The following is a 71,534-nucleotide window of genomic DNA, read 5'->3' as shown; positions in this document are numbered from 1 at the left end:
TTAAGCAGGGCTAGTCAGAAGAGCAGTTTTTTGCAGCAAGCAAATTAATACAAGCCACATAAAGAAATCCTCTTGAGTTCTTATAAAAAAACCCTATATTATTACATTCAGAGTGGGTCTTCATGCTAGATGAGCTCTTCTGGAACACGTAACAAGTCTCCAGCTTGTATTTTCAAATGTACATTTAAAGAGGTGGTAGAGAAGATGACACATAACCCAAAATTTAACCCTGAAGCCCAGCTCATACTGCTAGGTATCTAATTAGTGCAACAAATAGTACCAAATTTGAGGCCTGGGGGAATGTGGCTGGAAGGAGGACAAAGATGAAGCCCTCAGAACAATGCTGTGGGGTTTACAAACATTTTGGGTTTTTTCCATGATAAGGGATTAATAGATTCAAGGATTTAATTCGTTGGGAATCTCTGCAATAGGTAAAAGATGTGTCTGTGAAGGTAAGTAGGGCCTTGTTTTAAAATAATACACACGAAAAAGGGGTAAGAAGATTCAAGGAAAATACACAATCTCTCTTAAGGGGGAAAAGAAAGAGCTTCCAATTATATTCGCTGGCTGGACCCATTTGCAACAATGGCACAAAAGCATTGAAAGACAGCTGAGAGTGGCCCAATTTTGCCAACTTTTTGAAGACAATAAATTCCACAAAAATCCTACACAGATTTTGAAGTACTAGCAAGTGAAATGGATTCCAACTGTGACAAAGTCCAAAAAATTTGTCAGATTAGGAACTTGTTTGAAGAAGCCTGGATACTATATTACTGATGTAAAACATGCGCAAGCAGACTGAGTTGCATAAACAAATCCCTAACCAAACATATTTGCAGTATTACCAAAGTATTTGACAAAAGTGAGAGGTAGCAAATAATCTCAGGAATCATTCCAAATTGCGTGTACATCCCTTCCATTGCATTTTAAATAATTTTCTGTTTTTTTACCTGCCTACCTTTTTGCTCAGTATGTTTATGCAGCCAAAAAGAACTAGGCAAGACTTAAAAACACAAAGAAACAAACAAAACCCACACAAACACACAAAAAACCCCACCACAACCAAAACCCCACCACTTTTGATTTTTGAATAAATCAGGAAAGGTAATAATGTCTTCAGTTTAAGGAAGAAGAACCAAAGAGAAGATTTGGCTGTTGTTGCTGGCTGAAAACTACATTCCCATGAAAGAGACACTGTTTTGGTGCCCCTAACTTGTTTTATTTTGTGCTTTCTCAGACCCAGGCTGAACCTGCTCGGTCTCAAGCACAACAGAATGTTATGCCTCTAAAAAGAACAAATTGGATGAAGCTTTGACTCTTCACTTCCTGGTTTATCTGGTTTCAGAATATAAAAATTCTGGCATTCAATGGGTGTTGGAATGAAATTGCAGCACTGCTGTGAATAAATACATAAATCATGGTGCCATCAGGATACCAGTATTCTACAACAACAACAACAACAACAACAACAAACCAACCTAAAACTTTTTATTCTGGTTCTAAACAAATGCTATAAATAGAGAGCAGAATAGCTCAAATTTTGAAATTCAGACATTATTCTAAATTTTTGAAAATAACTTAATTTTCTATTCTCCTTTTGGAGCAAGGAATGACTGTATTTTCGCTTTTTATAGTCCAAAGAAGCCTGAGAGATCACAGACATCAAGCTGAATTGAGTTTCTGGAATATTTGAAGCCACTCTCTTTGAAGTCCCTAGGAGTGATGTTTACTCTCTTTAGGATTATTAAACCTACTCCTGAGATGAGACAGTGAGCTACTGTGCAATTTGAAGACAATCTAAAATCAGGCTCCTGTAGGTTTTCCCGGGCAATTCTGCCTTTCCTAGTAGCTGCTGTGCACTCTTGGGCTGAAAAGGTAACATTTGAACTGCTATTTGCCACTGTATCGCTTTCCAAGATTAGCTGTGTCAATACAAGGGAGATGGTGGGTCTGCAGGTGGGAAATCAGGAGCAAAGGGTGTGACCTCAGGACTTTAGAGGTAGGTCAGCAAAAGAGACTGCAGAGGTGCTCAAAAGGTCTTCTTTTTGAGGTGAGCAGAAAGGGGACAGTGAAAAGAACTGCAGCATGATGAAACAGCAGTGAGTGAAATGCTGATTTTGGAAGGTGGAAAAACTTCTGTCCCAGTGCTGTGGTTTAACCCCAGATGCCAAATAAGTGCCACACAGCTGTTTGCTCACTCTCCACGCTTCCACCCCTCCCCTGGGATGGGGAGAATGGGAAAAATATATCACACAGGTTGAGATAAAAAACACTTAATAATTGAAATAACGTTAATGATAAGGAAAATAAGAGAGACAGAGTAAAAAAGCCCAAGAGAAGTCATTCACATTATTGCTCACCCACCACTCACTGATGTCCACCCCAGCAGTGGTCAGTGGCTCCCTGTCAACTCCCCCCAGTTTATGTACTGGGCATGACATTCTCTCCTATGGAATATCCCTTTGGCCAGTTCAGGTCAGCTATCCTGTCCATGCTCCCTCCCAGAGTCTTGTGCACCTACTCCCTGGCAGAGCATGGGAAGCTGAAAAGTCCTTGACTTATGGTAAGCACTGGACAGCCACAACTAAAACATCAGTGTATTATCAGTGTTATTCTCATACTAAATCCAAAATATAGCATTGTACCAGCTGCTAGGAAGGAAGGAAATCACCCCTATCCCAATCAAAATCTTTACACCCAGTGCTGCGGTGCATTGCCCTCCCAGTTGTGCCCTTTTAGACTTTTAATTTTGTGGTTGAGCTGGTCTGCACTAACCAGGACCCTCCACATATTACATGGGGGTTTTGGTATGCAAAACTGAGACCGCTTTCTCCCAGGGTGTATGGGTTTACTTAGAAGTAGTTGCTGAGGGGCAGGTGGATGTGGGAATGCCTGGGGCAGGAGGAAGAGTCTTTTTCAGGTCATTTTGTTTGCAAGGAAAGTATTTCACTGAAACTCTACCTTTTGAGTTTGCTTTGTCACTGATGCCCTTTGGCTCTAATATTGCCAGAAAAGAAAACAAACAAACCAATCAACTAAACCCAACCAACCAAAACAAAAACAGCACGACTTTTTTTTTTTTTTTTTAATAATGTGCTCACTTTACCCCTATAAAAGTTCTATTTTGCAACAACAGTTTCTTAGTAACTGTTGAGATCCGGATCCCATCCATACTCATTTGCTCCTGGCCTCTCCATCTCCTCATTTGCAGTGCTGATGTGGTGTGGAGAAGAGCCAAGGCTTCGGCATCCCCTCTTGAGCAGAGAACGGTGTGTGCTGTTTGTTACGAGCTACAGCAGACGCAACTGAAAGAATATGATATATCTTCAGATATATCTGCGAGACTTCTTGTTTGTCTCTGCCGACTCAGTAAACTCACATAGTAAACACTGCACGCTTCGCTGGTTAAAGATTATCTGTGAGCAGCCTTTTTGCTCGCATCAAAGATCGCCTGCGAGGCCGAGAGGAAGATGCCGCTGCACAACCGCCTCCCCCCGCAGCCTCCATGTATTTCCATGGCTCATCTGCATAGCACTTACCCAGCAGGCAGCGGTGCCCGAAGATGCTTCCAGGAGAGTTCCCACACGAAATCTAACACGTATGGGACTTCAGGAGAGACGTAGCCTGTTGTTTTCGAAAGAGAAACCCACAACCCTTTGTTTTTGACAGATCAGAATATTAGCACAGCCATCGTAACAACAACGGTGCACCTTTCTCAGAGCTATAAATATCTATCCTGCCGAGCGCTTCTTTGACTGGTCCGATGGCAGTGGTATTTATAATTGATCACAGTCAGTTACAGATTTCTTTGTTCTTTCTCCACACCCACTGCTGCACTTGACCGGTCTTTTCTTGCTGAAGGTCCACATTTGTTTGAAATTCCCTTTAATTTGCCAGCTGACAGTCTCATTTGTTAACAGTCAGCCAGCTGATACTCTCTAATTTTACGAAATGAATGAGGATCAAGTCAAGCATATGTGTTTAAATCTTAATCCCTCATGGATCAGCCAGTACCTGCTATTTACTTGATTTTTGCCATTATTCCCAACACAGGCACTGTGCTTCAAAGGCATTTGTACAACAGCAGTTGAAAGTGTTACTCACTGTTGGGAGCAGAGGAGGAAAGAGTGTCTCACTAAGCTGAGATTCTGCTCTAATTATATGGTTTTCATTTTTAATACACAGTATGCTTTTCACAGATTAATGAAATAGTCAAAGGGATAAATAGCAGAAATACATGATGACTCCCTAAACCTTTCACCTATAAAACACAGGAATTTCTGCTCTAGGTGCTTCAGACCATCATGCCTTTTGATTACCAGAGAATACAACAACTGAATAAGGTGGAGGTACTTGTTTTGTGCAGAAAGTTACTTAATTTTTGGTTGTTGTGAGCCTGAAATATTTCTTTAATGGTCACTCACAGCTCGTTTCCTTGTGCCATCTTAAGCCCCACTTTCTAGACTGGGGGAAACGTGGGGGATATTTTAAAGTCAGCTGTGAGATATTAATTGCTGAGAGGAATATATCTTCAGCCACCACAGATTCAGTTTTCTGTAGGTTCTTTAATCAGAATTTATCATCGATTTGAAATCTGTATTTATTGTTTAATTATGAAATCCTTCTGACTAAAATACTATTGTTCCCGTTGACCTTCCCCTTCAATTCCCCTTCAGGTTTTTCCTCTGCCTTCCTTTCAGCTACAGTTATCCCATAAGTGCCTTACAGCCCCACAAATGCATAGCCTGCAAACAAAAGGCTCCTTTTGTGGACTGAGCTGCAGAGGCAAAGTTGTACCGTATACTTGTCCTGGTTTTGGGCAAATTTGGGGGAAAACCTCCAGAAGGAGCCCCCAGACAGCAAACCCCACGACTCCTCCCCCCCACCACCCGGTTTGGGAAGAATTTCCTCAGAGAAGAGTGGGAGAAAAAACCTGTTTATTTAACAAGCAAGACACTCCCCAGCACAGGGAAAAAGACAACACCAGCTGACAAAAAAACTCTTTCACCGTTCTGAAGGGATGACAAACTCAGTCTCTCTGGCGAGTGGTCGCTCAGTTATCAGTCTCTGGCACTGGGGAATGACTGCTGCAGGTGACAGAATGCAGACTCCCGGTGTTTCTTGGGGTTTCCCAGGTCCCCGTCCGGAACAGGTTCAGATGGTATCCAGGAGAGGGAGGGAACGGGGTGGAAGAGAAAACAGTCCAGGGGAAAAAGTTGGACTGCCTAGCTGAACTAACTAATAAGCAAAAAGCAAGGGCAAAGCAAAGGAAAGAAAAAGAGGCAGAAGCGAGCAAGCAGGCAAGCAAGCAGGCAAGCAAGCAGGCAAGCCGAGCTAAAACCTCTCCTAAACATCGACCATTGGGGAGGTGAGCTGGCTGATAACAAGACAAAACAAAGCTTCACTCTCAGAGTCAGTCCTGGAAGCACAGGACATAATACCAAACATAATCAGGACACACGATTGGAGATACAAACACCATAACATCACCCTAGGACAGTACTCCTATCACTAGCTCCACAACCTGCCTCCAACCATGTCCACAGGCTGAACATGCAAAGGCAGTGACAGGTCCCTTGTGCTCACATGTTGTGACTGCACCATAGATTTCAATCCTATTTTAATTTTTTAAGATTTTATTTCCCACCTTCAGGATTTTCTTTAGCAGTTCCAAGTTTTCCTGTTACAAGTATGCTACTACAATCCTTCTCCAAGGGTGTAGAAGCTTTTTCCTAGTGAGGGCTAAAGATAACCTTCCAATAACACTCCTTTGTCACATATTAATATTTAACTTAATACTGTTAATCACTGCGGTAATAATTGTGCTCCCTTTCCTTTCAGTGGGTGTGGTGGTTGCAAACACTGTTCTGTCTGAATCACAGAATGAGCCCTCCCACAGGGACACAGCCCTTCCAAATCTCAAGGGATATGGACACCAGGGATGATGCTGAGACCCAGGCTAAATTCTGAGAATTAATATGTGAGGCATCCGTCTGCCAAGCCATACATCACAAATTCCCACTGGGATCCCAGCAGAGAATCCTTTGCCTAGCAGGTGTCCTGGAAGGTGTTTTGCCACAAGTTATGATGCTGGTTCCAAAATCAATATAGCACAATTTTGGGGAGGAAGGGTTGCAAATGCCAGGGAAAGCCCCTCCTTGCCCTCATACCAGGCCCTGCTCCTTTAGCTGGTGCTGCTGGCTGCCATGGCCCAATGGCGAAGCCCATGTGTGTGCAGCCGAGAGCTGAGGGGCCTCTCTGTGAGGTGCAGGAAGCATGCATCTCTTTTTAGCCATCATGCCTCCTCCCTGCTTGTGTCACCTGCCCACCTGTCCTGCTGACAGCCCCCATTGCTGTTGAGCAGCCAGGCCCTGATGCCATTTTCTCTCCCCTGACTCATTCCCAGCTTTCAGCCAACTATTTGGCCCTGGCTGGAGCCAGTCTCAAACTGGGGTGCTGCCTGCCTCCCCATAGTCCTGCAGGAAAGGTACCTCCATTACTCATCACTGCATCCAGATGCATTTAGATTTTTCTATTATTTCACAGTATATGATCCTAGTCTGTTCTGCTTTCATGAGGAGTGTTCCTGTTTTTTCCACTTTGGAAACCCAGTCTTGATTCTGTTTTCTAACCTGCTCTTCCTATCACTTGATGCATCCTCTAAGGCAAGCAAGCACAGTCAGTTTTAAAGAAACCTTTTAAATAAGCAAGATGCAGCAGTCTTTCTGACTTGACGTATTTGGGAGTCCAATAAGAATGTGTCAGCCAGCTCTGCTTATTACACATCTGGTTGGCTCTGCAGTCATTAGATCAGTTGATAAATTCCTGCTAAACACAACTCTCATCTCAAGACATGTTTTAAAACACTGTACCTTATGTGAGGAAGTAAAAATAACACCAAGTGTCTTTTGTGATGTCTTTTTTTCTCTAGAAAATTCCTTGTCTTCATACCACTTTGAACCTACAGAGTTTATCCAGGTGCTGGATACAAAGCAAGTTCTAGTGATATAAACTTCAACAGCCAAGTCTCACACAAATGAATGTGAAAGAAAGGTCAGTGATAGTGATAACAATCATCTGCTCTAAGTTTGATGACCCAAGTGGAATTTTCATTAGGAATTTTAAATCACTTCTCCCAGGCTCATAGTTCTTTTTATGATCAGAGCAGCTTACTTATGGAGCCACTATTTTTCTACATCTTAGGTTCACAGAGTTCAGCAAACCAAGAAAGAAAGGTTAAGGTAACTTAATTAAGACCAATGAAATTTTCACTAGGAAGACAAAATCCAGTCATCTGCAATTAGTCCCAGTGGTGTAAGACAGAGAGCTCCTTCCCTCTGGAGGACATATCCTGCCTCCTGTAGCACCAGGGAGTCTCACCACTCTGAGGCAGAGCCACTCTGCCTGCTGGGACAGTAACTCACTGGGGAAGCCCTGGTGTAGGGTGACGGGCTCCTCAGACATACAGCTAATGCTTTCCATGCATCCCTGTCCCCCTATAAAGGTGTGGCAACTGCTGCACCTGACACAGTACCTTTACCTTCTGCTGGACAGTCTGTAACAGAAACAGTGCTATGTTTCTGCTAAAAGTTTGTTTACATCCATGCAGGAGGGGAGAGAGTTGTTGCAAAAGGAAAACTGTTGCCTTCCCAGCTCCCACATCAGTCTTTAGACACCAAACACCATAATTTTGGCCACATCTAAACCAAAAATCTGCAAGAGTCAAACGTGATAAACAAAAATACATAAAAATAATCTTCCTTGCAAAGCTACCAAGTTTCTTGTTAAATGTGCTCTATTTTTTTTAGCTGAGTTTTACAAAAGTACCATAAGCTTAACAGATTACAACATTCTCTCATTAAAGCAAAACATTTTAAAGAGAACACAGCTCAAAGTACAGTTAGAGAAAGTATCTTCTCTTTAGGCAAAGTTATCCTTTCACTAGAAGTTTGTTTTGTTGTTTAAACTGAATTCTGAAAGTATTAACTTAGATGCTTAGTGTAAGATATAATAATTGCAAATATGCAACATTGTTACCTCTGCTGAAAAAACTGAGCTGTTTCTTTAGCAAACTTTCCTAGGGAGAGATGTTAGAGGACTGGATATACAAATACCTATAGTCTGCAGAGATTAAATAAAGTAATTTTAATTAATTCCCAAGGGGGAGAGAGTCTTCCCAATCTCTAAATTGTATGGAGGCTCTGCAAGAAAAAAAGAGACATGGTGTGTTATGTCAGATACTTCACAGTTTTTTTCCACCCCAGAAAACAGAAAACATTTTCATGGTGATACAGGTTATCTCTCTTAGGACTGATACCCTGAGAAGGGGAAAACTATGTGTCATGGCCTCAGAAGGAAGTGCTGCTAAAGGGTCACATTAGCAGTGTAACATTACATAATTTTCTCTGTTCTCTTGAAAACACAGATCTATAACTTAAGAAATTGTTCCCCACCAATTTAAAATAACATCAGGTTACACATCTAAAGGAGATGTGCTTTCAGAATGTGGTGCAATAAGCGTGTATCATTCCCTGTCACTATCCTAGCCCTGTGAATACTCCAAGGACTATAGCTGCTGTAAATCAGAATGCATTAATTCTATGCCTTAAGGAGCTTGCAGGGAAAAGTCTCTTGCCTGCTTTTGGTACTGTCATCTGTCAGAGAGGGAGCTGGTTTTGTTGAGACATGTGGGGGCTCTTTCAATGTCAATAAGAGCTAACAGTAATTGATATAAATAAAGCAATACTCTTCTACACTTACTGCTGGCACGGACCTAATTATCAGCAAGCATAAAAATAAAGCTAAATGGAAACTTATCATACATATTAGCTAGACTAGAACAACTACAGTACAGTAGAACATCCCCCTGAAAAAAAATCCCCAAGTTTCAGAGAAGCCAAACTATGGATAAAATAAACCATTTTGCAAACAATTCTTTTTTCTTGGAAATTTCTATAGCTACAGTGAATGGCACCATGGCCTCCAAATCATTTTCAATACTTTCTGCTGTTCTAGAATTCTGATCCTAAGCAGGAGGATTAGGCCACAAGTCTGATTTGATTTGTTTCTCTAATTAGTTCCAAAAGAGAAAGATGGTCAGATAAAAATCTGAGTCCATGATCTTCTAATTAAAAAATAGAAAGAATAAAGAATAGAAATAAGAAAGAATAAATTGATATCAAAGTGCAGGAATGTAACATCTCAGTGATCATCTGTGACCATATTCAATTGTTACCCATGCTCCAAAAATACAAGGCAAAGATCAGATAGGAAGGTTTTAGGTTTGGGTAACTAATAATGTTACTGTTCCTGCTTTTTAAAAACAACAAAAAACAAAAACAAAACACAAAACAAACAAACAAAAAGCCTCCATTGCTACCAGCAATCCACCCAAACATTTAAACATCTATCCTTTGTTAATCCCCACCCTATCACTATTCTCCTCTTTACAGATGGGCATTTTCAGCATTACAAGAAATGAACATTCAGGAGAAAATGCAGGGACCATCATATGATTCCGTGCAAAACATAAGTGCAGCCCTTAGAGGATTTCTCTCTGCTTTTATATATTCTGTATTTCAGGTTTTATTGCTGCTGAGGTAGTTAATCTAGCTGATTTCTTTATGTGACACAGAACCATTCTGAAAGTTGTCGTTGTGATAATGAGTTTCCTTCCTGTTACAGTCAGTTTTACCTATCTCAGGTTTCATAATCATATGTCACTCCAGATCCGAGGGAGCCATCAGTTTTTTTCACAACCTATTTCACCACTCTTACTGGGGCTCCTCCCCGTGGGTCTCGCTGCAGCATTTTTAGTAGCAGTTTGCAAGGCACAGAAGGAAAAGAGCACCTGATGCCATGTCTCTGGGAAGGGTTAAGGGGGTCACATGATGGAAATAACAGTGGGTGAGAGATTGTCTCCTCCTACATATGTATTGGAAACTCAAGAACCAAATACTTGTGTCTTTTCTGCAGTGAGCATTAAAATCCCACACAGGTCATGTTACATTTTGCTATATATTCACCAGAGAAGGACTATGGAGATAAAACTCTGTATTCTCCTGCTAATTATTTAACCAGGACAGATATTCCCCAGCACGCATGCTGGCACTGAGGAAACTTTCAAGAGTTCGAAGAGAGACTGAGCTGCGAAACATTCCTCGAAGTCAGTTATGGAAACACTTAATTGAAGAACTACACCGACAGCCATGGAGACAAGTACCCACAGGCCTTGAGAGAAAACCCAAGAATTCTTCGAAGTACAGGAAAATCTAGCTTCCTTCAGTAATGTCAAGCCCTTGGGGAAGGAAATAGGTAGCAATCAGAGAGAATAACTACCAGTTCCTTCTGCTTATTACTTAAGGAGAGAATGCTGTTGAGCCTGGGTCAGGGTTCCACAAGGCAGAAAAGACCATGAATTCCATAACAAAAGCAGCCCTCTCGAGGAAAGAGAGAGAAGTCCAAAGGAAAATAAATGAGATTAATTAGTGCTTATTGATGTCTGCATTCATTGCATGCAGAAGAAGTTGAAAAATAAACTGAAGGGAAGCTCTCAGAAATGAAGCTCCTTTCTTCAGCTGAGCTTGCTTCTGGCAGGTAAGGATGCTCTCATTTCCTAACTTATCCTGAACATGCGCTGCCACTGCTCCCCTTGGGCTGCTTCTAGCGCTCATCAAGTTTCTCAGTGAGCTGATAAAAATTTTCAGCATTGGCCGGAAGCACGAACACATTGAACACATTGAAGCTTGTCTACAGGCCATTCTTTGAAACACCTTAGTTGGAAACTGCAGAGCTCTCCATCGGGGTGCCTAGGAGCTCGCTCCCTTCCTTCCTTCCTTCCTTCCAGCTACTGGAAATGGAATTAGTTTTGCTATTCCGCCGATTAAAGCAATCCGACGGAGGGAGATGCAAACGAGCAGTAATTGTATGTATACACTGGAAGCTCAATTTTCTTCGGGAAACACAGTAAAGATATGGGGGGGTGGTGGGGGGGGGGGGTGGTGGGGGGGTGGGTGGGAATCCTGCTCTTAGGAGACTCACGGAGAAACTCTCCGAGGCTGCGCCGTTCCCAGAGAAGGGCGGTGGGGGGTGGCCCTGGAGTAGGGGCGGGACTAGTGATTTCCATACTGCTCTCCCAGAATGCGGCGAGGCCTCCCAGCGGGAAAGAAAGGATTTTTCCTCTGCTTAAGGCGTGTCTTTGCAACCGTGGCTTTCATCGCCCTGTGGGGAATAGAGACGCGAATACCTAGGTAGTAGAAAACGAGAGATGCCAAGTAGTCATGACTACAAAGGCGTGTTTCTAAGGGAGCTATAAATACCGCTGAGGTACAACAGAACACTCGGCTGGTCCGAAGGTAGTGGGGTATCTCAATTGATTGTTCACAGTCAGTTACAGATTGATCTCCTTGTTCTCTCTTTCCCCCTTCCCACTACTGCACTTGACTAGTCTTTTGCACCCTAAGCAGACCCTCCCGCAGCATGTGTTCATCACTGCGACCAGGCTGTCAGCTTTAATGCAAGGAAAATTACAGTCCCACCCAAAAAACCCCAAACCTCTCTTATAAATATTTATAACAATGCCTGCTTTTGCAATATCCACACTTCCAGCCAAATTCTTGGTGGTTCAACTTGTCAGGTGCTGCCTGCAGCCTTCAAAGCACTGAACATAACCCAGCTAATTTAGATTAATTTGGTGATATGCCAAAAGCACAGCAGGGTGCCCTGAGTAGAGGTGTCCCATAGAGATAGGGCTGGCTACGTGCATTTATAAATACATACCATTAAAAGTGTTGCTAAGTATTTTTGAAACTACACCTGGCCAGACAGGCACAGCAGAACAGAGATGGTAGGAGGGACAGCCTAGCTATCTCTGATGGGTAGAGAGCTAAAGCATTGCCTGAAAAGACGCACATCTGAGCATTTTAGGAAGAGAGAGGCGTCTCCTCAGCCTTGGGCAGAAGGTTTTACCACTGTTGTAAAAGCATGGAGGGTCACACCTGCTGCTCAAAGACAAATTCTTTGATAGAGCACATCAGGCACCTGTTTTCCAAGACGAAGTTTTGTGCTGATGATCACAACAGACTGCAAGGTGCTGGTCACATTTCTCTGACCTCAAGAAATGTATTTAAGTATTAGGCTTTACTCACTACCCTGTTTGTTTTGGATCTTGTCTGATTCTCTCCCTCCAAGCAGATTTTTACCCCATAGGTGCATCCCAAATACCAAACCTTAGGCTTTACATTCCAGTGCATGTGCCAGGCACCTAATTTTTTGATATTGAATCTTTTAGTAGAATTTATAAATCATGGCTTGGGATGAGGAAAACTTTGTTGCCTCCATAGAGCTGGATAGACCTAGCTTATTGTGAAAGATTAACACTGGATTCAATTCAGTAGAAGGAAGAAAAGTTGACCTAGGAAAAAGAAAATGTCATAGGAGAGAACCACATAATAACCACACCTTTCTTGTGGCAAAAAAATTAGTACAGCAGGATACTTATGAACACATTTGATAGATTCTCTGAAGTCAAAGTGCCTGAAGAAACTAAATTTTGCCATTAGATTTTGTTGAGTCAGAAAATATTAATTCATTATTTTATCATTGTTAAAGTGCATGGTTTAAATTGGTTATTTGTTGCAGCAGACCTCTCTTTAGGGGTAGAAATGAGCCAAGACACAGACTCTCATTTAACAACATGCAAAGGCTACGGATTTATTCTGCTTTACAGGTTAGCCATCCTGACTGACTACAGCAAGCTTCCACTGTAGGGTCCAACAGCAGACTCTGACTGCTGGCTATTCCCTACTCTACTATGACTGCAAGTATTGGTTTGCAGACTTTGAACGCAGGCTTTCACCCAGCTCAACTGTGACTGCAGGCTCTAACTCCATCAGGCCCAGATTGACCCCAGAGCAGATCTTTTCCAGCAGCAGCTCTCTTCCTTGTATCTCTCTGGTTTGTTCCTTTTTCTTCAGGGCTCCTCTACTTCCTCAAGGCCCTCTTTCTCCTGGCCCTCTGCCTCTAAGAGCCTCCTAGCCAGCCAACCCACCACTTTTATCACATTTATCGTTATTAGTCACAGCTGCAACCCATTAGGGGCCAGGCTATTCTCTTGTAATTAGTACAACTGTGACTTATCAGGGGCAAGGTCACCTGTAATCTCTTCTTCTACACCTACAGTTATTGATTTCAGCCAGTCACCAGATGAAAGGAAGGAATGTTTCAAACCAAAACACTTTTGTGGCAATGTTGTTTTTTCCCTTCCAAACAGTATCCCAAGATCTACAATTCTCAATAGAACATTTTTTTGTACAGTTCTACTTATTGTATATCTGAGCTGATACATGCCCCAGGCTAAATTTTAGGGGGTTTTTTGCTCTCTATAGTTATTGATCTGTATTTACTAGTGGCAAATACGCATAATTGGCTGTATTGCCTGGTACTGCCTGTGATTCACTTACATATGTGTAGTAGTCTTCACACATTGTCCTAATATCCTCTTTCCAAGCAGTTTGTTTTCCAACAGTGACTTAGGTCTGGCCTTTTCAAAGTGCAGTGCTTCATGCACAAGAGGATGATCCTTATATATCCATAGCTCCTCTTCAGGCTGAAGTGTTCAAGTACTGGATGTTTTGTGACAATGAAGTTTGACCATTCCTATAATTGTCAGCAAAACAAGCTGCATTGTTAGGAAAATAACTCCAAACAACATTAATTTTATCCTACCACTGAAGCTGTTACCAACAGCACTATGACTAAAGGACTATTTGATCCTTACCAGTTCTTCTGGACATTTTCCTGTATGAGCAAGTACTACCCTTACACCCACTGTGTAGCTATGGCAAACAGCATGCTTCACGGAGATGATTAACCTTTATGGTGCACTTTGAAGGTGAAAGAATGAAAAAAACCAAAGCCCACTGTGACCCTTTCTTTTTTTATTTAAAATGCGATTTTTCTATTTAAAGATTGGCTGGTTTGTCCAAATTGAACATTAAGGGTGATCTCTGAGAAAAATAAAGAGGCAGGCAGATCACAGTAAGATCATTTACATTTCCATGGACTCATTAGTACACCAGTAAGCAGCTCTCTTGATTTGCATCTGCTGAAGTCAGGTGCTCTATTACTGCTCCTTCAGGCTCAGGGAAAGGAGCTTAAATGAAGCTCAACCCTCTTCTCACTAGGCCCTCTGTGAAAATCTGCTGGCTGGGAAAAGCTACATGTTAAGTAAACTAGTGGAGTTTTACTTGCTATCTTTCAGTAGTTATCTTGAAACTGAAATTACCAAATCCAACTCAAAACTACAAAAGAAGAGCCATGAAAATACATCATTATGTCCACTGTCCAAAGGCTTCAGCAAAAGTTACGTATGAAATTTCACATGGTGAGTGAATGCAAAACTCCCTTCCTTACTCAAAGCAGTAGTACCAAGTTCTAATGGCACATCCCAGTTCCTGAATGCATTCTGTCGTTCAGAAATCAGTATTAGTGCAGAAGTAGCACTCAGCAGAGCTGTGGAGCTTTGTTTGTATTGCACTTTGTTTCGAACAGGTCCATAGGTTAAATGCAAGTTATTAGGCTGATTATGGAAAGCAACAGCTGAGAACTTGTGGTCTGATATGTAAACCAACAAGATTAGCAGAGTAAATGGCCCTGTCTAGCCTTGATTTCTCTAACTTTAGGGAAACTTATAATTTACCTTTTTCTCCTCCCCTGAGATCCATCTGCTGTATTTTTCTTTTACTCTGCTTTTATCATTCTGAGCAGCATTTTAGCAGGCTATATTGCAGAAAAATTCTCTCCTATTGTAAGGCAAAACATATAGTAGCCTTCCTGAAACCTAGTAACTTAGACAAAGGCAAGTAGAAGGCTATTAATGCAGGCCAGGCTAAGTGTCAGATTTCACTATGAAGAAACAACTGGCTGTTCAAAACCCCAGCCTGTGGAAATCCTTCAGAGGATTAGGTTACTGATTGCAATAAGAGTTTTATTTGCATGGTTGGATTAAATATAGCTTATCTCCTTTATGTTTCTGTTAACCAAGTTACAGCTTGAGATGTGAATAGCATTTCTGAAACCCCCACCTTTCTAATGTAAGGATTTGGAGCAGTTCATAGTTTAGATCCCTTTCCCTCTGGATGCAAAAATGACACTGGAGAGTGGTCATGTCCTTCCAGATCCAAGCAACCTCATCGAGCCTCTACAAAGACATGGTAATTTAGTTTTCATGGTACATATAGAGCTTGTTCAGACAGATTACAGCACAAAGGCTTCCCATAAAACCAGCTGCTCCTGACACAGAAAATCCAGCACTAACATTAACATGACATCAGTCTGTAGTCTGAGAGCAGGAAGAGCTCTGTCTAAACGAACTGGCTTCAAGTGCAGAGCAACCTCTAAGGATGTTGAATGAAAACAGTTGACTTGTGAGTGGCATTCTGGGCAGATATGAAGACAAGTCATGCATGGTGGAAGAACATTTCTTCTGTCCATGGTTGCATGCTTCACACAACCTACCGTGAGTCCAGGCAGGAAAAGAAGGGGAGCCCTTTGTAGTCAGCAACTGAGAGCCCTCCCCTGGCAAATGCACTGCAGAGATGCGCAGTGACTCCTGTGACACTTCAAGCTGTGCTGAAGTCTTAGAAACACTTGGCAACTGATCCAAGATGCTACCACCACATTGAATTTGGCTAGGGTTGCTCATAGATCCCTGATCTGCACTAACAAAGGAAATTTTGCAACTCAAGCAAAGCAAACCAAAGCCAAATTGCATAACAAATACAAGGGTCTATACCAGTGTGACTAAGCAGATTACACAGTTTGCACAGGGTTTGACTTACTACCCATATCAAGGGCTGAGCATGCAGACTGCAACACTCAGCCCTCTGACCAGTGTCCATTACCAATGCAGACTGTAAGGAAAAGGCCTTTTGGAACACTAACAGTTTGCAGTGGCTTCTCTTGCCTACCAAAAAAGAAAGGAATGTCTGATCCCTCCAGTAAATGCTACTTTGTGAGAAGTCTTTAACCTGTATCATTTACTCATGTTCTACTTTTCAGAAGCCTATTCCACTTTCCAGAAGCCTGTTCCCTCAGCACAAAGCCTCATGTACAAGAGGGCAGATAAAACTTTGTGGCACCAGCTCTGCAACACCTTGCTTGCTTCCCACCAGCCAAATCCTGGGCCATACCCAGGTACTACCATTATTAGCAGTATGGACATACAAAATTGCTGAGAGTAGAAACCAGGTAACAACCTTGATTGCAAATCCTCTACTGTTAATAAATCTCTTCCACTACCAAAAAAACTATCACTTAATGCAGTATCAAGATACCAGGCCAGTATTTACTGTCCAGACACAGTACAGACGCAATCCTCAAAAGCACCAGCTGTGCTACAGTTGCTGCATACCTTTGTCCTTAACCCTTCAGCGAAAGGAGCTGATCCTGAATAAGTCTCAAGTCTCACTATTTTAAGATGCACTACAGTTTACAGAAATAAATTTGTTTCTGAGAAGATGCATGTGTGGAAGACACACCAGGTCAAGCTCCAGGGACTGTTAATATTACACAAATCCCGTGATGAAGCATATACTGCAGGATCTCTTCCACCTGGAACCATAATCAGAAATGATGCTATATGCTCATGCAGCTGTGGCTAAGAGCAAGTGAGCTCCCTTATCCTCCCACACTGTGCATTTTTCTATTTTCTTCTGTAAAAAGGGAACACCAAGGCTAATCAGCAGCATTTAGGCAACTTTAATAAAAGAATTTAGGATGTTCAAGAAGCATCCTAATGCCTCAGGAAGAGAAAAGCAGGTATGCATAATGCATTTATCCAAAAGATGGTATGATCTGTTCTCCTTAGAATGCATCAATCACATTAATATCACTTTCTGTACAGAGATAGCAGACCTCATGATGTATCCATCCCAGGGAGTTTCACAGAGCGTTGATGTGATGCTGATATTGCACACTGCAAAGGATAGGATACTTGAACTAAGGAAAGCAATTTGTTTTCCACTATGACTCTGCCCAAAGCTTAGAGGCAACAGTATCCTCATCTTGCTGGGAAGTTATAAATGCATTTATTATGATATGCAGATACCAAGGTGAGTGGCATAGCCGAGGACTAACAGGAAATGTGGCCAGGTGGCACCAATGTAAGGATGGTACAAATCCTCATTCCCTCTACTGCTCATAATCTAAAACCATAACCTGCTTGGGATAACACTGCCTGCTCTTGCAGCTCACTGTTGTCAAGAAACTGTAAGCAGTACTACAGTTACTGTATTCCTATACCTCATTCCACTCTGACTTAAGCACTACTGCTCCTGAACAAGAGTCAGGAGTTTCAGCACCATACTGAAGTAACTGTTTATGTAACAGGCTGCCTCCACCTGTGGAGGCAAGGAAGAGAGAGAGAGAGAGAGAGAGGGAGGTGGCAGGAGTACTGAGGAAGCACATCTAGAACACTCCTTGGGCCTTGTGTCTTTTATTGCCATAGGGGCTCCCTGGAGACTGTAGAAGTTTTGACCCAGAGAGGTGTTGGCTCCTGCTAGGAGGAAGCAGTTTAAAGGAACAGTACAGCATTGGCAATGACAATGTTAATAATTTAGCACCTGTCAGAAGTGAGTTGAGAAATGCTCATGCTCAACTTTAATCCTTACTGTCCCAAGGAGAATGATGCTTCAGCCCTTACTGTAGTCCTTGACCACCAACAAGGGACTCTTCACCCTTCCTTCTCCATGTTCTGTATTCATCCATATCCCCCTGTTAGCTAGACAGCAGCTGTTTTGGAATAAAATCCTTTAAGTCTGCAATCAACTAATGAGGAGCAATTTAGTTCCCCACAGTGTTGTGAGGTATTTGCTTAGGAATAGAACCTGAACTATATTTTAAGAACTGATTTTAAGAGTCTGTGCCTACTTCTTTGAAGAACTGAGTTGGTAACACTGACATATAGGACAGAACTTGTTACTTGGCTTGTATGTATATTTTCTAAAGCTGAAAAAAATCACCTCTGGTGCTCAACTAAGTCTCATCTCACTCCTGTTGCCTGCACAACACATTTAGAATAGCTTATAGCTTTTGAAAGATCTGCAGAAGAGCTGCAAACAGATGCACTTTACCTGGTAAGAGTCTTACAGACAAAGTACCACCTAAGCTTAACAGGCATCTGTCCACTTAAGGACAGTAGAAAAAAAAAAGCCCTCTAATGTGAAAAGAGGAGATGGACAATGCCAGGGCCTGGGGCAAATGATGACACTGTTTTAACACTTAAGTTGCTTAGCATTTCCCAGCTTTTGCTAATAAACAACAGGAACTGATTAGCATTCAGGCACACCCCAGCACTCCCAGGGGATTTGATACTGTCCCTCTCATTCATAATCTGCTGGTGAGCCTTGTTCACTATCCTTGGCTAAACCATTAATTAAGGGAAAGCCTTCATGCAGTCCCATACACCTGGGCAAGAATAATTTGATAGGTATAGTTTGCTGTGTTGGATTGTTAACAGTGGGGGACAGTCCCCCGTTAAGGCAGAAGGGAAGCACATCCCTTCAATAGGGATGCCAAGTGCAGTAGGAAAGTGTAAGGACTACGTACCCCCTTGCATCCCCTTTTGGGTTCTTAGAATCTAACTGAACAGGCACTCCCTGAAGAGAATGCACAGAAGAATGCATCTCCTCAGAAAAGAAAAAAAAAAAAATGGGTGGTGGTTTTAGAGTTGCACACCCTCCAAAAATCTAAAAACCAATGCAACAAGGAATTACTGAAGGAAGACTGGTGATATTTTGCAAGACAGAAAACAGCGTTCCTAGAAGAAAAACTAACTGTAAAACAAAATGCGAATCAAAACTGCCTCAGAGACACTCAAGTCGCACACACCGCAGCATCACGGCTCTGAGAAGAGGCAAACAGTGTTTCTAGAGCAAACAAGTCTGCAACCTCACCATGGCACATAAATTTATGGACATATCTAAATTGGACCATTTAAGATTAAAACCCGCTTTTAAATGTATATGCTCCGAAGGGGAGCACAGAGGGGATGTGATTATTCTTTGTACCTGCAATACGTGCTAGAGTAATAAAGGCCATTAGAAGGTCTCAGTCTGCTTGCCCGAAGAGGAATCACTATCAAACTTTCCTCTCTGCAAAAGGAAAGGAGACAGTAACACATAGATCTGACACCAGAATCCCAGCATTTCCATGCACTAGATGCTCTTTTTCTGCCATACTCCAACTACTCCAAAACATATTTAGGAAGACTAAGATGTAAATGGATCAATAAGGACTAGTAAAGAGAGTACATTAGAAAACTTGCTATTTTAGCATCACCCTCTCTACAGAGACACAAAGCTAAAACAGGTCTAGAGCATATTAAGTCAGCAAGTCCCTGTGTCCTATCTCAGTAAGACCAAATAATTCATCTACACTTTAGAAAACCTCCATTCTTATCCTCAGCTATGAATACAGTGATAGAGTCACATAAATAAGTACACAGAAACATGAAGAAAAGACTAGCTGAAAAGACTGCTCCCCTCAGTAACCATAACAACAAATAAGAGTAATTCGTTTGTCTGAGGGATCTACTTATCTCTTTTTGGTAGTATCTTTAAACTTAAAAACAGCTGCATTGGAGTCAAAAGAATAAAGCTCAAGATAGTCACAAAAAATAAAGGATATATTTTCCTCCAAAGATCAAAACAGTAATTAACATAAAACATTCATATTAGAGTATTAAGTTCAGTGTCCAGAGGAAAAACTCATCTGCCATATAAAAAAAAAGAAAAAAGATACTGCAATTGCTTTACTGCTCAAGAATCTCTTTGCTCAAAACTGCTTAATTCTTCTCTCACCGTTTTGTCAGTAACTTGATTTTACTTGATTTTAACTACATTGTACAAACAATTTTTCTTCTCCACCCTCATCTTATCTAAAGCTCTTCTTTTGTTCTGGAGAGTTTTGTTGCATGCTCCTCTATAAATTTGCTCAAATGCTCTAAATCTCTGTCCCCGCCTTCAAATTTAATAGGGTTGTTCTTCTTGTCCTTCGGAGCAAAGTAGATGGTGGGGAATCCCTCCACTTTGTAGTGGTCATTTGTCACATCATTGGCAGTAGCATCCATCTTGGCTATAATCAGATTTTTCTCATTCTTGTATTTTTTACCTAGCTCATTATACACTGGTTCTAGTTTCTTGCAGTGTCCACACCACGGGGCATAGAACTCTATGAGAACATCATTCTTTGGATCCATCACTATGGTATCAAAAGTTTTACCCACTATCACTTTCACAGGCCCTTTGTTATTTTTTGGCACTGGCTGGGACTTCACAATTGGCTTCAGTTTTCCTAGAAGGAAGCAAAACACACAACACAATTAGAATGTGGTAAGAGCAGCCTTTACAATCTCCCTTAAGAAAGGGCAGAAGTACATCCCCTTGCCAGGGAAAAATCAGTACACCAGCAAATGAACTTGCCTCAGCATGAAACACAGGCTAGTTAACCAGTCATCTTTTGGCCCAATAACCTTGTGAAATATGGGCAACAGTTTGTTTTGCAATTCCCTAGAACTCTTCTCCTCTTTTTATGGCTGTATATCTACAAAGTACTAAACCATGATTTAATATAGTAGTCCCAAATATGAATGATCAGCCCACATTTTAAAGCTAAAGGAACTTTTTAGGTTTGTCAAACAGACTCTGTTTACGGGAGCCATCACTTCAGGAAAACTCTTGAAAGGGTTAACAAAATAGCTTAGAGAGCCCTATTTTAGAAACTGTACCTTTTTTGAATGCCAGCACAAACTCCCTGAGTACATCAGAGTCAAATTCTTCTGGCTCCATGGCATACTTCTTGCCACCTTCATCCAGAATGGCAGCATTGACATCCTCTCCACTCTCAAGCAGGCCCAAGTCTTTTATTTCGGAAGAATAATCTTCCTCATCAGAAACAGCAAACACGTATTCAGGGAAGTCTTTAGCCACTTCCAGGACTTTACTTCTCCAGTACTGGGTAGCTGAAAAACCAAAACAGGGCAACATTGGTAATTTGTAGTTATTTAGAGGCTGTTCCCTCTCAAAGTGGAGGAAGGGTAATTGTAGCAAACCTACCAACACGGTAGTCGAAACTGAAGTCCACAGAATAGTAGACAACCACTAGAGGACGCTTGGAGTATCTCTTGGCATCGTTGGAAAGCTTGCGATGACCAACTAGAGGCAAAGTATGTTTTAGCACGTGCTCTTTAATCTCAGATCCATCTGTAGAGTCCTGTAAAGAAATAATGAAAAAAGTTCAGGCAAACAGATTTAAGCAGCATTTCTGCTACACACTACTAAAAAACCAATATTGGTACACACATGAATGGGAAAGAGGGAAGGACATGTTATAAAAACAAGGCTATCACCACATTCTTCAAACCTTTGGGTACTGAATATTGTAAGGACAAATTATTGTTTGAAAACATAACATCTGGACTAATTTCATAAAGTCATCTTGTACAAACCAATGCAGTTTCAGTGGACAGACAGGTTTACTCAAATATCTAGTGGGAGTACTTCCAACAGGAAGATGCCAACTGATCATAATTAGAGAGAAAGAGAACCTTCAATCTCACACACAAACTTTTTAGCTCTGGATCATCTACTCACTTTAAGATTTAGAACATGCATCTTGGGCTCATACTTCGACTGAAATTTTTCTGGCTGCATGACCATCAGTTTTCCTGGAGATGCTTTCAATAGTTTTGCAATCTCATTGCTGAAGGTGTGATAGAATTTATAGTCTTCTCTCAAACTGTTAGCTGAAAAATTAAAGTTATGGTGAAGGAAAATTAATATTTAGAAATGAACTGATAGTCTGTAACTGAGATCTTGGGACAGTAACTGCAAGGAAACTCTCATCCTTTTCTCAAAGTGACACAGAACAACCCAGTCTTAGATAACATCTCTCATTGAACGGTGAGAAGCATGTGAAAATACATACAATTCCAGTGGCACTATTTGAATGCTGTTCAACAAGCCATCCACTTGATGAGTTATTCTACGCACTCAAACACCTTGAACAGTTTCCAAAACATATACAGAGACATAGTTATTCTTTTATCAATCTCCTACCTCTTCCCCCCAAATAGGTCAGCTAGCCAAACTATTTGCTTTGGGGCAGTCCGGGAAACAGTTCTGTATCTTGCCATGCTGAGGCAAACAAATTAGCTCCTAATCCAACTATGACATCAGCTCCAGAATCAGACACAAACAAGTTTCCAGTCTAGCTATACTGACCCAGACGTGGGTGAGATTCATTCTCCAGGCCTCTCATCCAGATGAGTTTGGTAAAGACTGACTTTGGACTGCCAGATATGAAACAAGAGTAATAGACAGTAAACATATCTAGGCTTTAAGCCAAGAAATTGTGGTTTGTTTCACAGGAAGGAATTTTCCCTCTCTAGTCCACATGTCTTTAGGGACACAGTTACCCAGCAGAGGTATATTCTGTGACTGGCTGACACCTTAGTTACAGCCTTAAAATCTGGTATAAGCTTATTTTTTGAGTACAAGTAGAAGATCACCCTTCCTCTTGCTTCTTCTCTCCAACCTTCCCTTCTGAACTAGGAGCCAAAATAAATAATCTCTCCATGCCCAAAGTACTAAGTGGAATCCCAGCAAAACATATATTTCATTAATATTTTAAAACATTCCTTACCTGCTTCCTGATAGAGCTGATAGGTTTTGTCATTCTCTCCACTAAAGACACCAATGATGATGACATCATCCCCATCCCTCAGAAATTCCTGTACCTGCTTGGTAGCCTGAATCTGTTTGGATGGAGGACCAGCCTGTTCAATCATGTAGTCGACAATACCTGTGAGACAAACCCGGCCCCAAAAAGTTCTTAGAACATTTATTGAACTGAAAGATTTGGGCATTGCATCTATTACATTTTTTAATACCGTATTTCCCATTGAGACCTGTGCAGCCCTCCCACAATAACCTAAAGATCAAATCAGCAAGTCCAAGTTTTTAAATCTATAGTCCTGGATATTCCCATTCAGGTTGGTTTCAGAAGAAGTGACCAAGCACACAGTCCATGGATATTAGTTGACCTTGCAAGTAATGCTCCTTTGTGAAATTCCAGACCATTCATTGTGTCCTGAACCTGTTATGAGCCCAAGTGCTACTTGAATAGTTTTAAGTCCTCCCTCGTATTAAAACTTAACATTTAGTATTTTGCCAGCCCTCAAGGCACATTCCAGTACAATTAAAACCTGCCCATTTATTCATACTGCCACTGCTTCACCGTGTGTATTTAACTTATTTGATATTGAAAGGAGCTGATACTACCACAAAAAGATGTTATGAAGACTAGAGATAAATTTAAATAGCCTATGTAGGTATGAGAGCAGAATTTTTCAATTTTGCCCAACTACTATGATATTAACAAGTCTGCAAGTCCTATAGATGTGTCAAAATATTTGTGGGCAAGCCCTCAGAAAACAAGAAAAAGGCTAAATTGCAGTACCATATTTTTCCCGTGGACCACTGTAGTCATAAGGTTTGCCCTTGCGGAAGATTTTGAGAGTTGGATAGCCAGTAACATCAAACTTCTTTGCAAGCTCAGTTTCAGTTGTGGCATCAACTTTAGCCAGGGGGATAGGAGGTGTGCGCTTGCTGAGCTCCTGGGCAGCCTTCTCATAGTCTGGAGCAAGCCTCTTACAGTGTCCACACCTAGGGAGAGAGAGCACAGGGCACTTTTATCAAAGCCATTAAGCCTGCCAGGTGCCTTCTACCTCTGAAGTGGAAGAGTTAAGTCTTCCAGAATGCAGAAATGGGATCATTGAATCTACAGAGAACACTTCAGCCTAGGAAGACATGTCTCTGCAACCTGAAGCTGGCCTCTGTGCCTGGCCTCACATTACTATAGGTAGCTTCACTTTTAGAGGTCATTTTTAAACTCCTTGGTTTTCAGTATCCAAGTCTGTTCTCAAATTAGTAAATGTTGTGAACCTCCTGTGAAGGTTTGGACACCAGCCCCTTGCTAAGACACAGATCCACAGATAGACTGTGATCCTAGATGCAGATTAGAAGTGAGGTACACCAGAGCTTTGCATGAGGCAAAGATGTGTAAAGAGGCGTAACAATGGAAGACAGGTATATTCAAGGCCATCTGTGCTAGACAAATACAGGTGACTGCTTTCTTGCTTACCATGGAGCATAGAACTCCACCAGGATAATGTCAGCATCATTCACAACTTTGTCAAAATTATCCTGGGTCAATACCAGAGTAGCTTCGGGTGGAGGGGTCCAGCTGGGGTCAGAAACCTCCTTGACTTTGGCCACAATAGCTGAAATACAGTTCAATAACCCAATTAGCAAGCATGCATTTTATCATACCAGTAGCATGTCAAAGGCAAGAATTTGAAATCAGAGTGGCAAGCATAGTGTTGGGACCAATGCTTACACACCAAGCTTACATGAGAACACTTTCTTTATCAAGCTCCTTAATCCCTTATTTCCTTGTTGGCATTGCCAAGAAGGTCTTCTCTTCACCCCATAGAGCAGAGCACATTTCTGTACTTTACAGCACTGAATTCCATCTCAAAACAGACAGAAAAGGTGTTTTTTCCACCTATGACTGGAGCTGGGCATATTAATTAAGTAAAATACGAGTGGGTTTCTATACAGTCAATATATAGATCAAATGCTTATTGGCTGATCCTTCAGCAAACACGAGACTTCCTCCTTTTAGTCAAGTCATATTTCTAGAAACTTTCTGTCAGTAACAGCACTATCCACAACCTGCAAAATTGTCCTCTAGCATGCAGCCTGTTGAGAAAACAGGGAAAAATTCAGTAATAACATTACTCTATTTAAGATAAACAACTTGAGATCAGAGTCCTTCAAAACAGCCACATATTAAGAAGCAAGATCATGTGCTACTTGCTTTCTTACAGGGAGCTGCAAAGGACTGGTGCTTACCATCTTCTGTCCGAGACCCATCATAGTCAACAGCTTGGCCTTTTTTCAGGATTTTGATGGTTGGGTAGCCACTGACATCAAAACGACTTGACAGTGAAGTGGCTGCAGTAGCATCTATTTTGGCTACAGGAATAGGAGGGTCATTTTCCTTCAGAGTTTTGGCTATCTTTTCATACTCAGGAGCAAACTGTTTGCAGTGCCCGCACCTGTCAGAGGAAGAAACAAGTAGGTACATAAATGCATGACAGACACACAGAGGTGCTCTACTGCTCTGCATTTCCAGGACGCCTTCTGACAGAGGTCATCAGCAGTACAGAAATGTTTGTCTTGCTACATGTTCAGATCATGAAGAGAAAGCAACTGTAGCTAATGTACTGTTTATTCACATCAAAACCTTTTTTTCTTAATTTTCATTTATCTTTAAAATGGCAACTCAAGCTCACTTTTTAGGAGCTTGTCCTGGCAGAGAAGTTCTCTGCCACTGCACCCAAAGAGGTGCTGGTGTGAACCCACCATGGTGCATAGAACTCCAGCAATACGGTATCCTTGTCTGCAGTGAAGGTGTCAAAGTTGGCATCATTCAAGACTAATACACCATTTTCTTCTTTAACTACAGAATCGTCATCATCGTCATCACCTTCTTCATCATCATCATCATCATCAATATCATCACCAGTTTCTTTTCTAACAGATTCTGGAAAGGCAAGAATATGACACAGATTAGATTGTGTCAAGTTTAACAATGATGTGACAGTACCAGATTAAAGATGGATTAGATATCTCCTGTGGTTAAGAAAAGTACCCACATGAATTAGTTGCTGCTCCACATACAGTGACAGCTCTCGGTTTGTAAAGAGCTTGGACTCAGATGTTTGACCATTTCAATTTTGTCCACACTACACCAGCTACCAATATTAATATTTCAGTGAGGTGTCAACAGGTATTTCACATTTCAGGGTGAACTAGCAAAATGAACACAAAAAGAATTAAAGCACACAAATCTATATAACAGTTTCCACCAAGGTTTGGTGGACATCTTGTTGAAATGTGGGCAGTGAGACATGTTTTGCTGGACAAGAAGGACACACAGATGACACTTCAACTTCAAACAGAACCCCTTCATCACACAACAAAACAGCTGTCCTTTAAGTGTAGCCAACTTGAGGTTGGAAAAATTAGTGTCTTACAGCAAAAAAGCAGGTGTTATCTGTTCCCAATGCTTCCCTTTTACTCCTACTCAGGAGACCAGTAACACCAAAATAGCTATATGCTGCCTGATTGAAGGTCTAATAAACAGACCCACTTGCTATAAACCCTACTATCAAATACAGCATAATTTACCAAAATCCAAATGAAAGAAACTTAAAACCAAAAAAGAAACACCTTCAAATGTCTGCCTCCTACATACAAGCTCAATAAGCCTGAGCAGCTTTGTTTCAGCTAATTTTGGAAAGGAAGAGACACACATCAGGGAAAGGCAGGGAAACTCAAAGACGGTGGGAAGAAACACCAAGAAGATAGTAACAATAGGCCTCTCTTCTAGGAGAAAAAAAAATCAGTTTGAAACACGAAGAATGCATAGAGTCCCTGAACAAAGGAGTAAGGAAAAGAGTGCTCAATCACAGAATCATAGAATGCTAAGGGTTGAATGGGACCTTAAAGATCTTAGAATCCCAATTCCCCAGCCATGAAAAGGGACACCTCCCACTAGACCACTGCTTGGTGGTCTTGAACACTGCCGGGATTAGGGTATTCACAACCTCTCTGGGCAGCCTGTTCCAGTGTCTCACCGCCCTCAGAGTAAACCTCATATCGAACCTAAATTTCTCCTCTTACAATCTGCACCCATTACTCCACGTCTTATCACAACAGTTCCTAATGAAGAGTCCCTCTCCAGATAATGAAATCGTAATCTGTCCGATACCAGTCGGAATAAAGAAATCGCAAATTCCCTGGAGATTTAAAAGCCGAGGACTGGCAACATGGTTAATTATTAGCTAGCTGTTAGCTCCGTGCTTGGGAGAGGCGAGGCAGAGCCGCCCCATGCCGCAGGACAGACGAGCGCCGCCGGGACAAGTGGCTCGCACAGAACTCAGCGCTTTCACGGGGCAGGCTCAGCGCCCTGCACAGAGGCCTGCGAGGAGCATCCCAGCCCCAGCGGCGCCCGGCCAGCCCGGGCTCCCCGCAACGCCCAGCGCCGGGGCCGCAGGGAGGACCCAGCATGCGCTTCCGGCCCGGCCCGTGCCCGCGCTTACCTCCATCACCATCCTCCTCCCGTGCCGCCGCACCCCGCGCTAGGAGGGCGATCTGAGCCAGCCCTAGCAGCAGCACCAACACCAATAGCCCGCGCATCCTCATCCTGCCGCCGCCGCCGGCCCGGCCCGGCCCGTCCGGTCCGGTCCCTACGCTTCTCTCCCGCCGCCCGCCCCGCCCCTCGCGGCACGCCGCGCTCGCTGATTGGCTGTCGCCCTAACACGTGCTTGGCGCGGCCGCCAATCAACAATCGTCACGAGGGCCGCCTGCGCGGGGTGCGCGGGTTTTACGGAATCCGTGGCGCCCCCGGTGACCCCGGCGGCAGCGGTCGAGGCGCCGCAGCGGGACACGGGCGCCATCGGCTGGAGCGGCGGCGGAAAAGCGGCGGTGGAAAAGCGGCGGTGCCACCAGGCGCAGAACCGCCCAGCCGTTCTGAGGTGCCGCCCCGCCATTGGCCGCCGCCGCACCGCCAACCGCAGGCCGCCACGCGTGGAGCGCGGAGCCGCTCCAGGGGCGAGAGGTGGGAGGGATGGGGCTGTCCCGCCCCGAGCGCGTTGCAGCCACACCGCTCTTCGGGATTGGCGGGCCAGCGTTGGGGAGCGGGGCCAGCGTCCCGCGGCAGCCTGTGAGGGCGCGCCGCGTACGGCAGGGCGGGGCTTTCCCCGCCGGGCGGGAGGAGGTGAGGGCGGCCTGAGGGCAGCGCTGGGGCTTCTTGAATTCTTATACTGCGAGAGTGGAATTTAGGTAAATTGCTGCGGATCGGAAGGATGGGATGGAGGCGTCGTCCTTGGAAACTCTCGCAGGGGCCAGAGAGAGTGTGGTGTAGCCTACCGGTAGCGCCGTGATTGCACGGGAAGGTGTCACGGCGCAATTTCTGCTCGTGTTTGTCTATAGATGCTTTATCTGGTGAACATCTAAGATGCAACGAGACGGCGCTAAAACCTGGTCTTTTGGTGCTAGAATTGCCAATCCGTCCCCATGCTTGGGCAAATTACAGCTGCTCATACGCTCATGGGACAATTATTTTAGTCTTTACAAAACTTTCGGATCGTTAGGCTGTAAGTATAAAACACTGCTAAATTCAGTGTGCGGCGGTTACACTGTAAAAGAGTAGCGGTAGCTTACGATAAACAAATATCTTCAAGGTCTTGGAAGTGCAAGCTTAAAATATAAACTACACAAGAAGATTAAGATATTGCCTTGCTCTGAAAGGCTACTGTTGCATCAGTTGCCATTTGGCATTTGTAAGTGGTCTGTAGGTTGAAAAAAAACACATTAAAATGCCTGCTGTGTTCTACATTCTTAAGTTATAGCCTAGAAGTCTGCCTTTCTTCAACTCAGCTACCACACAAGTTACATATACACACAAATACAGCAGCTGATACAGGAGCAGTTTTTAAACTTATTTGGCTTATCACTAGAATGGAGTGCAACCTGATCTGAACCAAGTTTAAGCTGTCTGGATCCTGCCAAAATTGTGATCCTGATCCTTCCTGGTTTTGGTATTGATATAAATATTAGTTTGATTAACATCGATATTCAGTAATTTGATAGCACATAATAAGATTGGGCACTCCATGTTCTCAGTGGGAAAAATTAAGAGTATGGAAGGTTTTTATTTAGAGTCTTGTTCACTGTTTAACACAACCCTTGATTTGAATATAATCTTGATGTGTGAAATATTTACTGTCTTTTTCCTCTGAGTTTATAAAAGAGATAGTGGCTATGATAATCCTTTTAAAAAAATTTTTATTTATATTGGAGATTTTCCAACTGACAGTGATCTGTCAAGGTAGTTGAGTACTGTCAGGCCTAATACTTCATGACAGACATTGTCTAGGCTATTGCAAAACTAGTTAAAATAGCTTGCAGAAAAAGTGAGCATGTAAAATGGGGAAGTGGTGTCAATATAGTAATAATAGTCAATTAAATGCTTTTTCTTTCATGATGAGTTTTATTGTTTTTGTGATTTCTGTCTACCCAGGTTAACCAGCTGAAAAAGGAGATCAGTAAATTTACTGGTCAGTCAAAGGTGACAAGTACTAACATCCTGCCCAACAGTGAAAAGAAAGTGCAAATAGTACAAATGTAAGGGAGGTGGGCTTATTATTACTTATTCTGCTTGGAAGGCAGAACCCTTGTGATCCCTGTTTAGCCAAGGACAGCCTGACTGAGAGATTTGCTGAATTGGCCATTCATTGTGTGGGTAGTTACAGCACTGGTAGCCCGGATGGATCTTAGGCACATCCCAGTAGACAAACACGGCCTTGGCAAAAGACCATGGATTGGTCTGTCATCAAACCAGCAGGGCTGTGCCTGTCTTCCTAGATTAGGATTGCGCAGGATGTCACAGTGAATATACAGCTGCAAATGGCATACCAAGGACATGTGTGATTCATCACAGGTCAGCAGCAATGCCAGCTCCATGCAATTGTGAAATATACTGGGCACTTGGAAGAGTGTGCGAGCTGTGCAGGACTTCCAAAGGATTCCTTCCTGCTCTCTAAAGGGTTTGTTACCTGTGAGACTGACCATATGAAGCTGAAAATCCTCTGGGCTAAGCACTACTGGTAAGAGTGCTGCTGCCATTTGCTGAGTGCTCATTCCTTATGTAAGTTAATAACAGGAACACTCTCTTCTTTGTCAGGAGGATCTCTAGGCAGAAGGCAGGTGTAGTATAGCATAGTATAGGGTCATCTATGGGTTAGATGCATAGAAAAGTGAATGGTAGAGGTCTCTTGCAGCTTTTCTGATTATGAGAAATTTGCCATGCAAATCCCTTGTCCTGAGACATACAGGAGGGCCTGGAATGCATGAGGCCTCACAGAGCACCTATGGTGTAGTTTCTGGGTAAAAGGCATTTCTTCATGAAAACATCTGCTGTGCTGCAGAAAAATGCAGGTGTTAGTACACTGGTAATTTGAAAGTGGATTGCATTTTGTGCATACTGTGCTTTCATGTCCTGATAAGGTGTTAGCATCACTGTTGATAGACCTGCATCCCCAGGATCAAGCAGACAATTGTAGTTCTTAAATATGCTTCTCCTCAGGAACATTCAGTAAGTGTTTTTCCTGTTTGTTTAACATGCCAGTGGCTACCTTAAAGTCTTCACAGATTGCACCTGTGTTCTCCAACATCATTAAGTGGTGGGCTGGAAATCTCTCCTTGTATTACATTGTACTTTTCTCCTCCAAAAGGTAGTTTAGACACTAGTAATCCTGTACCTTATTCTGCACATTCTGTGGGGGTGCAGCTGTTGGTCTTAGAAGAGGCATATTCAGTAGTAAATATAAAAAAAAAAAGCCAGTGTTCTTCCACAAAAATCATGAATACGGAAAGTGTGTCAGATTAAGCTCTCTAGGTCTAACTTGTGCTATTAAAGCATATTACAATCTCAAAAGTAAATGTGGACCTACTTGGCCTTTCATAGGCTGTGAGTCAACACAGGCAGGCAGCTGGGACAATTGCAAACTCACAGCAAGAACTCAGAGTCAATTTGAGGTAGAAATGTAAGATATAAAATGGCACAATGTCACACAAGTGTTTTGAATTATTTTTCTGGTAGTTTTCTTGTCAACCTCAGTTATCTTGCTTGCATAATAGCTAAACTTTTGCATGATGCTGAGTTACCTTGCACATAATCTTCATGTAAATCACTTCAGTGAAGCTCAAAACAATGCTTAAAATATCCATCCTGATTTGTATTTCACCTAAATCTAAAAACAATTTGGAACAAGAGAGACACTTGTTGAACTCATCATTTTTTGCTCAGTGGTTGATTCATGTATTATGATGCTTATTTTAAAATACCTTTCAATAATCTTCAGTTGTCATTGTAAAAATATGATAGAAAGTTTGATGTGAAAATGTTCCACTTCAATACTACTAAATTATTGTAAGTTAATGAAATATTAAGATGAAGAATCTTAATATTTCATTATATATAATTAATTATATATATAATTAAGCTATAATCTTAAAATGAGAAGCAGAAATAGTATTTATATTAGTATAAGTAACAGTAATATAAACACTGTTGATTCTTGTATTGCTCCCATTTTGTTGCAATGATTTTGAGTGTCTGGATGACTACTTTTTTTGCTTTGCCTTTTCTTTTAGTTGCTGCGACAGGTCTGTGTCTTTCTTGTGCTCCAAGAAAGGAGCAGAATTCCAGAGCTGGACACAGTGTTTCAGGTGAATCCACCATGGCAAAGTAAGGGGATCCGTCTGGATGGCATATCAAGTGTATTTGGACACTCCCACCAGGGAGGATTTGGGCAGCATTTGTGGTAGTAAGTTAACCAGGGTCCAGGCAAAGGAATGTGATTACTTATTCTCAGTAAAGTGAGATGCCAGCTGGCACAATGCTGGCCTGTGCCAAACAGAGTGCTTCCAAGGACTTCTGAACATTCTTTCTGGACCTGGCACATTCTTGGAAGCTGTTTGTGTGCAGCCAGTCTGCTTGGAGAATGAGAGAATTTATTAGCATAGGTCCAAACACCTCCACATTGGTTGGTCTCGGTGCCTAGGAATATTCTTGACGTGCCTAATTTACTGGTATAGGTGTGGCAGTTCAGTAATGTTTAAATTGGTACCAAGAATAGCAGAGAACATGTAGGAAAGTATGTACTCACTGAGGTAAGTGGCCTGAATACTGACCCATACTGTATTTTTCTTAGAGTTCTACATTGTAAGAACCAATGGGTAATGAGATTATTCCAGATGTCTGCGAAGTTATATCCTGAATTTGGATGGCCACCTATCCAATACAGCTCTATAAGTGTAGTTCATACCTAAACTGTAGTTTATATCTACTTCTTCTTTTCTTCAGATTAAATATATACCTATAGAACACTTTCATGGAGTTTATTGGTAAACGAACATGAAATAAACTTTAGAATTTTCAGCAAAGTCATATTCTAGTGTTTTCTGTGTGCAAACCCAGTCTTACCAGTGTCAACCCTACAGGCTGCTGATAGCTTTCATGTAACAGGGTGGATGTAACAGAACCTTGGTAGTGACTGCAAGGGTTCCTTATTTTTTCAAAAATCGTTTTTCACTTTTTGTACAGGTGACAGAATGTCCTGCCTCCTGTAGAGGACAATTAAACATGATGAAGTTCAGTGCATTGCTGGCTCTGAGAGGCAAGTATTGAAGGATGCATCTTAAGCAGGTGGCAGAGAAGAAGAGGAAGTGTGTTTTTTTTCAGCAAAGGTGCTGGTGAGGGACATGTGGAGGAGCAGTTGTGCTAATGGTGCTGTGCACTGGAGACACTGGTTTCATTTTGGAGTTTTTTTGGGGAGTTAGTGGAAACAGATGGAAATACAGATTTCTCAGCATTATCTGTTTACACTTCAATGCCTGAGTGGATTTGTCTCTGGTCTTAATTTGTCTTTACTCTGATCCTTTGGCGTGTGAAGAGATCCAGTGATCCTACAGGAAAAAAAGAAGGGGATATAACATGGAATGATCATCCCCTTGAAATGGGGGTCCCATTTCCATCAGAGTAAATGAGTTGTCATATGCACAGTTGGTCACAAGATGTCAGTGTCAAAGAGCAAGTTGGAGTGAAGGGCCTGGGAAACTGAGATCTCCCAGTTCCCCATTCTAGGAATGCTGCAGGGAACATTTGCTGTGTTGGTCCCTGGCACTGGAAACTGTTGCAGTATTGTTGGGGCTTGAGGTCAATAGTGCAGGTCAGGAATCTTTCCAGCTCTTTGCAGGGTGGTGTTGCATCTCCCTAGATGTATTGGAAATGGTAGATTCCGTGACCCCTGCAATGTCCTGTGGTCTGGTCCCTCTCCCTCCTGGCCATACCTGGCTGGCCGAGATCCAATTTCTTCCCGCCCCCCCCCCCCCCTTTCAGACCCTAGAAAAGACCTGTGCCCCCTGACCTCGCCCTCTTTCCCTCTTTCTCTCCCTCTTTTGCCCTCTCTTTCCCTCCCTTTTTCTCTCTTTCCCTTTTTCTCTCTTTCCCTTTTTCTCTCCTTTTGCTCCTGCAAATAAAGCCCTGCAACCTCCCCAGGGGGAAAGAGCCTCTTTTGTTGTCTTTTATTCACGTTCATGGCGGACCTGGGAGTCTTCACCCTAACATCTGAGCTAGTCCGGAGGAAAGGGTAAAGACTCAAAGGGTCAAAGCCACAGTTGGTGCTCACGTGGTTGGTCTCTACAGAGAACCCCACGACTGGCTGTGACTCCCATTTTCGGGATTCAATAAACCTTTTGAGCTGATCAACTACCTTAAATTTCTTTGAGCTGCAATTTGTGCAGTTTGAAGATTTTAAGGATGAACCGGGAGCCTGTCAGGAGCCCAGGCAGGTCGGTTCTGGACAGAGACCCGCTACAGTTACACAGAAGTCTATGCCTGCAAGACAAAGGGTGAGTGAAAGCCTCCTTTCGCAGTGGCTGGGTTCCTGGAGCTCTGCAGGGGGGTCTCACCGGTGGCATTTGGCCAGCGTGGCGCTGCTCTCAGGAGAGGCGGTGGCGCGGGTGTGTGCGCGGCGCGCATAGCTCCGCAATGCGGTGAGCACATGATTCATATGGCGCATGCGGGGTGCGGCGCGCAGCCTGGGGGGGCTGGACGTGGCAACCTCAGGCGCGGTGCAGCAGGCAGGCAGCTTTGATGGGTTTCAAAGCTGTGGCAGGGGGTTTTTTGCAGCTTTTTACGGCTTTTGATGTTTTTGCGGCTCTGCTTGGCTGGATCGGTCCCAAAAGCGGCGCCGGTGCCACGTGGGTTTTACCAGCAAAAACGGTGAAATTAACATCAGATCCGCCGCCAGCTAAGCCTGAAAACCGTGCTGTACCTGGCACATTTTAACAACTAACTGTTTTCCTGTGTTTTAACTGTAGTGGGGTAGATATAGTGGCAGATTGTTACTAAACATCATGGGCTTACAGCAATCTGCCCTACAAAAGAGTATACGTTCCCAATTCAGGGAAATATTAAGTTCAGGAAATGTTTTAATATCTAAGAAAAGATTAGCCCGTTTTGCAAGCTGGCTGTCTGTTGAAAAATCGGACCTTGAATTGCAAGATATAAATTCGATTTCATTTTGGGATGAAATAGGGGATTTATTAACTTTAAAAGTTGAAAATGGAGATGAAACAGCCTCTGTATTCCTCCCGATATTCTTACAAATTCGGAAACTTTTCAGACAGAAAACAACAGGCAGCAGCAGCAAAACAGTTCAGATTCACCTTCCCTTTCCCCAAAACCCTATAACCTGGAACTGGAGGGGACCCACAGGTCTCCCCAGGAACCGCAGGGCACCCAGCACAGCCGTAGCTGCTCTGGGCCCCTGAGTCCTCCCCGGTATCCTGGTTCTGATGATTTTTCGAAAATTGTCAGCTCTCCTTCCTTGTGCCTTCCCACTCAAGAATTTTTCCTTCGGAGCAGTGTTCCGAAAGCTATAGAAATTATTTCCCTTCCCTTCAGGGCAACGGCCACGTGGCTAAGCCTGAAGGGATCGGGGTCAAGGTCCAAGATAGCTTTGGCCATGCAGTAGAGCAAGTGGCGGGGGGGTCCCGTATGCTGGCAGCCACATGTTTCCTCCTTCATCCCACAACCCCCTTTACCCTCTGGTCCCTGCCCCTAACCCTGTCCCCTCCCATAACCCATCCCTGCCCTCAGCTGGCTTGTCACCTCCCCCCTCCAAGACCCTGCCCTGCATGACAGCACCCTGCAACCCTGCCCACACGTGTTGCAACCCTGGATCCCACCACCACACCCCTGCTTCGGTTTCCCATGCCTGCCCTCCAGGCTACTATGGGAGGGGGGAGGGCAGTGGAGCCCCTGCTGGGTTCAGTGCCGGTGGGGATAGGGGTGGGGAAGGATCAGCTCACAGCCCCTGCGGGACAGATGGGGTCCCTGTGGTGGGTGGGGGTGGGCAGCCTCCCGGGCCCAGTGGTGGGGGGTGCCCAGCCCTGGAAGTCAACATCTGGGAGAAGAATATGTACCATCAGTTGCTCCTGTAGTTTATCTCGGTAGGAGAAATGGTAGGAGAAGTTATCAGCCTTTGTCCTATCAAGATAAAAAGGAAATTTGCAAAGTACAGAGAGAATTTGGCAGAAATAGTGAAATCATCTGGCATGATGAGAGCCACCTTTAGCTCAAACGAACTGGTTCTGTATGATATCAAGGAGCTTTTCCGATGTCTGTTAACTCCCTCAGAATATGATCTATGGGAAAGCCTGTGGAAAAGATCTTTGAAAGTGCTTTTACAAGAGCTTTTACAAAGCTCAGATGATGGAAAAGATGCTGATAATAACGACATAACATATGAAGACCTATGTAGGGAAAAGGATTTGCATTGCCCTGAGAGACAAACCAGAGTACTGTCCAAGTCTGTCCTGGAAAAAATATGCAATGTTGCAGAAAAGGCTTTTAATCAATTACCAACAGTAGATGCCAAGGGTAGTTATGTTAACATTAAACAGTTTGCTTCTGAGAATTTCTAACAGTTTGTAGATCGCCTTCGTGTGCAAGTGGAAAGACAGGTGTCTGATCTGGTGGTACAAGCTGAATTGATTAAGGAGATGGCTCAGAGGAATGCTAATGAAACCTGCCATAGGGTTATCCTTAGCCTTCCCCTCGAGCCAGCACCTAGCTTAGCACAGATGATAGAAGCCTGCGCCAGGAAAGCAGAACTGCTCAGTGGACACGAAAGAAATCCAGGACTGGCACACCCAAAGACAATGGCAGCTGTGACACCAGAAGCCAAGAAGCGACCAATGTCACCAGAGCAGCTGCAGCACATCATCTGCTTCCAGTGCAAGAAGCCAGGACACTTCGCCAGAGACTGTCCACACAACCAGAAACAGAAGAAGACCAACAAACAAAAAACTAACTTTACAGCGCGTACCCGCCATTAACACCATAGCGCGCTCGGCTATAAATACTGCGGGCTCCACACTGGCAAAAGCCTCTCTACTAAGAAAAAAGGGGGAGGATGGAATAGAGGGTGTGGGGATGCATGGCAATCAAAATATTAAATGTTCATTTAACAAGGTTTGGAAGCCACTAGGCCATTTTAGGCTCATGACTACCAAAGGTTTTCATTTCAGGTCACCTGATTGGACAGTCATAACAGTGGACCTACCTAACAGCACACAGGACGTGACGTTAAACCACATGAAACTGGACAGTGAGTACTTTGTTGTCGGGGACACAGCACACACACACCCAGAGATTGAGGTAGCTCCCATGACCATCAAGGGAAGCATAACCAGCCTCATTCTCCTGGCACGATGTCCTCTACCACCATATTATCTGGTTGAGGGACAAATCCTCACCCAGGCCATTCCCATCCCAGCGGAGGTCCCAGTAGATGGAAAATCACCTGAAGTCTACTGGGCAGAAGTGGTGGGTGAGGACAAACCTTCTCTGGCATGCAACCTAACCCGTGGATCAGACCACCTCCATGTGGAAGGGGTACTGGACACAGGTGCTGATGTGACTATCATACCTGAGAGGATGTGGCCGTCACATTGGGAATTACAGCCTGTGGCAGGCAAAAATCCAAGGTGTAGGAGGAGTAAAATTGGCAAAAATATCAAAAAGCATCGTGCAAATTGAAGGGCCGGATGGAAAATTGGCTAGCATCCGTCCATTTGTTACAGACTATAAATGCCCTCTATGGGGGAGAGACACCATGTCCCAGTGGGGAGTGAAATTGATTATTCCTAAGACTCCTTGGGATTTTTAGAGGCGGCCACTGTAGAGCACCCTACCCAAAAATTGAAATGGCTAGATGATACCCCAAAGTGGGTAGCACAGTGGCCGATGAGTAAGGAGAAGCTCAGGGCGCTTGAAGAGCTTGTGGAGGAGCAATTGGCTAAAGGCCACATTGAGGAGACCACAAGTCCGTGGAATTTTCCGGTCTTTGTAATAAAGAAGCCGGGGAAGGACAAGTGGAGGCTGCTCCACGACCTCCGGGAGATAAACATAGTGATTGAGGACATGGGGTCACTCCAACCTGGGATGCCTTCTCCAATGATGCTTCCCAGAGATTGGCAATTGGCTGTTCTAGACATAAAGGACTGTTTCTTCCACATTCTCCTACACCCAGAGGATGCCCCACGGTTCGCCTTCTTGGTTCCTACCATCAATCCAGAAGCCCCAATGAAGCGCTACCACTGGAGAGTCCTGCCGCAAGGCATGAAATGTAGTCCCTTCATCTGCCAGTGGCATGTGGCCTCATTGCTGTCCCCGGTGCGTTCTCAGAGAAGGGAAGCCATCATCTTACACTACATGGATGACGTGCGTGTGTGTGCCCCCAATGACTCTCTACTCCAAGACACGCTTGACCTAGTGGTTAAAGTTTTAACCTCTGCTGGATTTCAATTGCAGGAGGACAAAGTCCAAAGAATGCCACCTTGGAAGTACCTGGGCTTGGAAATTACCGCATGGGCCATTGTTCCGCAGAAATTGGAAATTAATTGTAATCCAAAAACCTTAGCAGATCTCCATTCCTTGTGTGGGTCTTTGAATTGGGTCAGGCCCTGGCTAGGCCTCACTAATGAGGACCTAGAACCTCTCTTCAATTTATTGAAGCGGGGGAGAGAGAGCTGCTTTCTCCCAGGAAACTGACCCCAGAGGCAAAGACTGCAATCGAAAAGGTACAGAAGGCTTTAGGAGAGAGACAAGCTCATCGTTACGAGCCTGAGCTGTCCTTCAAATTCATTGTCCTAGGAAAACTGCCACACTTACAGGGGTTGATATTCCAATTGATCGAGGGGCAGAGAGAGTCACTCTTAGTCATAGAGTGGGTCTTCCTCTCCCACCAAAGATCCAAAACCACTAAGCCACAAGAAATGATAGCTCAGCTGATTCAGAAAACAAGGATGAGACTGTATGAACTGGCTGGTTGTGACTTCACATGTATTCGCCTCCCAGTTAAACTGTCTGAGGAGGGGAGGAACTCTCCTGAGAGATCGACTAAAGAGATGTTTGAGCATTTGCTCCAGAGCAATGCCAGTCTCCAATTATCTCTGGACAGCTATAGAGGACAAATATCAGTCCATGCCCCGTCTCACAAGCTGTTTAATGAGGAATTCCACCTTATTCCTCGTGAGGAGTCGGACACCACTCAAAGCTCTCACAGTGTTCACAGATGCATCTGGGGCTTCCCACAAGTCGGTGATGACTTGGAGAAATCCCCAGACCCAGCATTGGGAAACTGATGTTGAGTTTGTGGAGGGATCACCCCAGGTAGCTGAACTGGCAGCAGTGGTAAGAACCTTTGAGAAGTTCTTGGAGCCAATCAACTTGGTAACAGACTCAGCCTATGTAGCGGGGTTAGTGTCCAGGGCAGAGCAGGCAGTGCTCAGAGACACCGAGAATGAGCAGCTTTTCAGGTTGCTTTCCAAACTAATTTATTTGATTTCTCATAGAGAACACCCATTCTATGTGATGCATGTGAGATCACACACAGATTTGCCAGGCGAAATTGCAGAAGGGAACCGTCAGGCAGACTCCCTTGCAACCCCAGCAGAACAAGTAACCCCAGCAGAACAAGCACGGGTCCCTGACATCTTCCAGCAGGCAAAGCTGAGCCACCAGCAGTATCATCAGAATGTGCCAGGTCTGATGAGTCAGTTCCAGCTAACACAGAGTCAGGCTCGAGCCATTGTGGCCACCTGTCCCAACTGTCAGCTCCAGACCATGCCATCAATGGGCATGGGGGTTAACCCCCGAGGTCTTGGCAGTTGTGAGGTATGGCAGACAGACATCACACACATTCCTAGTTTTGCTTGCCTCAAATATGTGCATGTAAGCATTGACACATATTCAGGTGCAGTCTATGCCTCTGCCCATGCAGGAGAAAGGGCAATGCATGCCAAACAACACCTAGTGCAAGCCTTTTCAGTGTTGGGGGTCCCTAAGGAAATCAAAACTGATCAGGGCCCAGCATATAAGTCCAAGGAGTTCCTGGAATTCATCCAGCAGTGGGGAGTGGAACATAAAACTGGCACCTCCCACTCCCCCACAGGCCAAGGTGTAGTTGAGCGAGCCAATCAGACGCTCAAGCAGGTCTTGGCTAAACAGAGCAGTTCAACAGTGTGGATGTCTCCACAGCAGAAGCTCTGCAAAGCCATGTTTACTATCAATTTCCTGAATTGTTCATTTGAGAACATGAGTCCACCTGTGGTACGTCACTTTAACAGTGGTAAACAGTTCAAGTTATCCCAACATTCTCCAGTCTTGATTAGGGACCCAGAAACCTAGGAAATCAAGGGTCCCTATGAGCTCGTTACCTGGGGATGTGGCTATGCGTGCGTATCCACTCCCTCATGCCCTCGATGGATTCCCCAAAAGTGGGTGAAACCATATGTCCCCAAACATCCTGCTCCAGCTGAGGGGAACAAGGAGCAGGTGGCTGTGGCTTCGAAAAGAAGATGCCGCCAGAAAAAGGGAAAGGAAATCCTCATAGAGGATGACATTCCGGCAGATAGAGACTTTTAACAGGTTTTATAATGTTTGTCTTTCCTGTTAGAGGAAAGCTTCCCTTCTCTCAGTCCTGTGATGAACCCCATCCAAGTTGTCTTCCTGTTAACACTGAACAGTTTGGCAGCTGCATGGATCATCCCTCAGCCACGTCAGAACATCTGGGTGACCCTGGCACAGACACTCCAAATCGTGCTGCTATAGATTTTCTCCTACTGCTGCATGGACATGAGTGCCAGGAATTTGAAAGACTTTGCTGCATGGACCTGACCTCGAGAGCTCCTAACATCCATGCTGCCCTCCGAAACATGAACAACTTGATCAGACAAGTGAAGCAAGAATCTGAAGATTGGTTCAATGGACTGTTCAAAGGCTGGGGACTCACAGGATGGTGGACAAAATCATAATTTGAATCAAGATGAACCTAATATCCTTCTTTCAACTTTGTTAAACAAAAAACGGGGAGATGTTGCATCTCCCTAGATGTACTGGAAATGGTAGATTCCGTGACCCCTGCAATGTCCTGTGCTCTGGTCCCTCTCCCTCCTGGCCATACCTAGTTGGCCAAGATCCAATTTCTTCCCGCCCCCTTTTCAGACCCTAGAAAAGACCTGTGCCCCCTGACCTCGCCCTCTTTCCCTCTTTCCCTCTTTCCCTCTTTCCCTCTTTCCCTCTTTCCCTCTTTCCCTCTTTCACCCTCTCTTTCCCTCTCTTTTTCTCTCCCTTTTTCTCTCCTTTTGCTCCTGGGGAACCACAAGAAATAAAGCCCTGCAACCTCCCCAGGGGGAAAGAGCCTCTTTTGTTATCTTTTATTCACGTTCACGTGGCGGACCTGGGAGTCTTCACCCTAACATCTGAGCTAGTCCGGAGGAAAGGGTAAAGACTCAAAGGGTCAAAGCCACAGGGTGGTTTAGGTTAGGTTTGTGCATAAGACCCAGCAGAAAGCTGAGAACTTTTTGAGGCAAGGTGAGAGTGGGAAACAGATAGGATTAGGAGCAGGAACAGATTCTGGCTGGAGGGGGAGCCTGTTTGCCTTTGGACATCTATCCTGTGTGGTACAGTACTCCACTAGGCAACGGTAAGTATCTTGCATGTATCTGTATCTTGTGTACAGCCTTCAGCTCTCATGTGAAAGCACAGGCCTTCCAAGTTGTCACCTGTAAAGAGCCCATTTTTTTAATCCAGGATCATGATACAAGGGGTTTAAGACTGATCTGGCTTGCTATGATCTGTTACAGATTACTTCAATGGAAAAACTTCCTAACAAAAACTGCTGTGTTTAGCTGGCACAGCATGGCACAGCTTTTCCATCTCAGACTGCTGCATGGGAGTCAAGGGCAGTGGAGGTTGTGGGGCCATGGGAAGCCCACTCTTCTAATGCTTTAATTAAAGCCATGATTTTGGCCCATCCTCCCTGGAATTTCCAGGAACTTAAGGAAGCAGCTTTTTCCAGAAAGAAAAACATATCAGGATAACTCATGATTTCTATTGAAGCATCATTTTCCAGAACTGTAGTTAGGACATGGTTTCCTTGCGATTCAGTTAGATGCTCAGTACTTCCTGAAACACCTTTCAAAAGGGTTACAAAGGAAGAGTAGAAGTCCTAATTCTCTCTTCCACCCACTGACTAAAGCTGAGTAACAAAACATACAGTACTATAGATCTAAAATTCATTCTATTTATAGCAAATCAGAACTAGACTCCTTGAACTGTGAGATATATTTGTTTTCTAATTAGCATTGCGTTTTTCCCAAGATGCTCTTTCTTTCTTATGCTTCAAAGGCTCAACCTACTGTATTTTTCTCCTATTTCTGTTCGCAAGCACAGGCTTGATTTGCAGTTCGTTGTGTATTATGTATGTTTAAAAGCCGTATCATTCCTCTGTTGCTTCTAGCTTTTTCTAGGAATAAAAGCACCAAGAGATGCTACTTCTTGGTCTTCTGCTTTCAAACAAAATTAAAGCATAAGCTATCTTGAAATCCTAAATTCTTAAATAATTACATTGGCTAGCCTACATCCATTTTCCTCATATATGTACCTCATCTAGTTTGCCAAAGGAGGAGTCACATTATTGCCTTAAGAATTCCCTCCCTGCTATCCAGATTTGCTGTTCCAGCCCATATGGGCATAGCCAAGCTCACTGCTTTGGGTACCAACAGTGGCAAAGCTATCAAGAAACTGCCAGTGTGAAAGCCTTCGCAAGACTTCTACAATTTGTCCTGATCCAGATTCAACACCATGCAGCTTAAAGCTACTAGCAGTATAGTAAGAGTGACCCTCTGTAATTCAACCATCGGCCGCACTTTGGCTGTATGTGAATAGAGGTGGCAAAGCCATTTTTATGCTTATTTCCATAAGAAAGCATATTGCTCTCTCACCTCGTTCTGTGAGTGGCAGCTGCTACCCATTTGTGGTCAGTATTCTCAGGTGGATTGTGGGTGACCATGTCTAAAATCAGTCACATGTAGGCTTGGAAGTGTTAGGCATTTACACTTCAAGAATGAAGTGTCCTGCAGTACATCTTCTCCTTTCTTTTGGTCTTCCAACTCTCTGACTGTTTTGAAAATGGTTCTTTCTTCAAAATCCTGCCTGCCTCCTGTTAGGGAGCCCCAGCCTCACCTCACCTGGCATCTATGGGAGGAGGCCATTGTTTTGGTGGATGAGCCAGGAATGGAGGCAGAGTCAAACATCTGTGATAGTATTGGCATTGCATTACCTGCTGTTACATTGTCCTCATGATTGTAAGGCAGCTTTTAACTGTTGATTCATCAAAACTGAGTATTTGTCATGTGCCTGCTTAAAGTCTGAAATGGTCCAGCTTGGGAACAAATTTTATGTTATTCTTTGGCTGTTTGAGCAGGGCCTCTGTAGGAGGCGTCTATAGATGCCTGAAGAGACTGTGTGGAAATCCCATATTTTGAGCCTCCTGGTGATGCCATGAGGAAATGAAAAACACAGAGGATCATACAGATAAAGATGCAAATATAGTGCCTGTGTGTAATTTAGTTTCATGTTGGGTCACCAAATTGCCTTGCATTTCTAAAAATTTTGTGTCTCTATTTCAGTCCTGCAATGCTGTACATCACTAATACTTTTACTCCTTCAGTTTTAAGTATCCTCTTCTTGCAAATGAATATTTAAATAGAACTTTCTACACATGGGAACTAATGAAAATGGGGAGACAAGGTTGTTCTATAAGAAAGGCTAATACTTTTTATTTCCAGTCCCTTCTCATGCTTATGGACGGTCCTTCCTGATCAAACAACATCACTAGAGAGCGGGGCATTTTTAACCTAACTTGCTACTTTGTGCTGAAACTGACTTCCCCGCAAGAAAAATCAAAAAGAAAATACAGGTAGAGACACAGAAATATCAACAAAGAATTGAACAATTACAGAGGTAAATTCTCGTTCACAGCTTTTTAAGTAAGCTTTGCAATGCGTCTGGATCTCATTATAAGGGCACAAAAAGAGAGCAAATCAGTGAGCACTGAGGAACAGAACTGCTTGGGAAAGGAAGGGATTCTTTTCAGAGACAAAGGAGAGGTGGGATACCAGGCTGCAGTTTGCTAACAGGCTCCTCCAGCTTGGCCCTGGCCCGGCCGGGGCGCACCCTGGGGCGGAGGGGCACCAGGACCTCGCCGGGACCTCCCCCGCACCGGCCGCCGCTGTCTTCGGTGCTGAAGCTTCGAGGGAAGGAGGTGGACGGGGAGCCTCTGGCAAACAGTTTTTAGTCTTTCGCGTGCAGGCGAATGATGAGGAATTCCGTACCCTGGGTTTTGCTGAGGTGGTGGCCGCAGTAGCTCTGTGCGGGCTGGTGGTAAAGCTTTGGTAGTCGGAATGCCTCGTTGGCAGTGCTTGTAGCTGGGATATCAGTTCAATGCAGAGAAGCCTGGACAAGGAGCTAGGGCATAAGTCCGGCTTTGATAACGTAAAGATTTGGACTGAAGTGTATCCAAGGCTGCAACCTATGTCCTGGAAGCGAATCTAAGTAATGGCACTGTTGGCGGTCTCACATATTACAACTTTTTATTTCCTGCAGCAATGAAATGTCACATTCCCTGCCCACTCACCCTCCCCCACACACCCCCTCCTACCCCCTTAGCGTCCCCCCCCCCAAAAAAAAGGAAAAAAAAGGAGTATCCTTTGCTTGTTTGAGAAGAATGCTTTTTTACAATAGAAATCAAGCTCTTTGTGCCCTGTTTCAAATCTGTTGCATGGTGCTAACTAAAGTCATTGCAGAAGAAATGTTACTTGTAATCAGCAAGAAACTTAATGAGGCTGTTTGCTGGGTTTTGTAAGATAAACAGGAATGAGCTGTGCGTGTGTTTTGCAAGGTGGAAAAGGCGTGAGAGCAGGAAGACTCTGCTCTTCAGGTCCCTTTTAATGTCTATCCTTAACCACATGTAGTCACTGGAAAGCAGGAGTAGACACAGTTTATGGCCATGTTTAAGACAATGATCCTTCTTGCTGACTAAGGAATAGAGTGGATGGCTGGGAGTAATCTGCTGCTGGGCTGAGCATTAATGTGCTCACCAGCCCAGTGCAGGTATGAAGTACTGCCCACTGTCTCTTGGAGTGGGTCAATCCTTGATCTTACCGAGTGTCCATCTTCTGACCCTCTTCATTTCTCTGAGGAATTTGGTTCTTTTTTGGTTGTCATCACTCAGGAATATTTACATGACTGTTTCTGACTCCACAGCTTCTTTTATTGGGTTTTGTTGGGGCTTTTTCTTTGCTTATCTTGCTTGTTTTAGTTTGCTCCATTGACTAAACTTAAGCCAAGGGCTCAGCCAAGCCTCGGGTTACATTCAGCTAAGCCTTAAAAGAAATGGCTATGAGCTTCAGTTTCACTCTTTGAGGGCTTGATCTCTTTTGATCATTGATGCCATTGCTTTGTTGATAATTAGGTCTAGCATGAAGCTGAGTCTCCACCTACATCTCTGTCTAGTGGGCTGCAGCAGGATTTGGAGTCTTAATGACAGCTCTCAAACCAAAATCTGGTATCACAGACCAAATATATATGCAAACACCAGCCTATTTAATACTGTGACTAACTGGCCCTCTAATATCAGCACTGCCCACCTTCTTCTTCATCATTTTCAGCCTCTTTAGCATTTTATTAGCATCTGGTTTTGGGCAGTGATAGAGGTATGATACAAAGCTTGAAATAGAACACAGACTTCAGTGAACCTTTGGTTTGACATGGTAGGGCTGTATTTTTGTTTTTAAGATGCCAAGTCAGCTTGTCAGCTGATTTAGAGCACCTGAGACAGTTCTGAAAAGATAAGAATTCAAGATCCTAGTTTTGTTCATTGACAGGTTTTACAAAAGCATACAGGTGCCTGAAGTCTAAATTCATTGCTACTCCTGTAAAATTTAATTGTGTTAAGAAGTGAAACAACAAGAACGCATCTGTTTGTTACAGGTGCCTGTTTTTTCACAACTTCCTCTAGTGTGTGTGTAGGAGATTGGCAGACTGCGTGGGTATTTGGTGTAATTTGATGCAGTCTTTGATAAAAACAGGCTTCCTGAAAATATGCAGTCTTCTACATATTGGAAAGTAAAGGGACAATATTAAAATAACTGCTGGTCTAGGTGTTGACAGAGTGAATGTTACAATGGATACATGTCCAGGCTGTTTTCAGCAATAATAATAATAATAATAATAATAATAATAATAATAATAATAATAATAATAATAATAATAATAATAATAATAATAATAATAATAATAATAATAATTCCATTTACACCCTGCTTTTCAACTCAAAGGATCCCCAGGTAGTTTACAAATGACACACAGGTTTTACTCTGCATGGCACTGAGCTGCAGTCACAGGAACTGTCCAGTAATCTTTATTGGTGCTCTCTGGCAGTCCTGAGTTAAACTGTAGGGATTGTTTGGGAAAGCAAAGTGTAAATGACAGAACTGAAATGTAGGCAAGTGTTTGAAATGTTGTAGCTAATAGTTGTTATTATTTCACATGTCAGTCTTGAAAGGCTAAGAAATCTGGAAGACTGGGTCCTCTTTCCTGTGAAAAACAAACAAATAAAAAAGACAACAAAACTCTAGCCTGTGCAGGACAATAAGCCCTTAGCACAGGAATACCCTGCACTCCCATGGAGGAATGAGGCCTGGGGTCCAAAAGGATTTAAAAGACCCTCGAGAGATATACCTCCCAAACGAGTCCCCCTTCAGTTGGTGGAGAGAAGAGAGCCACTACCCCCATCGTGCTCTGTTTCTTCATGTTGATTGCCTGTACCCTGTTGGTCTCTTTCCCTTGTTTTGGTTTTGAGCCTTCAGGCTATTTGCCCTGTGGCTCTACCCTGCCTCCTGCCTTCCTCATATAATCCCTTGTTTCTCCCCTATTCATGGGAGCTCTTGTCCCTGGCACCCTTCACAGAATGGTCTCCTATAATAAAGGTTTTGCTTTCTGTGGAACGCTATATGAGGCTCCTGTTTTTATCTCCATGTCGCCTGAGAGTGACTTCACAGGAGAGCTAGAAATCGCTAGAGCTAAAGTCACTCGCCACTAAGGGACATGCCTGTGGCCCCTGGGACGTTCCCTGCTGGACACCTCTCTAGGAAGGTGGTGCACCCCAGGAAGACCACCACCAGAGTCCCAGACCACAGCACTCCCCCCACCAAAACAAAACAAATCAAAACAAAACAAAACAAGTTTAAAAAGAAAATATTTAAAACAAAATTTATGACGTTTAACAAAGACAACTGCCAGATTCCACATCTGGCATGAGACAACCCCGGATTTTCAGACAAATTGGGGAATGAGAGGCTGGAGAGAAGCACAGTGGAAAGGGACCTGGGGGGGTCCTGGTAGATGGGAATTTGAATGGGAGAGCACAGCATAACAAGGTGGGCATGGGAGGGGATTGTCCTGCTCTGCTCTGCACTGGGGAGTGCAGAGCACTTACCTCGAGTCCTGGGGGCTCTTTTGGGCACTGCAATATTAAAAAGATATTAAGCGATTAGAGAGCATTTGCCATTACATAAAAATAGGAGATGAGAGATGTCACTAAGCATAGGCTGTCTGAGGTCCTCAAAGTCCTTTGCAAATGATTCTTAAGGCAGTTTGGAACTGGTTCTTCACTACATAAAATAGTGATTATAATAAGACCTACTATGCCGACTTTCTTTGAGCTCAATGCAATTCAGGGAGAGTCCAGAGCAGGAATCCTTAGTGCACTAATTCCTGATCCTTGTTTTTACAAAACTGAGTTCACTTCCTGTTCAAACAGGTATTTTCCACTCACACTTCAGAGCTGTGGAGTAAGACATGTGGCTCAAAATCACAGCCGCCTTCAAAATAGTACAGTTATTCCAAAGAGCATAATAATTCCAAAGAAAGAGCACAATAATTCACAGTGGTATAATTAATCAAAAACATTCACTGTTGAATATCCACTCTAAGGGCTTCATCATCTCTGGGATTTTGCACCTTGCTCTTTTACTCTACTGAATTTTCAGGATAAAGGGCAAGTGACTCCACGGGTTTTATCCCTGTATACCACAGGCAGGTCTGAAAAAATCCTCACTCTTTGATCTCCAATGCCTGTTAAGTAGGAGTCACCAAAGGGAGGATTCCATTTCCCCTTACCTGCTGTTCCTGCTTCCTGCAGGACCATTGCTTGCCATGGAAACACTCGTGGCTCCCCTGCCAGTCTGGGCATGAAGCAGGTGACCAAAATGTCTGCAAGTCATCTTACAAGGTAGCATGGGATCTTGGTAATGGTCTGTGAGGCTGCAGCTTTTAACTATTCTACACCCGCTTTCTTTGGGCCTGACATCTGCAGGGCATTCCAAGAGTGTTGGACCAGGCTGCTACAGAGCTCCAACAGAACAAAACTGGAGCAGGATCAGGCAGTCCTGGATGTTCTCAAATATTAAGATTCACAAGAATGAGTTAGCAATCAGAAATATGGGGGCTTTATGCTCCATAGTCAGTCAGAGCAAAGTTCAACATCGAAGTGGGCAAGAAGTAACCTGAAACCATTTTGCCTTGTGGAATACTCCTGAAATTAATTCTGTTTCTTCTTCTGCAGGACTAGATTTCCTGAAGTCTTCACAAACCTGAAGGAAACATCCTAAGAGAGATTTCCATCAGTCCTTTCATTCACTTCCACCCATGAGTAGAATGTCACCAGAATGTCACTTATATTTTGCCATCCCAACCCTTCTTGAATGTGGGTTGTGAATGGCTTTGAAGTGTGGTATGAGGGCTACGAGGAGGGACATCAAACTTCTCCAAGGAGATAATCACCAGGCCAGCCTTCTCCCAAACACTGAGGAGAAGTGCATCTCTCAGTCATCACCGGTATCAATTCATGCCATCAAACACAGAATGGGAAATCACATGGTTAGGAATCTGTGGAGCAAGAGGAGTATATATTCTACATAAAACATTAGCACTTTGAAGTCAAACAGACTCACTTAAGCTCCTAAATTCTAATATAAGAAGCAACACTTTTCAGTTTGCTCTGTTTGATATTTTTATATACAACCACCTTCTGTGAGTCAAACGTTTTCAGAGATGCTTTTTCTTTTCAGGTGTACTTCTCTAATAAGAAGATATAGAAAAATCTCATATTTCACACTAGACTATTAATTTCATAATTTTTTTTCTCTAGGAAGGGAAAATCCCTTCCTCAAGGCCATTTAGTGATACTGACTGAAGGTTCAATTTATAAGAATTTTTTTAACATAAAAATATTCAAAAGTGACCAAAGTCCATCAAATCCAGTCACCAATGGTGACTGGCAGTGGTCCATATATTCAATGCAACCCTTTTGCTATTTTCTGATGCTTTCCAAACACTGATACTTTTTTTTGGAGACAGAGACCAGAACCACAAACAGTTATTGATAGGGATACACCATGGATTTGTACTTCAGCATAATGCTGGGGGTCTTTTTCTCAGTTTATTTCCTAATGATTTCTGAGAAGCACTTTGCTTTTTGAATCATTGCATAGCACCGATCTGAGATTTCCACAGAGGAGTCCCAATTAATGGTATTCCAAATTCCTCAAGTGGTGATATTACCTTTTTTCCCCATCTGCTCTGTTGTTGCATCTGTGAGCATTTCATTCCTTTTCCCACTTTTTAACTAAGGCTCTTTGCAACTCTGCACAGCCAGTCCTTGCCTTTAATACTCTGAAGAGCTTTGTTTCATCATCAGATATCATTGCCGTGTTACTCATGGACTTTCCAAATCGCTCAAATCCTCTTGAGAGTCTAAGTAATTGTATCAGTTGGGCTTCGTTCACTCCATATGCTTATCAGCTTTTCTTAATTAATTAACAGATTGGAGAAGTATTTTAGTATTTTCCTTTACTAAACTCAGAACTTTACAGATGCTTACCCAAATCACCATATTTACTATTTGTAAAACAATACATTGTTTCTTGTAATTTCTCCCAACAGGTACAGATTTCAGGTTATGGCTCAGCAGTTGCCTGGACCTCTTTGGGAAGTAGCACCACAATGGTTGTCTTGCGGCTGGCAGGTGCAAAGGGAGTAGGAGGCTGACCCCTGCTGCTGCTTCCATCACACTTTGAGTTGCATTGAACTTTCTAGCTGAGCACTGTCTGATAGTAAAATTTTGTTGTTGTTGTTTCTTTGGCCAGAAATAAAGGTTCCACTTGCAAATATTCCCCGATTTCTCTTTAGTGAATAGAGATGCTGAAGTTAATCTTGTTGCTCTAAGGAAATTCCTTAGAGAATGTTTTTTTCACCATAACATTTTTTTTACTATACTTTTGCCATACCTTTCAATCTCTGACACAGTAATGGCTCACTTCAGAACTCTCACTTTTAGGGACTAAGAAATCTCTTACCTGAAATAATAGGCTGATTGCATATCCCACACAAGAGAAAATCTAAACTAAAAGCACCAAACAGACTTAGTAGCACTATTAAAGACTGTTAAATGGCTATATTACTTAAAAACCAAAGCCAAATCCAACCTTGATATCAGTTGTCACTGAGAAAAGAGATATCAAGCCTTTCCCATATATTATATCAGCTTTTTCTCTCTATTGCAACATTCTAGCAATATGAACTAAAGTGGCTGCACCTCACCTATCTGTACGTGAACAAGCCTATTAATTGTCCTATTGCTTCCACCAGCTTGCAGTCACTGTGGGGTGACTGTGAAACATGGTGTTTGCAATCCAATGAACTAGTCTAGATTTCAAATGAATTCTAAATCTTCAACATACCAGTACATAAGCAACCCAATACTAGGAGAAAGTCATACTGAAACCACACATATACTTAGTTACTGAATTAATTTTTATAAATAAATTATGTTTTCCTCTAATGTGATCACCAAAGGAAAAGAATCAGTGTTCTACAAGAATGCTCCAAGTCAGTAAATTATTATTTATCATGTACTCAGGAAGAGTTACCATCTAGACAAAATGAACATATTCCCAATAATTTAGTATTTCAATGAAGTCACCTTTTACTTAACAAATGAAGAATGAATACAGGTTAATTATTCTCCTGTTAAAAAGAAAAAGAAATTAAGTGTGTGTCAATTACAGATACTGAAGAAGAATAATATTAAATGACAAGCAGTCATTAAATTATGTCAGGTACCAAGTCATATGCATAACTGCCTGTTAAGGAAAGCAGAACACAAACACACAGACATTACATATCCTGAAACACCAGAGCCCATGGGTAGGAAGTGGCCATCCAGTATATTTCCTGAGAGCAGAGGGACATGCTGCCCAGGTAGGATGCACATGGTCTCTGGAGCATGAAGAGCACCTGGCACAACCTGGGTGTCGAGGAATATATTTAGTGCCAGTAGCTCAGAGTGCAGCTACAATGCCAGCTGCAGGTTGAACTCTTGTAGATGGCAGCCTCTTCAAGACGTCTGAGACTCTGCCACGGGAAACTTTGTGGTCAGCCAGTGAGAAAACCAGGTGTGATTGTGAGTTTGGGGGTGTAGCTGCAAAGGGGTTTTGGTGGTGTAAGTGTGGCTGCCAGACTGGCTCTTGGACGGTTAGACAGAAGTTTCCTTAATGCTGGTGATGTTATCACCTCTAGATAAGATAGCATTATTGCCTCTCATGTGTGCCACTTGCAGGCTGTGTTGGTCCGTGTGTTGGCAGTGCAGCTGAGTGTGCAGCGCAGGACGCATTGGCCCATGACAGCCCCACTCGCCAGGGCATGGCAGGTTTGTCACCCTGGTTTGTCACCAGGTTTGTCACACTTCACAGGACGGGAATAATCTCAGGTGCCTTGGCTGCATCACCACTGTACTTGGTCCATCTTTCCTTGGACTTCAACCTAGCACTCTTGGCCATGGCCTTTGAGTATTGTTTTCACTTTAAACTGCCTGAAATAACTTAGAGGTGATGTCACAACTGTCCTGGTTTAGGGCAAATTTGGGAGAAAAACCCCCAAAGGGCACCCCCAGGAAACAAACTTAAGCGGCCCCTCCCTCAAATGGTTTGGGAAGAATTTTCCTCAGAGAGAAGTGGAAAAAACCTGTTTATTCAACAGGCAAGGCATTTCCCAGCACAAAAAATGAACAATACCAAACAACAAAACCTCTTGCCACTCTGGAGATGACAAATTCAGAAAATCTCTCTCCTGTGGGTGGTAGCTGTGCTCATTCTGTTCTCAGTCCCTCCAGTGCTGGAAAATGCCACTGCCCAGGCCAGGCCCGGTGGGTCACAGGTGCAAGCTCCTGGTGCTTCCCCCTGGGTCCCCAGTCTAGAGCAGGTTTAAATAATTACAGGAAAAAAAGGAAAAAACTGTCTAGGGAACTTCTCTGCTTCAGTTAGTCAAAAACAAACTAAAAGCAAAGGAGAGCTCTCTCCGCTGTCCACCACAGTGACACCATCCAGTAGACGAAGTGATGAAACTCCTATCTCTATGTTTTGAAAACAATTGCCTCAGACATTTCACTGCTTTCCCTTCCCCCCTTCACTCTCAAATCCAACCTTAAAGGTACAAAATTTATTTCGAGGCTAAACAGACAAATGGGGATGTGGTTACTGCGCTGCAAAGAGAGAGAAAGGACAGCAACACACACGGACCTCTTTCGGGGAAAAAAAGCCAACTTTATTGTACGGACATCCCGTATTTAAAGTGTGTTACGTGCAGCTAGGACAGGACAGTAGTTCATTGGACAATTGGGACAAACATCTCTTGGGACAGCATGTCCAGATGTCCCGTGGGAAAGACACCAGGTGTTAATCTTTGTTATGAATTCCTTTCTGTTTTTCACCAAGTTATCACTCTGGGAGACTGCCTCCCTTAACTGAAGCTGTAGTCAGCTTATCAGCCTGGGAATGGACCTGAGAGACAGGAGAAGTCCAGGCCTGAAAGGAATTGCCAAGCTGTAATTTCCTAGCTTTCTAAATGTATGTGTCCACATGGGGATACAATTAACATGACAAAGTCATCCCAGGACAACAACCAACCAGAGTGAGGACAGCGCACCATGCTAGAGCAAGCCACAGTGTTGTGTTGAATGCTCGCAGTCAAAAGTTGCTAAAGAGCAGTCAAGAACAGCACAGCGCAAAGGAGGGCACAGCTGTCTTGGTTTATCCAAGAAGGGCACAGCTGTCCTTGGTTTATCCATGCTGCTGGCCCCAGTAGTTTATCCACACCACTGTCCCTGTAGATTGTCCACACGACTGCATCAAATGCTGTGCTGGTTTGGCAGTCAAGGGAAGATGAGGCAAATGGAAATTGAAGATGGGGCCAACCCATGCAGTGAGGATGTGAAACCAAGGCACAGAGTGACTCTGAGCTGAAGATATGTGACAGTGATGATACAACCACAGGAAGCTACACTTCACCACAGGAAGGAGCATTTAAATGGAGAGACAAGCCCAGACATTGCAGTTCTATTTAACTTAGCAGAAAGCAGAAAGGGTCTGTAAGCAAGGTCATGTGCAATGCGAAAAAAGAACACAGTTAAGCTGTTAGTGATAACACTGGCACTGCTTTACGGTTCAAGGTCCTCCCTTAAAACCAGGTACTTAGGAAAAGCTGCTTTGTGTTCTAGCTCTGCAGTTAAACTCAGAGAGCAAATGCAAGGTGGGAGGGGTGGGTCTCTTTGAGGAAAAACCAAGCACCAGGTGTGCCAAGGCAGGTACACTAGCAGGCAGGAGAAGGCTGGATGGTTCCAGGAACTCCTCAGTGTCATCACTGATAAAGGTTCAGTCATCAGTGACCAAGCGTCATCATGTGGGCTCTAGAGCTGCAGAGATTGCCCAGGTGCTCAGTCCCAAGGGTAAACAAAATTCCAACACATTTCTGTCCCTTCTGGAGTACAGTAGGTTCTGGAGAGTGGGGCAATTCCTGCAGACTGTAATTTTATGGTGCAGCTGACAGTTTCTGAGGATGCTGGGCTGCAAGGAGCAGCACCCCTGCAGAGCTAGGCTGGAGTAGAATAAATAATGTGTACAAAATAGGTATGTTGAGATAAAAATACGAAATTTACTCTTTCACTAAATAGAACAGAAAAAAAGGGGAAATGAGATAAAATATCCTTTAGGAAGTTGCACATTTCCTTTAAATTCACTCCGAAGTTAGACAAATTAGAGAATTCATTTTCTTCTCTTGAAGCTGGAGAATTGTACAGGGACGGCTGAGAACAGAGCTAATGTTCAGCAAACTGCTGAAAATTCATTTTGTAACTGATTCTCACTTTTCATTTAAATGTAGAATCCACTAAATAGACGAGGTCTAGTCTGTCATGCTGAAAGCTTCACTGCTTCTAGTGAGAGCCAACAGCAGCTGTCCAGAAGGCAGGACAGGAGGTGCCACTCTGGCCAAGAGGAATCCCTATGAAAGGCCATTTTAGAGCAGAACTTAAAAGAGGGAGCAAGTTTTGGATAAATTCTTGTGTATTTGGGACAATTGACTCAAGCATGCATCATAGGGTAGACATGGAGCCCAACCTGAAGACAAAAGCACTGTTCAAACAACATGAAATTCATTAGTATTAGCTCTAGGAATCTGCCCATCTAGAGATCATAACCAAACATGGATGCAGCTCCTGGGAGAAAATCAGGCAATGCTACAGTGTATTGCACTGAAAAATCAAAGGTACAGTCTATGTAAATTCTCTTTGCATCTGAATTTCTGGTAAAGCCCAGCAGTAGCTGGGCCCTATAGGGCTGTGCATCCCTCTTCATAGTCAGTGAGGGAAGCTGGTAGAGAAGAGCTCATGATTCTGGGAAAGAATACCTGACTGAGAGTATTTGCTCCAAGCATAGCACATGTGGCATGGCTAGATGTCTAATCTACCAAGATTATTTTGACTATTTCCAAGTAAATCAGGCATCCCCATTTAGTTAATGTGATATAGGGAATGGCATTATATATGAGAAACTATATGCAAAACATTTCTCATTTCAAAAAAGCAATTACAGTAATTAGCAAGCAAATATTAGCAATGTTTAACACCTTTACTCTCTTCTCCCCACCTTCTATTTTTGCCAAGCTTTTAAGAAATTATTGGTATTTTTCCTCTTTTACCTTTATTTACACACCACCAATATATATTAGTTATCCAACCCATTGTTAAATACCAAGTTGCAATTGCTTTTACACGTTTTGTAACTTACAAACGAAATATTACTTATCAAATAGAAAGTCTGGGATTTAATGGGCAGTGATTCTCGTAAATACTATATTGCAAAACCGGACTCTACAAGATGTTACCAATAAGATCTTTGGAGGGAGCAGGGGCTGGAGTACTTAGCTCTCAGCCGTAAAGTTTTCAATGACAAACATCCACCAAGCAAAACCTCCAATTTTCCTTCTCACACTTTTTCTCCCATTATTACTCAGTGTCATGTAATCAGTGGAATTTTAAGAGTCAAAGAAATACAGTGGGGTGTGAGATTGTAACTCCAGCTGTGTCCAAGAGCCAGCAAGGTGGGATTAGGAACAAGCAGAATGACACTGACTCTGATCTGGCTGACCTAAGTGATATAGAAACATTGATCTGACACATCTGAGTGGCTGTGCATCTCAGACTCCATCTATGGAAATTACTTTCCTCTCCACTTCAAGAAGCTCTTTAGTGTTGCCCATTTATTTCCAGTTTCTGACAAGGACACCTGGAGTGACACCAGCATGTAAAAGCCTAACCTGAGTTTATCAGCCTTGCCGGATGTCTGGAAGCAATTGTAGATGGGAGGAGAGCTAGAGCAGGGACAGGAGATGAGGTGGAGTCTCACAGGTACCTGCCCTAAAGTACTAGAAAGAACGTGAAATCGCTGTTACAAATTCCTACTTAGTACCTCTAGACTGTTTTCTGGCCTGAGAACTTTTCCAGGTGTTTAATGATGTTTCAACAATTTTATTCTTAAGTCAACAAAATGTTACCATACATCCAATGGAGCAATGGAAGTAAGGCTTATACTGAGTGCTCTGGAAAAGACCAGTGCATTCAGAGTTCTCAGTGCTCAAACCTTCAAATTTTTAAAATCAGCTGGAATCTAAAATGATAAATGCTAGAGAGACCTGCAAAGAAGAAAAACTTCTTGCAAGTCTCATCCACATCATCCTTGCTTGGTTCAGCACTTCACTGTGCTCTGTGGCTCTTCTGTTGATGCCTTACTGAATTCAGTTTCAGTATGCACAGCCACTCCCATGGGACTTTATCCACTAACACAGTAGTCCATTAAGATTTTTAAGAGCTATCCAGATGCACCAAGTTTCGCTTTTATGCTTTGGCCATTATTCTTTGCTTGATCTTTTTGTCCAATACAAAAGTCAAGAATTGCATTTTTTCTAGAAAGGGTTGCCTGCAAAGGGATTTGAAAAGCATTGGCTAGTGTGCTAATACTTGCACTGACATAAACAGGTATGCCTTAAAAATACAAGCTATGATAGATCATAATTGGTCTGCCTAATTATAGAAACTTAATTAGAGTGTAGTCCTGATTTCCAGCAGTGAAGATGAGAACGCTTCATCAGGCTTCTTCTGCAGGACTTCCTCACCTAATAAATGAATGAACTTTTGCAGAAACATAATTTACGCTAATTGGAAGTAGCATCCTGGATCATTTTACCCTCTGTCCTGAAGGCAATTCAGGAAAAAACTGAGAACAGTTTCTGCCTGAATAACTCCCAGCTGCAGGAGATGTGTGAAGGAACATACAGGGATTTTACCTGTATGTACAAACAGGATTAAACCTATTCTACAATGCAATTCTACAATTCTACCAGCAACTGTACTGTGATATGAATGAGGAGGCCCAGTAGTACATATTCTCAGTAACAGCTTGGGTGATTAAGTAGATGGTATGCTTCAGCCAGTGGAATGACACTGCTGGAGTTCCAGCACAGAACACTAGGGATGAGGATTAAGGTTGAAGTTGAGTTTAAGAAGAAGTGCAAGGTGGTTAGTTCAGGTAGAAATGAGCAGTTCCCCTGTTCTGTGATGGAGCAAAAGCTCTGCACAGTGTTGGATCAATGTGCACCATCAGCAGATCCAGTGACATACCAGGGCAATACAGCAAACACCTTGGCAAGCTGGGAATAAGGCCTTGAATAGATCTTGTTCTGTTCATTTTGGACAAGACCAAATGACAGCCTGACATTCAGCTTTGGGCACTGTTCCCAGGAAGATACGAACCACACAGCAAGAAATCATAAGACAGCAGCAGGAATCATCAGAAAAGAAAATGTATGGAATTAAATGCATGGAAATAAGGATGAAAGGGTTGAAAGAGCACAGGTGAGGAAGAGCTTCAACAGTCTTTATTTCCATGAAAGCCTGCAGAAAAGGAAGGAATACCCTGTTGCCTGTGGCTGTCACTAATATCACTAAAAGGAGAGGGACTTGACTACAGCAAGGAAGACTGAGCCACGAGGAAAACTTTGCATACAGTAAGAATAATGAAATAAAGTATTGCAAACAGACACTGAGACATCTCAATCAGAGAAAGTCATAAGGACAGGTCACATAATCTGTCAGCTGCCCTAAAGGTGCGCACAACACAGAGCATCTCACTACTCTCTGTTTCTCATTCTCGCAGCTCGGTCGAAGAAGTTCCTACCAGGGAAAAAAAGAGGGTCCTTCTCAGCTGCAAGTAGCAGTGCTCAAAGGACATCCAGCCTCTCAAGGACCAAAGAGCTGGAGAGACATATCGCACACCAACATGTGCCAGGACAGAGATACGTTCTTCATTCCCCCTTCTGGTTGGACAGCTTGTGGTACTGTGAGGAAATCGTTCCTTGAAAGACAAGCAAGCGCATCTCTCCTGGCGTATTACGCCGAGTGAGAGCTCGCTAGGAACTTTGGACTCCGAGCAGCAGCGAGAGGCCGTGCTTGCACATAGAGCTGAGGCAAAGGCGTGCACGCAAGTACCCCAGAGTTGAACCTCCTCTCTGGACCTCAGCTCTGTCCGGATGGAAGAAGGTGAAGAATGAAGACACAGAGCACCGGGCTTGCGAGCGCAGTGCAGCGAAGAGCACACGAGCAGCCAAAGAGCTCCTTCACAGTCACTTTCACTTCTCAGTACTCTTGCTGCTTGGAAAAGTAGCACACCAAGTTGGAAAAGTTGCATGCCAAGGCAAAAGCTGGGGCTATGCCCTTCCTCACACCTTCGGTCTGGTGGATTCCATGCAGCTAGAGCGAAGCGAGAAGGATGCGAGGAAGAAGAAGGCGTTCTTAAAGTAGCCCCCTGGCAGCAGCCCTGAAAGGGCGCATAACACACGGCGTCTCGCTGCCCTCCGTTCTACATACTCGCGGCTCCCTTTGCCGACTTGCAAAAGTTGCTACCAGAACAGAGGGGGCCAGGTTGAAGAGGCAGTGCCTAGGTTCACCTTCTACTTATTGCACGTAAGCCACGTCCAGTTCCTCGCTGCACTCTGGATTTCCCTTCTCCGCGGCATTTACCGTGGTGCTCTCTGCAACTCCGAGCCTAGAAGTGACCGCCAATGTTTCCACAGCAGGCTGCAAGGGAACCAAGGAGCAGCACAAGCAGCAGTGCTTCAGCTTGCTCCTTCCGACTGCTAAGGGCACTTGGGAAGGCAAGCGAGAGGCAGCCACCTTCCTCTCCTAGTAGCCTGTAACGTGGTGCACACAAGCACGGGACTTGTGCGGCTTCGTTCACCGCCCTCGCCCACGCCTGGCGCCGCTTTCACTTGCCGGCGGCCAGAAGCCGCTGCAAGGGCGCCACACAACCACAAGTGCGCCGGCAGCCAAGAGCTAGAGAACGCTGCTTCTGCCCAAGCCCACCTAGGGCGTGCACCTTTGTTCTCAGAGCTCCGTGCAACAGTCTGCCTCTCTCGCAGTTCGAATGGAAAACGAAAGCTTTTCACCTATGCCCTTCACAGAGATCTGTTGCCAGGACGAGCTTGCCCCCGACGAGAGGAAGCTGCTATTAGCACCGCATTGCAGGTGCACTTCTCGCTCCTTGACTACGTGCTCAGCGCTCTCCGAATTCGCTGCTAGCTCCACGGTCCTTCTCAGCTCCAATTATCAGTGCTCACAGTATATAGAGCTTCGCAAGGACCGAAGACCTGGAGGGACATGTCGCAAATGAAGTATTCCTGTTCAAAACACTGTTGGTTTCAGTCCGAAATTAACTGCTTGTTTCTGTCTTTTTGCATAGTGGCAATATAATTCTAAGGTATGTGGGAAAACGATAAATTACATCTCAGGTTAGGTGGGATAATTGGCTCAGAAGGAAATGGAATTGAGAATTTGGAAAAAATCCAAAGCAAGCTGATGTCACAATCCGAGATTCCCTTGGGTTCCAAATCTTTTCATTTGTGTTTTTGTGGGGTTTTTTGAAGGCGGTGTACCGTTCAAGGCATGATTTAGCTGCGGTGAGACCTGCTCTGCTGTAAAAGCATTATTTTCTCAGTGAGCATGGACAGCAGTTACAGTGTCATCTTTTAAGATTCCCTGAACTCCACTTATGGTGGCATAAGCAGTGCCTTGGCTGTAATCATGAAACTGTAATATTTCATTGCTTTGACATCATGTAGGATGCTTCTTCCATCTGATGTGGTCAGCATTAAGTAACAGATTTCTCAGTTTCTAGGAAGAGTCTAGCAAACAATCACCTTGCTCCTTCTCTTGCATTTATTCATCACTGCTATGCTGCTATACAGACAGGTAGTCTGTTTATGATTCAACAATTCAATGGGACATCAAGTAAATAGCAAAGCAAAACTAACTACTGAAAGCACTATAAGGGCCAGAGATTAGCTTGGATCAAAACAGGTATTCTCCTAGCATTGTTTACAAACGAGTCAGCATGTGAAACAGAAGGCACAATGTAGTTTGTGCCTTATTTTGGGCATGCCCGGAAGAAGGAAATTCTGATTTCACATACGGGAAAAGAAATGTTGACATTTGAATGAGATTGTTCATACCCCAGTAAAGGTTGCTTTGAAAGGTTGTGGAAGTCCTGTTAGGCAACATGGCTTTACAAGTCCTTTCCACCAGGAAACAACAGCTGCAGAACATCTGGGTGTGCCAGTGTTGAGAGCACCAGCAAAGATCAAAGTGGAAGAAGTTGCTGAACAATGGCAGTGGCCTGGCGGAGGGCAAGTGGGGTGCTGGCTGTGGGACCAGGGGAGTCCTGACTGATTTAGGAGGCGTGTGATGGTCTGTGCCAGCAAGCGGAGTAGTGCTGTGGCCTTGGCACACTGCTAATACTGGAATTCAGTGGGGTCACTGGGCAGGCTGAGTATGTGAGCTGCTGGAGGGACCCAGGTTGCCCACATGTAAACATCCAGTCTCACTCTTGCCAGCCACAGAAAGGAGCAGGATGTGGCTGCTGGTGATGCCTGTCACTTATATGTAGTGTATATGTGTGCTATCCCAGCCTGCTGGGAACACTTCTTCTTTGGGACTGCTTGGGCTGAGGGAGAGAAAGCAGTGGTAGTTTCTGAGGTTTCGAGTTTGCTCGAGTTTCTCAGGCTGTTTCTGGAGCCACCCAGAGTTCTCTTCCTTGAAGCATTTCAAGTCCTGCTAATTTTCAAAATTCAAACAGACACAGCCCTAAGCTAGTTGATCTGACTTCAGAGCTATTCTTACGCTGAGCTGTTGGATGATCTGATCTCCTGAGATGTCTTCCATCTCAGTTTATGACCTGGTTCTTGTGAAAAGTAGGATCTTTTAGCCTGGAGAAGAGAGGTTTCTGGAGAGACAGTATTGTGGCCTTTGAATATGTAAAGAGGGTATAAGACAAATGGAGAAAGACTTTTTAGGAAGGTTTGCAGAGACAGGACAAGGGGCCATGCTTTTAAACTGAGACTAGGTTTAGATTGGCTAAAAGGAAAAACTTTTCTACAATGAAGCTGGTGAGACACTCAAACGGGTGTTCCAGAGAAGTTGTGGATGCCCCATCATTGAGAGTGCTCCTTATCAGTTTGGCTAGTCTTGAGCAATTTGATCTACTGTAAGATCTACCTGGCAAGGAAGTTGGACTAGATGATCTTTAATCACAGACTGTTGTATGATTCCGTGAAAGACAGAATGCAATAAAGTTCATATTTCAGATTTTGGCGCAGACATATTTATTATTTCTCACTTTAAGCATCATTGCAATGACAACTTGTTAGCTTCTGAAATGATTAGCTGAGATTGATTTCCTTCCTTAATTTCATTTTCCCTGTTATTCCTTCACTCTTGGACTTTTTTTTTTCACTAGATTTCCTCTTTCAGTAAACTGCCCTTAAGTATCACTTTGCTCCCCACCTGGCTTTTTTTTTTTTCAATGACACCTTTTCACTGGTTCGTTTTGGGCCTTTGCTGCTTGAAGTCCAGCAGCCTCCTTGTCTGAGCATTACGGAGCTTTCTTTACAGCTTCATCACTATGCAAAAAGCCATAAATTACTGTGTTCCATCTCACATACCATCAAGTATCACACTAATATTCCCTCTGCTGAATAGCTGGTTGGTTTACATAGACCAGCCAAATACCAGGAAATCCAGATGGCAGCAAGAATCTTGTAGACTACTCCCGCTGTTCATTTAAATTCTGGAGAAGTCACGTGAGGTATCACATTCTCTTGAAAGAAGTGTCTATCATCTCGGACATTCTAGAATGGGCTATTAATATTGTCATGAGTTTCTGGCTAGACTTTTTAGTATGCAAGTTCAAATTCAAATGATCTGAAATGATAGAACTTCAAGAAATTTTTTTTCCCAGAATCGAAGTATGATGGAGTTCCATAGGGAGAATCTTAATCTTAGTTATTCTATTCCATCTCACATCATGGCTGGGGGCAGGGAGAAGGGAGTATCTTTGGGGGACAATGGGTTCCGGTGTAGTCAGTAAGCTGGGCAGAGGAGCCATCAGGTATTGTCTGTTGTTGGGGGGGGGGGGATTCGTGTGAACTCTTCCTTTCTTGTACCCTGCCACTAGTATTGTTGCTAAAATTGTTTGTTTTCTCATCCAAGTGACAAAATCAGCACACTTAATGAGGGATGAAGAGGGAGCAGCGACCTCAGAACAGGAGGAAGAAGAAGCAGAGCCTGCTGTCCTCCAGAAGAAAAAAACACTACCAGCCAACTTTGCATCATCTGTGAACTTCCTGGGCGTGTACTCTGTCCCCTTGTCCAGATCACTGATCAAGATATTAAACAGGACTGGGCCCAAGACTGAGCAAATGTTCTGTTTGGAGCAACTTTCTAGGATTGTGTTGAATCCATCAGGGTGCTGTCACCACTCCTGTCTAATGTGGATCACACAGGAAAATAAAACAATTGAAGCTGAGTGATGTGGTAGGATACTGGTGCTGGAGAAGAAGTTTTGTATTGTAACTATTTTGGAATACAGTATTAATATTTTAATGTGAAAATTACAAGTGAGTTTGAGATGCAGAAGAAAAATTTTCTGACTTCATACAGTGGGTTGTTTAAAACTCTAGGTGTACTGATGACTGCATTGTGCTATACACACTTGACTTGCATTAAAAATAAACAGCTGTCACAAATTACATACAAGAGAAAAATGCACTACTGCCATTTGTAATTAAAGTAACTGCTTCTTTGTGTGTTTCTGATGCTGAAAATTTCAGGCAAAGTGGTGAAATTAGGAGGAGACACGCAAAGGTTTCAAATTTCTGAGCTTTAGTTAATGAAAGCTTATGAAGTATTAACTGGGCATAATTGAGAGCATTGAAGAAATATAGGTGAAAACTGTGTGCAATGAGATTTTAAAATTGATTTTATCTTCGTGTTCAAAGTTGAAAGTGAAGGAAGATTTATAGCTACTCTGTAAAACAAATAGACCTGTTGAGTAGATACAAAGTACTGAATGTAGAAACGTGTATAACACTATTGTATTGTTTTAAAGGGGAAAGCACTGAAACTAGTATCTGAAAGACCCTTCACTTACTTTTAACCAGTTTACTATTTTACTGCCTATAACAATTATTTCCATAATTGAAATAAAGATAGAACCTCTCTGATTTAAGGATCAAATAACTGCTGGCAACATGATAGAGGTTTTGTATATGTAGAAGAGGAGAAGGAATAGTTTAAAAAAAATCATTAGCAAAAGTCTCCCAGATAAGTATGATGGCCTTAGAATTGCATTTATATATTTACTGACTGTGTTATCAGTAACACAGCTGTAGAACTAAAATATGCATGGAAAGAGAAAAGATTATAAACTTTCAGTTCAGCACAGTTCATTAGATTTGGTCTTGAAGTCCATTAAATTTGATCCGTGAGGATAATTCACTTGGATATATAGGTATTTCATATTTGTCTTTGTGTTCAAGACCTTTACAGGGGAAACAAGTTTGTTTTACCTCTAACCTCTGTGGTGATCCCATGGGATTAGCAGGGTGTTTGGTACTGGAGTTGTGAGCACTAGGGATCCTTACAACCAGGAACACCTCCTATGCACATGAAGCAGAGTCCCTTATTTGATCTCTGGACACAAACTGAGGCCTTTTCTCTGTGAAACCAAACTCACCCTTCCAGGGTTCCTCAGATCAGCTACGAGGAGGGTTTTGGCACTCCAAGCGCAGCTGGGTCACAGCTGGATGTGGCTTGGGTCTGGGAGACACCGTACTCCTTTTGGAGTTGTAGCATGCAAATGCTTGCTCCTGGCCCCAGTCCCCTAGACAAAAACTGTGGGGTTTTTCCCTGTGCAACATCATTCACCCCTCCCAGGTTCCTGAGATCTGCACAGAGGAGGCCTTTGGCACCCCAAAGGCAGCCAGAGTTACAGGTGGGTGCAGCTTGGGGCTGGGAGAAATCCCCATCCATTTGGAATTTTATCAGGCAGAAACCTGGATGGGTGCACAGGTCTCAGGACACGACCAGTGGCCCTTTTCCCTGTGAAACAAAACTCACCCTGCCAGATTCCTGAGACCAGTTAGGAGGAGGGGTTAGGCTCTCCAAGAGCAGTCACAACGACAGATGCTCACACAGAAGGCCATGCAGAAGACGAAATGAGTCCACCCGCAGCCTCAGCCCCCCAAGTCGCGCCCCAACGCCCCAGACCCAGCACCACCAGCCTGAGCAGTCCCATAAAGAACCCCCCGCCCCACACCGGCGGGACAGGCGGGGCCCTGGGTCCCCGGGTCTGCACAGGCAGTCCCCGCATCCTGGCAGGTCCTGGGCACCCTGAGGAAACCGAGCGTGCCTGGAGCCCCGGCAGAACGGCAGTGCAGCGCCGCCTGGCGGCAGAGCAGGAGAGCAGCGCCGGGCCGCATGCCAGTGTCCATACCGGTGCGCCGGGATGTCCCTGGCGATGCAGCGCCTGATGCCGAGTTCCACGCCCTTTTCGCCGAGGGACAGGCGGCACCGCTGGCTGGGGACTCCCGGCCGACAGGGAGAGAACCCAAAGCAGAAGCCCCGGTGCCATTGGCAGGCCCTCCCCAGCAGGCCCGGCTCCACACAGGCCCGCGGCCCTGCGCGGTATCGGCGGGCCTGTGCGGTATCACGCCAGCCCCCAACTTCGGAACCCCAGCCCGTCTCCTGACATTGGCGCGTCACAGCCCCATGCCATCCTGCCACCCCAGGCCACCGTCTTGCCCCCCCGCGGGACCAGATGGACCCCCAGGTCACCCGTCCGCAACACCGACGATCCCTGCCGCTGCACCACGCCAATGGCGCAGTCCGCACCTCACGTCAGCACACCGATATTCCCTGCTGCGTAAGCCTGCAGGCTCAAGCAGCGCAGGACCTTGACAGACCAACCCCGCAGGTCATAAGGTTGGACAGATGAACTTCCTTCCAGCCGCTATATTCATCCAGTACCATGAGACCGCATGGGGCTGCCATTTCTATCCGGAATCACGTGATGATGACAGGGTAGCCATCTTGGAACGGAAACACGTGGCGACAAGGGCACTGACATATTTGACCGGAAGCATGTGCAGATATGGGGACCGCCATTTTTAGGGTTAGAGTTAGGGTTAGGGTTAGGGTTAGGGTTAGGGTTTCGCTTAGGGTTAGGGTTTAGGGTTTAAAGGTTAGGGTTTGGGTTAGGGTTAGGGTTAGGGTTTTCATTTGGGTTAGGTTTAGGGTTAAGGTTTTGGTTAGGGTTAGCGTTAGGATTATGGTTTATGTTACGCTTATTATGAAGGTTAGGGTTTGGATTACGTTTAGGTTTGCGGTTAGGTTTGTTTCAGGTTTGGGTTAGCGTTAGGGTTAGGTTTAGGGTTAGGTTTAGGGTGAGGGTTTGTGTTAGGGTTATGGTCACGTTTAGGGGTAGGTTTAGAGATAGGAATAGGGTTAGGGGTAGGTTTAGTGTTAGGGTTAGGTTTAGGATTACGTTTTATGTTACGCTTAATATGAAGGTTAGGGTTTGGATTACGTTAGGGCTTGCGGTTAGGTTTGGTTTAGGTTTGGGTTAGGGTTAGGGTTACGGTTAGGGTTAGGGTTTGGGTTAGGGTTAGGGTTAGGGTTAGGGTTAGGGTTAGACTTAAGGTTTGGGTTGTGGTCAGGGTTAGGGTTAGGGTTAGGATTAGTTTTAGGGTTTGGATTAGTGTCAGTGTTTACCTTTCGTTTATGTTTAGGCTTTCGGTTACGCTTTGGGTTACACTTAGGAATATGGTTTGTGTTGCGCTCAGTTTTAGGTTACGGCTAGTTTAACGGTTAACTTTAGGGTTAGGGTTCCGCTTAGTGTTATGCTTTGGGTTACTCTAAGTGCTATTGTTAGGGTTGCACTCAGTTTTAGGGTTACAAGTTACTGTTAAGTTTAGGGTTATAGTGAGTTTTGGGGTTAGGGTTAGGATAAGGTTTAGTGTTAGGGTTAGGGTTAAGGTTCGGGTTGGGGGTAGGTTTAGGTGTAGGTTTGGGTTAGGGGTAGGGGGAGGTTAGGGTTAGGTTTAGGGTTAGGTTTAGGGTGAGGGTTTGTGTTAGGGTTATGGTCAGGGTTAGGGTTAGGGTTAGGGTTAGGGTTACGGTTAGGGTTAGGGTTAGGGTTAGGGTTAGGGTTAGGGTCAGGGTGAGGGTGAGGGTTAGGGTTTGGTTAGGGTTAGGTGTAGGGTTAGGTTTAGGGTTACGGATCGTGTTAGGGTTAGGGTTAGGGTTAGGGTTAGGGTTAGTGTTAGGGTTAGTTTTAGGTTTAAGGCTAGGGTTAGGGTTTTGGTTAGGGTTAGGTTTAGGATTAGGGTTGGGTTAGGGTTAGGGTTAGGATTACGGATTATGTTACGCTTAATATGAAGGTTAGGGTTTGGATTACAGTTAGGCTTGCGGTTAGGATTAGGGTTAGGGTTAGGTTTCGGGTTACCGATTGCTTAGGGTAACGGTTAGGTTTCGGTTTAGGATTAATTTCTGGGTTAGGGTTAGGGTTTGGGTTAGGGTTTGGTTAGGGTTATGGTTAGACGTAAGGTTTGGTTTAGGGTTAGTTTTAGATTGACGGCTAGGGTTAGGGTTTTGGTTAGGGTTAGGTTTAGGTTTAGGGTTAGGAGTAGGGTTAGGGCTGGGTTAGGATTAGGTTTAGGGTTAGGGTTAGGGTTAGGGTTTTGGTTAGGATTAGGGTGAGGTTTAGGGTTATGGTTATGGTTATGGTTAGGGTTAGGGTTATGGTTAGTGTTAGGGTTAGGGTTAGGGTTAGGGTTAGGGTTAGGGTTATGGTTAGGGTTAGGGTTAGGGTTAGGGTTACGGTTAGGGTTGGCCTTAGTTTTAGGGTTCGGATTAGTGTCAGGGTTTACTTTTCGTTTATGTTTAGGCATTCGGTTACGCTTTTGGTTATGCTTAGGATTATGGTTTGTGTTGCGCTCAGTTTTAGGTTTAGGGCTAGTTTTACGGGTAATTTTAGGTTTAGGGTCAGGCTTAGTGTTATGCTTTGGGTTACTCTAAGTGCTATAGTTAGGGTTGCACTCAGTTTTAGAGTTACATGTTTCTGTTAATTTTAGGGTTATGGTGAGTTTTAGGGTTCGGGTTAGGATAAGATTTAGTGTTTGGTTTAGGGTTAAGGTTCGGGTTGGGGGTAGGTTTAGGTGTAGGGTTGGGTTAGGGGTAGGGGGAGGTTAGCGTTAGGGATCGGGTTAGGGTTAGGTTTAGGGTAACGGTTTATGTTTCACTTAATATGAAGTTTAGGTTTTGGATTATGGTTCGGCTTGCGGTTCGGTTTGGGTTAGGGTTAGGTTTCGGGTTACCGATGGATTAGGTTTAGGTTTAGGGTTAGGGTTAGGGTTCAGGGTTAGGGTTATGGTTACGGTTAGGGTTAGGGTTAGGTTTAGGGTTAGGGTTAGGTTTAGGATGAGGTTTTGTGTTAGTGTTAGGGTTAGGTTTAGGATGAGGTTTTGTGTTAGTGTTAGGGTTAGGTTTAGGGGTAGGTTTAGAGCTAGGGATAGGGTTAGGGTTAGTGTTAGGGTTTGGGTTAGTATTGCGGTTTATGTTACGCTTAATTTGAAGGTTAGGGTTTGGATTACGTTTAGGCTTGCTGTTAGGTTTGGTTTAGGTTTGGGTTAGGGTTGGGGTTAGGGTTAGGGTTAGGGTTATGGTTAGGGTTAGGGTTAGGGCTAGGGTTAGGTTTAGGTTTATGGCTAGGTTTAGGGTTTTGGTTTGGGTTAGGTTTAGGATTATGGTAGGGTTAGGGTTAGGATTACGGTTTATGTTACGCTTAATATGAAGTTTAGGGTTTGGATTTCCGTTAGGCTTGCGGTTAGGTTTGGGTTTGGGTTAGGTTTTGGGTTGCCGATTGCGTAGGGTTAGGGTTAGATTTCCGTTTAGGATTAATTTCAGGGTTAGTGTTAGGGTTAGGGTATGGTCAGGGTTATGGTTAGACGTAAGATTTGGGTTAGGGTTAGGGTTAGTTTTAGATTGACGGCTAGGGTTAGGGTTTTGGTTAGGGTTAGGTTTAGGGTTAGGGTTAGGGTTAGGGTTAGGGTTAGGGTTAGGGTTTGTGTTTGGGTTAGTGTTTGGTTTAGGGGTAGGTTTAGGGCTCGGATTAGGGTTAGGTTTACTATTAGGGTTATGGTTAGGGTTATTGTATGGATTAGGGTTGGGGTTACAGTTAGTGCTAGGTTTAGGGTTAGGGTTAGGCTGAGGGTTATGGTTAGGCTTAGGGTTAGGACTAGGGTTTGGCTTAGGGTTAGGTTTAGGGTTAGGGTAGGGTTAGGGTTAGTTTTAGGGTTAGGATTAGGGTCAGGGTTTACTTTTCGTTTAGGTTTAGGCTTTCGGTCACGCTTTGAGTTACCCTTAGGATTACGGTTAGTGTTGCGCTCAGTTTTAGGGTTAGGGTTAGGTTTACGGTTAACTTTAGGTTTAGGGTTAGGCTTAGTGTTAGGCTTTGGGTTACTCTAATTGCTATAGTTAGTGTTGGACTCAGTTTTAGGGTTACATGTTACGGTTAAGTTTAGGGTTATGGTGAGTTTTAGGGTTAGGGTTAGGGTAAGGTTTAGTGCTAGGTTTAGTGAATGGTTAGGTTTAAGGTTAGACTTATGTTAAGGTTAGGGTTAGGTTTTAGGGGTAGGTTTAGGGTTAGGATTAGGGTTAGGTTTACTGTTAGGGTTAAGGGTAGGATTATGGTACAGATTAGGGTTTGGCTTACAGTCAGTGGTAGGTTTAGTGTTAGTGTTAGTTTTAGTGTTAGTGTTAGTGTTAGGGTTAGGTTTAGGGTTAGGTTTACAGTTAGGGATAGTGTTAGGGTAAGGTTTTGGATTAACGTTAGGGTAATTTAGGGTTAGGGTTAGGGATAGGGTTTGGGTTAGGGTTAGTGTTAGGGTTTGGTTTAGGGTTAGGGTTAGGGTTTGTTTAGGGTTAGGTTTAGACGTAAGGTTTGGGCTAGGGTTAGGATTAGGTTTAGATTTACGGCTAGCGTTAAGTTTAGGGTTAGGGTTAGGGTTATGTTTAGGTTTAGGTTTAGGTTTAGGGCTAGGGTTAGGGTGTTCGTTAGGTTTAGGTTTAGGGTTAGGGATTGGGTTACGGTTACGGTTCGGGTTTGGGTTAGGTTTACGGTTCAGGATAGGGTTAGGGTTAGGGTTAGGTTTAGGGTGACGGTTTGTGGTAGGTTTAGGGTTAGGGTTTGGGTTAGGGTTGGCGTTAGGATTATGGTTTATGTTACGCTTAATATGAGGGTTAGCGTTTGGATTATGGTTAGGCTTGCGGTTAGGTTTAGGGTTAGGTTTAGGTTTAGCGTTCGGGTTGGGATTAGTTTTAGTGTTAGGGTTAGGGTTAGGGTTACGGTTACGGTTAGGGTTGGGTTAGGGTTAGGGTTAGGGTTAGGGTTAGGGTTAGGGTTAGGGTTAGGGTTCGGGTTAGGGTTAGGGCTAGGTTTAGGTTTAGGTTTATGGCTAGGTTTAGGGTTTTGGTTTGGGTTAGGTTTAGGGTTAGGGGTTGGGTTAGGGTTAGGGTTAGGACTAGGGTTTGGGTTAGGGTTAGGTTTAGGTTTAGGGTAGGGTTAGGGTTAGTTTTAGGGTTAGGATTAGGGTCAGGGTTTACTTTTCGTTTAGGTATAGGCTTTCGGTCACATTTTGAGTTACCCTAAGGATTACGGTTAGTGTTGCGCTCAGTTTTAGGGTTAGGGTTAGGTTTACGGTTAACTTTAGGTTTAGGGTTAGGCTTAGTGTTATGCTTTGGGTTACTCTAAGTGCTATAGTTAGGGCTGGACTCAGTTTTAGGGTTACATGTTATGGTTAAGTTTAAGTTTATGTTTCGGTTTAGGGCTAGGGTTAGCGTTTTCGTTAGGGTTAGGTTTAGGGTTAGGGTTTGGGTTAGGGTTAAGTTTAGCCTTAGGATTATGGTTTTTGTTACGCTTAATATGAAGGTTAGGGTTTGGATTACTTTAGGATTCCTGTTAGGTTTGGGTTTGGATTAGGTTTCGGGTTACCGATGGGATAGGGTTACGTTTAGGTTTCGGTTTAGGATTTATTTCAGGGTTAGGGTTAGGTTTAGGGTTAGGGATAGGGTTCGGTTTAGCGTTAGGGATACAGTTCGTGTTAGGGTTAAGATTAGGTTTAGAGTTTGGGTGAGGGTGAGGGTTAAGGTTAGGTGTAGGGTTAGGGTTAGGGTTAGGGTTAGGGTTAGGGTTAGGGTTAGGGTTAGGGTTAGGGTTAGGGTTAGGGTTAGGGTTAGGGTTTGGGTTAGGGTTAGGGTTAGGTTTAGGGTTAGGATTAGAGTTAGGGTTAGTTAGAGTTAGGGTTAGGATTAGGTTTAGGGTTAGGGTTAGGGTTAGGGTTAGGGTTAGGGTTAGGGTTAGGGTTAGGGTTAGGGTTAGGGTTAGGGTTAGGGTTAGGGTTAGGGTTAGGGTTAGAGTTAGGGTTAGGGTTTGTTTAGGGTTAGGTTTAGACGTAAGGTTTGGGTTAGGGTTAGGATTAGTTTTAGATTTACGGCTAGCGTTAAATTTAGGGTTAGGGTTAGGGTTGGGGTTAGTGTTTGGTTTAGGGGTAGGTTTAGGGCTCGGATTAGGGTTAGTTTTACTGTTAGGGTTATTGTTAGAGTTATTGTATGGATTAGGGTTAGAGTCAGTGCTAGGTTTAGGGTTAGGGTTATGGTTAGGGTTATTTTTAGGGTTAGGGTTGGGACTAGGGTTAGGATTAGGGTTAGGGTTAGGGTTAGGGTTAGGTTTATGTTTAGGGTTAGGCTTAGTTTTAGGGGTAGGTTTAGAGCTAGGAATAGGGTTAGGGTTAGGGTTAGGGGTAGGGTTAGGGTTAAGGTTAGGTTTAGGGGTAGGTTTAGAGCTAGGGATAGTGTTAGGGTTAGGGTTAGGGTTAGGGCTCGGATTGGGGTTAGGTGTACTAATAGGGCTATGGTTAGGGTTATTGTATGGATTAGGGTTAGGGTTACAGTTAGTGCTAGGTTTAGGGTTAGGGTTAGGGTTAGGGTTAGGGTTAGGGTTACGGTTCAGATTAATGTTCGGGTTAGGGCTAGGGTTAGGGTTAGGGTTAGGGTTAGGATTATGCTTAGGGTCACAGCGATTAATATTTTCGGTTGCAATCATATTTAGGGATACATTATTACATTTAGGGATTTCTTTAGTGTAGGGTTTAGGGTTAGGTTTAGGGTTTGTGTTAGGGGTACGGTTTAGGGTTAGGGTTAGGGACAGGTTTAGGGTTAGGGTTAGGGTTAGGGTTAGGGTTAGGGTTAGGGTTAGGGTTAGGGTTAGGTTTAGGGTTAGAGTTAGTGTTAGGTTTAGGGTTAGGGTCAGGTTTTGGATAAGGGTTAGGGTTAGGGTTAGGGTTAGGGTTAGGATTATGGTTAGGGTTAGGGTTAGGGTTAGGGTTTGGGTAAAGTTTAGGCTTAGGGTTAGTGTTAGGGTTAGGGTTATGTTTAGGGTTAGGGATAAGGGTCAGGGTTAGGGTTAGGTTTAGGGCTAGGGTTAGGGTTAGGGTTAGGGTTTGGTTTAGTGTTAGGTTTAGGGTTAGGGTTAGGGTTAGGGTTAGGGCATGTGTTAGTGTTAGGTTTAGTGTTAGGTTTAGCGTTAGGATTAGGGTTAGGGTTAGGGTTAGGGTTACCGTTAGGTTTAGGGTTAGGGTTAGGGATAGGGTTCGGTGTAGGGTTAGGGTTAGGTTTAAGGTGAGGCTTTGTGTTAGGGTTAGGGTTAGGTTTAGGGGTAGGTTTAGAGCTAGGAATAGTGTTAGGTTTAGGGTTAGTGTTAGGGTTGGGGTTAGGATTACGGTGTGTGTTAAGTCTAATATGAAGGTTAGGGTTAGGATTACGTTTAGTCTTGCAGTTAATTTTGGGTTCCGGTTACGGTTAGGGTTAAGGATTGGGTTGGGTGTCGGTTTAGGTGTAGGGTTGGGGTAGTGGTAGGGGGAGGTTCTGGTTCGGGATCGGGTTAGGGTTAGGGTTATGGTTAGAGTTAGGATAAGGGTTAGCGTTAGGTTTCGTGTTAGGGTTAGTTTTAGGACTAGGCTTAGTATTAGGGTTAGGGTTAGGGTTAGCGTTAGGGTTAGGGTTAGGGTTAGGTTTAGGGTTAGGAGGAGGGTTAGGGTTAGGGTTAGGGTTTGGTTTAGGCTTATGTTTAGGGTTAGGGTTAGGGTTTAGGGTTAGGGTTAGTGTTATTGTTAGGATTAGGGTACGGGTTAGTGTTAGGTTTAGCGTTAGGGTTAGGGTTAAGGGTAGGGTTAGGTTTAGGGTTAGGATTAGGGTTAGGGCACGGGTTAGTGTTAGGTTTAGTGTAAGTGTTAGGGTTAGGCTTAGGGTTAGGGTTAGTTTTAGGTTTAATGTTAGGATTCGGGTTCAGGTTAAGGTTAGGATTACGGTTTATGTTATGCTTAATATGAAGTTTAGGATTTTGATTACAGGTAGGGTTAGGATTAGGGTTAGGGTCAGGGTTTACTTTTTGTTTAGGTTTAGGCTTTCGGTTACGCTTTGGGTTACCCTTAGGATTATGGTTAGTGTTGCGCTCAGTTTTAGGGTAAGGGCTATTTTTACGGTTAACTTTCGGGTTAGGTTTAGTCTTAATGTTATGCTTTAGGTTACT

General features: G+C 43.7%; 1 protein-coding gene and 1 long non-coding RNA gene across 2 annotated transcripts; one reads left to right on the top strand and one right to left on the bottom strand.

Moving 5' to 3' along the window:
• Positions 1-19,663: 19,663 nt before the first annotated feature.
• Positions 19,664-27,431, bottom strand: PDIA4 (protein disulfide isomerase family A member 4). Its single transcript, XM_014893732.2, has 10 exons — positions 27,230-27,431; positions 25,488-25,668; positions 24,975-25,180; positions 24,202-24,340; positions 23,518-23,723; positions 22,702-22,860; positions 21,651-21,802; positions 21,114-21,270; positions 20,786-21,019; positions 19,664-20,352 (listed from the first exon to the last, which is right to left on the bottom strand). The coding sequence occupies exons 1-10, from the start codon at positions 27,330-27,332 to the stop codon at positions 19,937-19,939; spliced, it is 1,953 nt and encodes a 650-aa protein (XP_014749218.2). The 5' UTR covers positions 27,333-27,431; the 3' UTR covers positions 19,664-19,936.
• A 457-nt stretch (positions 27,432-27,888) lies between these two features.
• Positions 27,889-62,133, top strand: LOC148225211 (uncharacterized). Its single transcript, XR_015804626.1, has 3 exons — positions 27,889-32,371; positions 36,291-36,370; positions 61,100-62,133. It is a non-coding gene; the product is annotated as an uncharacterized LOC148225211 (long non-coding RNA).
• The last annotated feature ends 9,401 nt before the right edge of the window (positions 62,134-71,534 follow it).

This window comes from Sturnus vulgaris, chromosome 1 (assembly GCF_052056855.1).
Source record: "Sturnus vulgaris isolate bStuVul1 chromosome 1, bStuVul1.hap1, whole genome shotgun sequence".
Classification (NCBI taxonomy): domain Eukaryota; kingdom Metazoa; phylum Chordata; class Aves; order Passeriformes; family Sturnidae; genus Sturnus; species Sturnus vulgaris.
Note: the sequence above shows the minus strand (reverse complement) of the source record. Positions and strands in the feature narration are given on the sequence as shown.

Bases quoted from the DNA above. Each gene is read 5' to 3' on its own strand.
- PDIA4 (XM_014893732.2), bottom strand. From the start codon at position 27,332: ATGAGGATGCGCGGGCTATTGGTGTTGGTGCTGCTGCTAGGGCTGGCT. The intron at 24,341-24,974 runs GTAAGCACCAGT...ACTGTATTTCAG, and splicing joins TGGGTCTCGGACAGAAGATG to CTATTGTGGCCAAAGTCAAG. The intron at 20,353-20,785 runs GTACAGTTTCTA...GCTTCCTTCTAG, and splicing joins TGTGCTGGCATTCAAAAAAG to GAAAACTGAAGCCAATTGTG.